Genomic DNA, 68,331 nt, shown 5'->3' with positions numbered 1-68,331 from the left:
CCCTGGTAAGGTCTGTATTATCCGTCAATGTTCTGGTATTTTTCCTAAAATATAAAACTCAAAAACCATTACTAACCCCCCTCACCCCTCACTCAACCTCTGAGAGGTTCCCAATGACTAAGCTAGTAGTGAATGCTTGGAACGGACTTCCAGCAGAGGTAATGAGTCCATTTGGAAGAGAAAAACAAAACAAAAACACAAACATACGAAATCGACAAAATACCATCAAGTGTCAAATAACATATCATGTATTTTCCTGTCAATGAAAACTGCACTCTGAGCCACAGAAAAGAAAAGGAAACATAAAATTTCTAAATTTCCTGAGTGATTGTTATTAACTGTTTCCATACCGGGCACTTTCACCCCCTTCCAGTCCAGGCCATTTTTCAGGTTTCAGCGCTCTCACACTTTAAATGACAATTGCGCGGTCATGCAACACTGTACCCAAACTAAAATTTTATCATTTTCTTCACACAACTAGGGCTTTCTTTTGGTGGTATTTAATCACCGCCGGGGTTTTTATTTTTTGCTAAATTAACAAAAAAAGACCAAACATTTTGAAAAAAACCCACTTTTTTCTTTGTTTCTGTTATAAAAGTTTGCAAATAAATAATTGTTCTTCATAAATTTAGGCCGAGATGTATTCTGCTACATGTCTTTGGTGAAAATAACCCAAATTAGGACGTATTATTTAGTTTGTAGGAAAGTTATAGAGTTCACAAACTATGGTATAGATCTGAATATTGATCAATCCTGAAGTACTGACAGCCAATCTAATTTCTTGAGGTCCAAGAATGTCAGAACAGTATAGATATCCCCCAAATGTCAGAACAGTACAGATATCCCCCAAATGTCAGGACGGTACAGATATCCCCCAAATGTCAGGACGGTACAGATATCCCCCAAATGTCAGGACAGTACAGATATCCCCCAAATGTCAGAACAGTACAGATACCCACAAATGTCAGGACAGTACAGATATCCCCCAAATGTCAGAACAGTACAGATATCCCCCCAAATGTCAGGACAGGACAGATATCCCCCAAATGTCAGGACAGTACAGATATCCCCCAAATGTCAGGACAGTACAGATATCCCACAAATGTCAGGAAGGTACAGATACCCCCAAATGTCAGGACAGTACAGATATCCCCCCAAATGTCAGGACGGTACAGATATCCCCCAAATGTCAGGACAGTACAGATATCCCCCAAATGTCAGGACAGTACAGATATCCCCCAAATGTCAGGATAGTACAGATATCCCCCAAATATCAGGACAGTACAGATATCCCCCAAATGTCAGGATAGTACAGATATCCCACAAATGTCAGGACAGTACAGATATCCCTCAAATGTCAGGACAGTACAGATATCCCCCCAAATGTCAGGACAGGACAGATATCCCCCAAATGTCAGGACAGGACAGATATCCCCCAAATGTCAGGACAGTACAGATATCCCCCAAATGTCAGAACAGTACAGATATCCCCCAAATGTCAGGATGCTACAGATATCCCCCAAATGTCAGAACAGTACAGATATCCCCCAAATGTCAGGATGCTACAGATATCCCCCAAATGTCAGAACAGTACAGATATCCCCCAAATGTCAGAACGGTACAGATATCCCCCAAATGTCAGGACAGTACAGAAATCCCCCAAATGTCAGGACGGTACAGATATCCCCCAAATGCCAGAACAGTACAGATATCCTCCAAATGTCAGGACGGTACAGATATCCCCCAAATGCCAGAACAGGACAGATATCCCCCAAATGTCAGGACGGTACAGATATCCCCCAAATGTCAGGATGCTACAGATATCCCCCAAATGTCAGAACGGTACAGATATACCCCAAATGTCAGGATGCTACAGATATCCCCCAAATGTCAGAACGGTACAGATATCCCCCAAATGTCATGATGCTACAGATATCCCCCAAATGTCAGAACGGTACAGATATCCCCCAAATGTCAGAACGGTACAGATATCCCCCAAATGTTAGGACGGTACAGATATCCCCCAAATGTCAGAACGGTACAGATATCCCCCAAATGTCAGGACAGTACAGATATCCCCCAAATGTCAGGACGGTACAGATATCCCCCAAATGCCAGAACAGGACAGATATCCCCCAAATGTCAGGACAGTACAGATATCCCCCAAATGTCAGGATGCTACAGATATCCCCCAAATGTCAGGATGCTACAGATATCCCCCAAATGTCAGAACAGTACAGATATCCCCCAAATGTCAGGACAGTACAGATATCCCCCAAATGTCAGAGCAGGACAGATATCTCCCAACTGTCTGGACAGTACAGATATCCCCCAAATGTCAGAACAGGACAGATATCTCCCAACTGTCAGGACGGTACAGATATCCCCCAAATGTCAGAACAGGACAGATATCTCCCAACTGTCAGGACGGTACAGATATCCCCCAAATGTCAGAACAGGACAGATATCTCCCAACTGTCAGGATGGTACAGATATCCCCCAAATGTCAGAACAGGACAGATATCTCCCAACTGTCAGGATGGTACAGATATCCCCCAAATGTCAGGACGGTACAGATATCCCCCAAATGTCAGGATGGTACAGATATCCCCCAAATGTCAGGACGGTACAGATATCCCCCAAATGTCAGGACGGTACAGATATCCCCCAAATGTCAGGACAGTACAGATATCCCCCAAATGTCAGGACAGTACAGATATCCCCCAAATGTCAGGACAGGACAGATATCCCACAAATGTCAGGACAGTACAGATATCCCTCAAATGTCAGGACAGTACAGATATCCCCCCAAATGTCAGGACAGGACAGATATCCCCCAAATGTCAGGACAGGACAGATATCCCCCAAATGTCAGGACAGTACAGATATCCCCCAAATGTCAGAACAGTACAGATATCCCCCAAATGTCAGGATGCTACAGATATCCCCCAAATGTCAGAACAGTACAGATAACCCCCAAATGTCAGGATGCTACAGATATCCCCCAAATGTCAGAACAGTACAGATATCCCCCAAATGTCAGAACGGTACAGATATCCCCCAAATGTCAGGACAGTACAGAAATCCCCCAAATGTCAGGACGGTACAGATATCCCCCAAATGCCAGAACAGGACAGATATCCCCCAAATGTCAGGACTAGAGATGAGCGAATTTCTCAAAAATTCGATTCGGCTGATTCGGCGAATTCCAGTGTGAAATTCGATTCGATGCGAATTTCTTCGCTACGAAGTTAACTTATTAAAAGGGTTTCTAGGCTTCAGAGAGCCTTTAAATTAGTGCAGAACACTGTACCTTTAATTTAAATGCCCTTGGAGATGAGGAAGGAGAAGGAGAAGGAGAAGGATGAGAAGAAGGAGAAGGAGAAGGATGAGAAGAAGGAGAAGGATGAGAAGAAGGAGAAGGATGAGAAGAAGGAGAAGGAGAAGGATGAGAAGAAGGAGAAGGAGAAGGATGAGAAGAAGGAGAAGGATGAGAAGGAGAAGGATGAGAAGAAGGAGAAGGAGAAGGATGAGAAGAAGGAGAAGGATGAGAAGAAGGAGAAGGATTAGAAGAAGGAGAAGGATGAGAAGAAGGAGAAGGAGAAGGATGAGGAGAAGGAGAAGGATGAGAAGAAGGAGAAGGAGAAGGATGAGAAGAAGGAGTAGGAGAAGGATGAGAAGAAGGATGAGAAGAAGGAGAAGGAGAAGGATGAGGAGAAGGAGAAGGAGAAGGATGAGAAGAAGGAGAAGGAGAAGGAAGAGAAGAAGGAGAAGGATGAGAAGAAGGAGAAGGATGAGAAGAAGGAGAAGGAGAAGCAGAAGGAGAAGGATGAGAAGAAGGAGAAGGAGAAGGATGAGAAGATGGAGAAGGAGAAGGATGAGAAGAAGGAGAAGGAGAAGGATGAGAAGAAGGAGAAGGAGAAGGATGAGAAGAAGGAGAAGGAGAAGGATGAGGAGAAGGAGAAGGATGAGAAGAAGGAGAAGGATGAGAAGAAGGAGAAGGAGAAGGATGAGAAGAAGGAGAAGGATGAGAAGAAGGAGAAGGAGAAGGATGAGAAGAAGGAGAAGGATGAGAAGAAGGAGAAGCAGAAGGAGAAGGATGAGAAGAAGGAAAAGGAGAAGGATGAGAAGATGGAGAAGGAGAAGGATGAGAAGAAGGAGAAGGAGAAGGATGAGAAGAAGGAGAAGGAGAAGGATGAGAAGAAGGAGAAGGAGAAGGATGAGAAGAAGGAGAAGGATGAGAAGAAGGAGAAGGATGAGAAGAAGGAGAAGGAGAAGGATGAGAAGAAGGAGAAGGATGAGAAGAAGGAGAAGGATGAGAAGAAGGATGAGAAGAAGGATGAGAAGAAGGATGAGAAGAAGGAGAAGGATGAGAAGAAGGACAGTTCTGTGACAGTTTCTGTCTATTTCTGACAGTTCTGGGACATTCACTCCATACAGCGGTTTCAACCGCTGTATGGAGGGAATGTCATAGAACTGTCAGAAATAGACTATTAATGACAGTTTTGGGACATTCCTTCCATACAGCGGTTGAAACATTGTATCTATTTTTTTCCATAAATGACATTCTGCAGATACACTTAGAGGAGCGCTGCAGATACACTTTTTGCCGGCTTGGAATTATTCTTATTTTCATCCTACTTCTTCTTCTTCTTCTTATGAGGATGAGGATGAAGAAGAAGAAGTAGGATGAAAATAAGATTAATTCCAAGCCGGCAAAAAGTGTATCTGCAGCGCTCCTCTAAGTGTATTTGCAGAATGTCATTTATGGAAAAAAATAGATACAATGTTTCAACCGCTGTATGGAGTGAATGTCCCAGAACTGTCAGAAATAGTCTATTTCTGACAGTTCTGGGACATTCACTCCATACAGCGCTTTCAACCGCTGTATGGAGGGAATGTCATAGAACTGTCAGAAATAGACTATTAATGACAGTTCTGGGACTGTCCTTCCATACAGCGGTTGAAACATTGTATCTATTTGTTTCCATAAATGGATCCATTTATGGAAACAAATAGATACAATGTTTCAACCGCTGTATGGAAGGAATGTCCCAGAACTGTCATAAATAGTCTATTTCTGACAGTTCTGGGACATTCCCTCCATACAGCGGTTTCCGGCAAAAAGTGTATGTGCAGAGTTCCTCTATTCTGCAGATACACTTAGAGGAGCTCTGCAGATACACTTAGAGGAGCTCTGCACATACACTTTTTGCCGGCTTGGAATTATTCTTATTTTCATCCTACTTCTTCTTCTTCTTCATCCTCATCCTCATCCTCTTCTTCTTCTTCTGAGGATGAGGATGAAGAAGAAGAAGAAGAAGTAGGATGAAAATAAGATTAATTCCAAGCCGGCAAAAAGTGTATGTGCAGAGCTCCTCTAAGTGTATCTGCAGAATAGAGGAACTCTGCACATACACTTTTTGCCGGCTTGGAATTATTCTTCTTTTCATCCTACTTCTTCTTCATCCTCATCCTCAGAAGAAGAGGATGAGGATGAGGATGAAGAAGAAGAAGAAGAAGTAGGATGAAAAGAAGAATAATTCCAAGCCGGCAAAAAGTGTATGTGCAGAGTTCCTCTATTTCTGACAGTTCTCTCACAGCTTCTTCACATGTACAGCGGTTGAAACATCTGTATCCTAAATGGAAACTAATAGATACAATGTTTCAACCGCTAAACATGTGTTCCTTCTGTCAGAGAACTGTCAGAAATAGCGGAGCTCACTGCAGGGACACTTTTGCCGGCTGATCGGGAAATGTTCGATTCGCGCACCCGAAGTAGGCAAAATTTCGGATTCGACGCGAATCGAATATTTCCTGAAATTCGACTCGAATTCCGGTTCGCCTGGTTCGATTCGCTCATCTCTAGTCAGGACAGTACAGATATCCCCCAAATGTCAGGACGGTACAGATATCCCCCAAATGTCAGGATGCTATAGATATCCCCCAAATGTCAGAACGGTACAGATATCCCCCAAATGTCAGAACGGTACAGATATCCCCCAAATGTCAGGATGCTACAGATATCCCCCAAATGTCAGAACGGTACAGATATCCCCCAAATGTCAGGACGGTACAGATATCCCCCAAATGTCAGAACGGTACAGATATCCCCCAAATGTTAGGACGGTACAGATATCCCCCAAATGTCAGAACGCTACAGATATCCCCCAAATGTCAGGACAGTACAAATATCCCCCAAATGTCAGGACGGTACAGATATCCCCCAAATGCCAGAACAGGACAGATATCCCCCAAATGTCAGGACAGTACAGATATCCCCCAAATGTCAGGATGCTACAGATATCCCCCAAATGTCAGAACAGTACAGATATCCCCCAAATGTCAGGACAGTACAGATATCCCCCAAATGTCAGAACAGGACAGATATCTCCCAACTGTCTGGACAGTACAGATATCCCCCAAATGTCAGAACAGGACAGATATCTCCCAACTGTCAGGACAGTACAGATATCCCCCAAATGTCAGAACAGGACAGATATCTCCCAACTGTCAGGACGGTACAGATATCCCCCAAATGTCAGAACAGGACAGATATCTCCCAACTGTCAGGATGGTACAGATATCCCCCAAATGTCAGGACGGTACAGATATCCCCCAAATGTCAGGATGGTACAGATATCCCCCAAATGTCAGGACGGTACAGATATCCCCCAAATGTCAGGACGGTACAGATATCCCACAAATGTCAGGACGGTACAGATATCCCACAAATGTCAGGACGGTACAGATATCCCCCAAATGTCAGGACAGTACAGATATCCCCCAAATGTCAGAACAGTACGGATATCCCCCAAATGCCAGAACAGGACAGATATCTCCCAACTGTCAGGACGGTACAGATATCTCCCAACTGTCAGGACGGTACAGATATCCCCCAAATGTCAGGACGGTACAGATATCCCCCAAATGTCAGAACGGTACAGATATCCCCCAAATGTCAGGACAGTACAGATATCCCCCAAATGTCAGAACAGTACAGATATCCCCCAAACGTCAGGACAGTACAGATATCCCCCAAATGTCAGGATGGTACAGATATCCCCCAAATGTCAGGACGGTACAGATATCCCCCAAATGTCAGGACAGCACAGATATCCCCCCAAATGTCAGAACAGTACAGATACCGCACAAATGACCCGTTTTTGCAGAGTAGACAGTCTGACGTACTTCATAAGAGGATTGGCGAGTTTTTCGAAGTTGTAATTTTTTTGTCATAATTTTTCGGAAAATTAAAAAATTAAAAAATTATTTTCACTATTTTTTACATACTGTTAAATTTTTTCATTAGTTTTAATTTTTTATAAAATTTTTTCTTTTTTTTTTAAGATTATTTTTCATATTTCACTATGACCAAAGTAGTATAATGTTACCATAGTAACATTGTACTACTTTGGGGAAGTGATCGGTATTTTTTTTTTTTTTACACAATTTGCTTATAGCAAAGAATTACTTGGCTATAAGCAAGCATTTATCTGAATGACTTTGATTCATTCAGGGTTATTTTTTTTGTGCTTGGCTGTGATTTGGCCACGGCTAATCACATGACACAGCTGGGCTGTGATTGGCCCAGCTTGTGCATTTGATCGCTGTGACCAATCACAGCTAGACACGCTAGTATACAATGTATGGCATGAATGAAGCCATCCATTGTATACAACTGTCATGTGACCTGCTGTGATTGGTCACAGAAGGTCATATGGTACTGGAAACGGGGGCCGATACTCAGATCTGTCATCGGCCGTGTCCGAGGTACACGGCCGGTGACAGATCGCGCCGCAGAGCGGCCCTGCGGGCGGGCGCACTGCGCATGCCTGAAAGGACGCCATGTGGCGTCCACCTGGAGGGACGAGCTGCTCGCCCGGCCACCTTTCTGCTATTGGCTGGGCGGGAACCTGTTAAGATGTTATATCTGTGCGCACGTTCATTGGCAGATGAGATTGAAAAAAAAAAAAATGTTGGTACGAGTACTGAGCTCATTAGAAGGGGGACAGAACAAAACGCAAGAAGAAAGTAAATGCATGCGTGTAAAAGTGATCACATTTCTAATTGGTGACTATCAAACAATGGTGTGTTCACACCGCTGAAGAAAAGTATTTGTTTTACACATATAGACAGTTCATATCAGGGGCGGACTGACAACTCATGGGGCCCCCAGGCAATAGGGGATCATGGGGCCCCTGTGTCCCTGCCCAAACTCAAAAAAGCCTATGAAAAAGGTACCAGGGGCATCTCATGGGGCCCCCTACTGACCCGGGCCCTCGGGCAGTGCCCAAGTTTCCAAATGGTCAGTCCGCCCCTGGTTCATACACATCCAACACATCACACAGACACACCCATTCATTGAAATCATCCATTGAATCAAATACTTTATGGTTTGAGAAAGCTTGTCAGGGATCCCTCCTCCGTGCAGCCGTGCGATGGCGCCGGATCCCCTCTGGCCGCAGCGGTGCGAGTGCGCATGTGTGGGAGCGTACACATCACCGCAAGGCGGGCTATTTAAACCTCCAATACAGTTTAGACCATGCCTTCTGGTCTATAACATTCTGCAATCCATAACCTGATTCTGTTGCCTGTATCCTGATCTGACCTGACTAAGAAAGAACTCCGCCTGCACTGACCCCGGCTATCCCCTGACTATCCGCTTGCCTGCTCCCTTGTACTTGATTTGTTCATTTGATACTGACCTGGCTTGTCTGACTCTGCTACACATACTTACCTGCTGCTGCACCCATGGCCCAGCACCTGGCCTGCATCCTGGTTACCGCCATACCTGCCTGCTGCTGCACCCACGGTCCTGCAACTGGCCTGCATCCTTGTTACCGCCATACCTGCCTGCTGCTGCACCCACGGTCCTGCACCTGGCCTGCATCCTGGTTACCGCCATACCTGCCTGCTGCTGCACCCACGGTCCTGCACCTGGCCTGCATCCTGGTTACAGCCATACCTGCCTGCTGCTGTACCCACGGTCCTGCAACTGGCCTGCATCCTTGTTACCGCCATAACTACCTGCTGCTGCACCCACAGTCCTGCACTTGGCCTGCATCCTTGTTACCGCCATACCTGCCTGCTGCCGCATCCACACTCCTGTGTCCATTCCCGGTCTGCATCCTGATTGCCGCCATACCTGCCTGCTGCTGCACCCACGTTCCTGCATCCGCACCGGGCCTGCATCCGGATTTCCTGGGTCTTCACCTACCAGCCACCAGCTCCAGACCCACCCGGCACTCGTGCCACTCCTGGCTCTGCGCCCTCTGTTCCCACTATCAGGGGCTCCGCGCGGGAGTTGTAAGAGGACGCCTCCTCTCCACGTCAGGCTCCCCAACCAGGTAGGTGACAAAGCTTGCTATGTGTTTCCTGCAAACAGGAGAAGAAAGGAAAGAAGATCATCGCCATGTTTGTATTCCTAACCTAATATACTTTACCTGTGTTGGGTATGTGTATTTATGTATATAGACATCTTTATATGTAAAACATCTTTCATGAACTCACTGAACCTAAAAAATATAACTTAAAAACAAAAAGTTATTACTCTTTTCCTTTACCACACAAAGAAAGTGAACAGTACAACATTGTTACATTTACATTGGTATTTTATCCAATCTTTCAATATGGCTTCTATTCCTGTTTGGTTCCCAATGAGCACATTACTACCTGCTTATTTATCCAATTCCAGGATTCAGTAAAATCTCTTTTCAATGTTTAGAATTCCTTCACACCCTCATCTCGTTCCAGTTTCATTCGCTTAATTCCAGCCTGTAAAGATTCATTCTCGATCGTAATCGTTGAGAATGGAATGCAGGATCTCGACTTTTTCGTAGTTATTACACCTGGGCCTTTTTCCCCAGCGTGGTGAGTACACCTCAATATCACGCCTCTTTGTTCTATATTGGTTTTGTTTTACAATCTTTTCACTATTAGAGGCCAAACAAACTCACATAAACTCATTTTCTAACAGGAGCATGATCAGAAATCCCTCGTGGCAGAATGGAAATTTCCCAAACCTTCGCTAAAAGTGAGCCTGGCCGGCAGGAGCTTTTCAATTTTCAGAGCCCTGATGTGATCCATTCATCAGCTCCAGAGAGGGGAACGTTTTTTGCCATCAAGGATTTCTTACCCACACATCACTGGAAGGGGATCTCTGGCCTTTTGGATCCCATCTTCACCATACGAGGGCGCTTCTTCCTCACTATCTCCAGTTCCAGTCCATATTCTGACCAGAGAGAGGGGGGGATCTTCAGGATAATCACACACCGCGTATTTTGAATACGCTTCTGGTTAGTGCGCATTTCTACCATATGCACTGGGAACGCAGGGAGCACCGTCACAGAACTTTATTTTATTTCATTTTATTATATTGTTTGTGCATTTGTATCATTGGCACCTTTTATTTTTACCTGTTAGCGCTGCATTTTAGATTTTATAATAAAGGTCAATTCTAGACAAAGTTTTATGTGATGCTGAGTGACAAGTGTATGCCCTGGTCCCAGGATTTTTCCACCTCCATACATCCATGAACTGATAAAGCTCGGCCAACTCCGACTCCCCGCTGGCATTCGGATATAATTTATCAGCACTAGGGTCTGGAGTAAGATTAAAATCACCAGCAAGAAGAACATGGGATGTGGGATAGGAGGCCAAGAGCGGAGTCAAGGCAGCCAACGAACGCACGGAAGCTGGAGGCGGATGGTAGAGCCCAACAATTGCCATTTCAAAACAGTTAATGATCACATGGATTATAACATATTTACCCTCAGGGTCCAGCTTGAGATGAAGGAGAGTGAACGGCAATGACTTGTGTATAAGGACACTAACCCCTCTAGCATAAGAAGAGTATGTAGCATTATAATAATGACCAACCCAAGCTCTCCTGAGACTCAGCATCCTATGGCCCGTCACGTACCTGAGAGGAGACTGAAATGACGAGGTCAGACTCACTTGTGTCACTAGCCCTGACCCCACTGGAGGTGGGTGTCTAGGGACCAGGGGGACAAGAGTGCCAGCAGATGTTGCTTGAAGCACTTGTAGCTGGAGTCCTTAGAAGACTGATGAACCACCCATTCAGGCACAGTAGTCATATGCGGAGCTGGTATGGTAGATCGCCAGGCGTGCACCAGAGCAATGAACAAAATGCGATATCTCCTGCGCTCCAGGACCCAGACCGGTGGTGAGTAGATGGAATCAAACTCCAAAAAAGGAAGGAACCACCGAAATAGACAAGGTCGTGCAGCTCCACACCAAGGCTGGGGAAGCCCAAACAGAACTGTGAGGAAGAACAACAAAAAGAAGCTTCTTTTTGTTGTTCTTCCTCACAGTGCACCAGAGCAAGGCAGGAAGCTGGGATAGGAGACAGGAGCAATGTCATAGGAATAGCCAGGGTCATCAACGGGCAGACAGCGAGGTACCAAATCATAAGCAAGTCAAAGTCAGGAGCAGAGCCGAGGTCAGGAACAAATATCAAGCAGGAGAGGAATCAAGAGTCAAGTCGGAAACAAGCCAGGTCAGCAACAAGGGAATCACACAGGAACAAGCAGGACACGGGGGACAACTGAAGACCAGTCAGCACAAGCAGAGGCACCCTTTAAATAGTCCGTCTGGCGCCAATCTTCATCGGGCATGTGCACGATCACGCATTTCTGTGCGCATGCGCACGTCTGGTCACTATTCCCTGGATATTTCCGTGCGCATGCGCATTTCTATTCTCCAGCCATCTCACAGGAATTCCCTTACATGGCCCGTCAAATGGGTACAAATATGTGGGGCATAGGATTTGAGAAATTGGAAAACCAAGGAGTGATTAACGGGGGAGTTAATGCCTCGCACATTCCAGGAAATACATTTCAGATCAGGGGGCGCCGTAAGATAGATATTGGAGAACCTATGTGTAACCACTCAAACTGAACCCCGGGAAAAAAACAGCAAACTGTAAACCAGACATCAGAAAAATCTGTATATTAGCCGAATACCCTGCACAGACTGAAGCACATAAACAATCAAAAGCACCTTGCAGCAAAGAAGAAAAACAAACACCCAATCAGCATAGACCAAAGAAATGGTTACTATAAAAATTGGTAGGAAATGTTATCAGCTGGCCTCCAAATATGACTGAAGAAGTATAAACTAGGGATCTGAGGCCACCACAGAAGGAAGCGGCTCCACCAGCGGTTACACAGGACACCAGCTCCGTGAGGGGGAGGAAATGGATGGACCGTGACAGATAGGAAAATCCCTTGCACCAGCTAGGTAGCACAGGTAGGGATCCCTGTCAGAGCCCAGGACAGGTGCCAGCCAAGGGACAGAGCCTCCAGAGCCCCTCAGGGGACCAAGCCAACGATTATTTAAGGGGGAAGGGGGAAAGGACACAGACAGCTCCAGTAGTCCCCCTCCAGGCAGCAGCCACCACTTCACAGAGCCTCCAGACCAGGCCAATCCTCCTCTCCCCTGGGGGAAACACCCAGGCCTCCAAAGAACTCCCAGGGCAGTATGCAGGGGACAACAGAAGGCACCACCCTCCCCCAGTCAGCAGCTCACCTTTCCGAGATCCAGGTGGGATCCGGCCTAGAGTAGGCCACAGCAAGCCAGGTCCAGGCCTCGAGTAGGCCGCAGCAGGCCAGGTCCGGGCCTCGAGGGGTGGGTGGTAGGAAGGGAGGCAAGGGTGGAAGGAAGGGAGGGAGGGGTGGGAGGAAGGAAGAGAGGAATGGAGAGGTGGGTGGGTGGAAGGAAGGAGGGGGTGGGTGGAAGGAAGGGGTGGATGGAAGGAAGAGGTGGGTGGAAGGAAGGAGTGAAAGAAAGGAAGGAAAGGAGGGGTGGAAGGAAGGGGAGGATGGAAGGAAGAGGTGGGTGTAAGGAAGGAGTGAAAGAAAGGAAGTAAAGGAGGGGTGGAAGGAAGGGAGGGGTGGGTGTGAGGAAGGAAGGGGTGGGTGTAAGGAAGGAAGGGAGGGGTGGAAGGAAGCAAGGGGGGGGATGGAAGGAAGCAAGGGGTGGGTTGAAGGAAGGAAGGGAGGGGTGGTTGGATGGAAAAAAGGGTGTAAGGAAGGAAGGGGTGGATGGAAGGAAGGAAGGAAAGAAGGAAAAAAGAGGTGGATAGAAGGGAGGGGTGAAAAGAAAACTGAACCCTTCTGTTCAGCGGTGGTGGCGGCAACACTACGGGTGTATGTGAGGGGTGGTTGTGGTGACAAGCAGTGATCTCCTGTATGGATTTCAATGAAGTAGCAGGAAGGCGGTACTCCTCCTCTCCCTCCTGCGGCTTCCAGCTGCTTCGTTGAAAGCCATACAGGAGATCTTTGCTTATCACCACAACCACCGCCACCCCTCCCACACACCCCTAGTCCCAGCGCTGCTCGCTGCCTCCACCTGCAGGGATGGTTTGCAACTCTCCTCTGGGAGGGGGTTCAGACCCCCCTGACTTCCCCCTTATCTACACCCCTGAAAGGAACCCCTATAAAACTCTGGAGGAACCCTTGTGTTCTATGGAACCCTGGATGAGAATGCATGGACTAACCACTCGCAGAATGCATACCAAACCCCAGCAAGGTCCCCATTTAGAAGGACCGCCCCAACCAAGATGGCCATGGAAGGTCACCAGGGATTGCAGCATCCAGACAACTGCTCCCCACGTGAAAGCTACGGAGGCTCTACATGGGAAAACATCTCCCCTGAATTGCCACTCCATCAACATAGCGACAGATGCCACGTGCTGGATAGAGCAAGAACTACACCTGCCTACAGCTAGGCCGTTTATAAACATCCTTTGATAGAGAAGGGGTTAACAGCATCTTTCAAGCATGTAACTGAAAGGATTGTTGTGCTTCCATCTTTGCCCTAAAAGTGGCATAAAAGGAGGAACGTTGGTACATGTCTCCCAGGGCAGAGCCCAGCTCCTCAGGCCGTTTCTTTCACAATCCCTTGACAATTATCTTTGAAAATGTCCAGAAATTATTTTCCACTCCCCCTTCCCCCATCCCATAGGACTTTATTGGGTTCTGGATTATACTTTGCAACTTCTGAATTTCGAGGAACAGCCCACAAATGGAACCCAAGCACGTTCACTGATCACCACCTAGCACCAGCAAAAAAAATAAAAATTGCCTGGAAACGCCCCTGAGCTCAGCTACTCATAAAGGATTGCTTTTGTATTGACTGCAGAGTTTGTTTTGTATACATTGCATCCTGGAAGGAAACGTGCCAGTTCAGGGCTGAATATTCTGCTTGTGAAAGAGGGTGAAGAATATATAAGAGTGGATCCAGGAATCTGGAGGAAGCAAACATGACGCAGAGACCATGGCTGGTGCTCCAGGGACGGGTAGGCAGGGGCGGACTGACCATTTGGAAACTCGGGCACTGCCCGAGGGCCCGGGGTCAGTAGGGGGCCCCATGAGATGCCCCTGGTACCTTTTTCATAGGCTTTTTTGAGTTTGGGCAAGGACACAGCGGTCCCATGATCCCCTTTTGCCCGGGGCCCCATGAGTTGTCAGTCCACCCCTGCGGGTAGGACTACATATTGGTATAATCAGGGGGGGGGGGGGTAATGAAGGGGAAATGATGGGAGATTCATGGCCGGTGACACCAGTGGAGTCTTTATTAGTCACATTGTTGGTAGAAAGATGAATTTTCCTTTATTTGGGTCCAATGTGAAAATTGTAACATTTTATATCCCGAGTAACAAAAGAGGTTTTTTTAATCTCGGTATCCAGCAAACCCACTTTTCTTATTCCGTTTAATGAGTGCATCCAAATTCAATACCAATGGCACAGATTGCTACCAATCATTCCTAAATTGAAACATCCTCTAGCAGATTCATTCTGATTAAATTCTTATGTAACTTCTACATCCGGTCTGTTTATTTTATACTTCATTTTTGAACTTTTGTACATCAAAAAGGAAGGAAGGGGTGGGTAGAAGGTAGGGTTTGAGGAAGGAAGGGGTGGGTGGAAGGAAGGGTGTGAGGAAGGAAGGGGTGGAAGGAAGGGAGGGGTGGGTGGAAGGAAGGGTGTGAGGAAGGAAGGGGTGGGTGGAAGAAAGGGGTGGATGGAAGGAAGGGTGTGAGGAAGGAAGGAGTGGAAGGAAGGAAGGGAGGGGTGGGTGGAAGGAAGGAAGGAAGGGGTGGAAGGAAGGGTGTGAGGAAGGAAGGGGTGGAAGGAAGGGAGGGGTGGGTGGAAGGAAGGGAGGAGTGGAAGGGAGGGGTGGGTGGAAGGAAGACAGGGAGGGGTGGAAGGAAGCAAGGGGTGGGTGGAAGGAAGGGAGGGGTGGGTGGATGGAAGAAAGGGTGTAAGGAAGGGGTGGATGGATGGAAGGAAGGAAAGAAGAGGTGGATAGAAGGGAGGGGTGAAAAGAAAACTGAACCCTTCTATACAGCAGTGGTGGTGGCAAGACTAGGGGTGTGTGTAAGGGGTGGCAGTGGTTGTGGTGACAAGCAGTGATCTCCTGTATGGATTTCAATGAAGCAGCAGGAAGACGCTGCTCCTCCTCTCCCTCCTGTGGCTTCCATCTGCTTCATTGAAAGCCATACAGGAGATCGTTGCTTATCACCACAAGCACTGCCACCCCTCCCATACACCCCTAGTTCCAGCGCTGCTAGCTGCCTCCACCTGCAGGGATGGTTTGCAACTCTCCTCTGGGGGGGGGGGGGTTCAGACCCCCCTGAGCTTCCCCTTATCTACACCCCTGAAAGGAACCCCTATAAAACTCTGGAGGAACCCTTGTGTTCTTTGAAACCCTGGATGAGAATGCATGGACTAACCACTCGCAGAATGCATACCAAACCCCAGCAAGGTCCCCATTTAGAAGGACCACCCCAACTAAGATGGCCATGGAAGGTCACCAGGGATTGCAGCATCCAGACAACTGCTCCCCACGTGAAAGCTACGGAGGCTCCACATGGGAAAACATCTCCCCTGAATCGCCACTCCATCAACATAGCGACAGATGCCACCTGCTGGATAGAGCAAGAACTACACCTGCCTACAGCTAGGCCGTTTATAAACATCCTTTGACAGAGAAGGGGTTAAAAGCATCTTTCAAGCATGTAACTAAAAGGATTGTTGTGCTTCCATCTCTGCCCTAAAAGTGGCATAAAAGGAGGAACATTGGTACATGTCTCCCAGGGCAGAGCCCAGCTCCTCAGGCCCTTTCTTTCACAATCCCTTTCCAATTATCTTTGAAAATGTCCAGAAACGACTTTCCGATCCCCCTTCTCCTTCCCCCATCCCATAGGACTTTATTGGGCTCTGGATTAAACTTTTCAACTTCTGAATTTCGAGGAACAGCCCACAAATGGAACCCAAGCACGTTCACTGATCACCACCTAGCACCAGCACAAAAAATTGCCTGGAAACGCCCCTGAGCTCAGCTACTCATAAAGGATTGCTTTTGTATGGATTGCAGAGTTTGTTTTGCATACTTTGCATCCTGGAAGGAAACGTGCGACATCAGGGCTGAATATTCTGCTTGTAACAGTCCAAAGAAACAGAGAGTGAAAGAGGCTGAGGAATATATAAGAGTGGATCCAGGAACCTGGAGGAAGCAAACACGACGCAGAGACCATGGCTGGTGCTTCAGGGATGGGTATGACTACATATTGCTATAATCAGGGGGGTAATGATGGGGAAATGATGGGAGATTCATGGCCGGTGACACCAATTAGTCACATTGTTGGTGGAAAGACGGATTTCCCTTTTTATGGGTCCAATGTGAAAATTGTAACATTTTATAAATCGAATAACAAAAGAGGAGTTTTTTTAATGTCGGTATCCAGCAAACCCACTTCTCTTACTCCCTGTTTAATGATTGCATCCAAATTCACAACCAATGGCACAGATTGCTACCAATCTTTCCTAAACATCTTCCAGCAGGTTTGTTTTTATCGAATTCTTACGTAAGTTCTACATCCGGTCTGTTTATTATTTTATACTTCCTTTTTTTTTTAACTTTTTTTACATCAAAATCTCCTATATGCTTCTTGTCTTTTACATATCCAGACAACTTGTCACAGATCAGCTGCAATGCTGATCTGTCACCTGTAGTTCTGAAGACATGCTGCAAGGCTGACTCCTTACCTGTAGCTGATATGTTCTAATAGTCCCATGGACCAGTAGGCAAACTGTTGCTTGCAGTCCCATGGACCAACAGTCAAAGTGTTTCTTGTACTTCCGGTTCCGGCGCCGCATGTAGCAGGGGCGGTATCCCGCGGCTCCGGCATACCCCGGCATATAACGCCCGCTTCCTGCACCGGAGAGCCTCAGCATTAGGCACGAAGGTGCCCCCTGTTGACCCGCTACTCGATCCCCATGGATCGGTACCTGAAACCGGCGGCACCCGGCCACGATCCCGCCGCGATTCCTGGGAGGGATGTCTCTCCCTCTCCTGCAGCCAAGATGGCCGCCGAACACGCTGCTGAGGGCGGCTGCAGCAGTGGCACCACAGGTCCCAGGGCGGACAGCAGTAATGTGGAGATGGACACACAGCCAGGGACAGACCATGGATCAGGTAGGAGGGAACCACAACCTCCCCATACCCCCGCACTGGGGCATGCAGGCACCTGTAGTCCTACAGATCAGCAGGGCTATGAAAAAATTGCACAAGCCGTTGCCTCTCTATTATTGCCTACCATTACACAGGCTGTGGATAGGGCTGTGACCCAAGGCATAGAACAACTTAGAAGGGATCTCGGCGAAAACGTAAAGCGCATTTCAGATGTAGAACACCGCCTCTCTGATTTGGAGGATGAATTTCAAGCTATGCAGGCAGGAGTTACACAATCTAAATGTGAGCAACAAAGTATTCTGGACAAACTGGATGACTTAGAAAATCGGTCACGTAGAAACAATTTACGCGTAGTGGGTCTCCCAGAATCCTATAATTCGGGCTTGCTAGCTGAAATCTGCTCTAAACGTATACCTGCTGCACTAGGCATACTGACACCATGCCAGGTCGAAAGGGCTCACCGGCTAGGCGCACCTTCCAATGATAGACGTACGCCACGCTCAATAATTGTCAAATATCTCAATTACGCGGACCGGCTTGCTATACTAAATTCATTCCGTAATTCACGTTCCCTACAGCTGGATGGGCATAAGCTTTTACTTTTTGCAGATTATTCCCAAGAAGTTTCCCGCAAAAGAAAAGCGTTTCAATCAATTTGCGCCATACTGTTTCAAAAGGGGGTCAAATTCACTCTGGCATATCCTGCCACACTACGCTTCACCACGCCCACAGGGGAACCCAAATCGTACACACACCCAGAGGAAGCCCTTTTGTTCCTGCAGAATTTAACCGACAACCTGGGCCCTCGACAAATACAGCAGTCACCACGTGACCCCGGTCCGAGAGACCAACGCAGTCCTCGAAAAGAGCCGCCTAAGCGCCAACGCATCAACTTCTCACCGGCAAAGCATAGGCCGCCTTAATTTCCGCTGATAATTTTCCCTACAGGTTCACGTTTTAGCGGTTATTGATTCATGTAATGGTACTCCTCTGTCTTATTTTGTGGCTACCTACATGCTCCGTTCTGTTTAGATACACCTAAGGTTCTTTGGCTCGTTTTTATATCCGCTCACAATGTTATGGCGCATCTACTTTTCTCCTTGACTGCTGTGCCGATGTTGAGCACGGGCTGCATCTCACCCACAGGTGCTGCCGAACCGTACAATAATTTGGGGCCTCCCTTCTCTTCCCGTTTGCTGATAGACAAGGCTGCCCTTCGGTGCAGGTTTTACATCTTGCCTCCTCCGGTAACGCAGGTTAAGGAGCAAAGATATCATGCGGAATAATGTGAAGTCCATGAAACTTATGCTGTTTGTTAATGTTTTGTCTATATTTGACCCCTGTTGGGCCATTCTGACAGATGTTTTTTCCCCTTCCCCCTCCTCTTTCTGTCGCTTTTCCCATTTCACTATCCACATACCCGGAGACCCCATGCTGTGCCAACCTTTAGCAAAGCAACGAGCGATCGGGAATCTTAGAAAGGAACACGTTGAGTTACCACCTTACAGAGCTCCTATTTCATTGCTGACCACCCCTTGGCCTATATTCGCATGCTTCATGTAGTATCATGGAATGTAAAGGGTCTGAGATCACCCCATAAACGTATGGCCATTCTACGCCATCTCAAACGCTTGAAAGCGGATATTGCGTTTCTCCAAGAAACTCATTTAAGCCAATCAGATTTTTCGCGCATGAAAAAACTATGGGTCGGTCAGGTACTGGGCTCACCTACAAACAACCGCAAGGCGGGGGTGCTTATCCTCATACATAAACGCCTCACCCCAGACGTTAGATCGCTAGTTACGGATGAGGAGGGGCGGTACGTTGCTGTACACATTAACTTGGATTCCTCTCCTCTAGTCTTAGCCAACGTTTATGCACCAAATTCTGCACCTAAACCGTTCTTCCAAGATTTGTCCTCAAAACTGTCACATTTTACGCACCTTCCACTGGTGTTAGGAGGAGACTTCAACCAATGTATGAACACTCAGGAAGACAAATTGAAACCAGGCTTTCCTAGTTGCCCTCCTCCTTCCGCTCTCTCCCCAACTCACTCACTATTGTCTGAATTTACAGAAGCGCTACAGCTTACGGACGTTTGGCGTCTGACCCATCCAGATGGTAGAGATTTTACTTTTTACTCCCCCGTCCATCATACTTTGTCCAGAATTGATTACTTCCTTGTCAACTCTCCCTCACTACAAAGCATTAGGGACTCCGCTATACACGATATAGCGATTTCTGATCACTCCCCGATTTCAGTCTCCATTCAGCAGGCACAACATAATCATCGTTCGCGCACTTGGCGTTTCCCGTCCTTCCTAGCAAACAATCGGGACCTACTCCGGGCTTTGAACACTGCCTGGGATGAGTTCTGCGACACAAACGCACAACATCGAACAAACCCTAACCTCTTTTGGGAGACGGGCAAGGCGGTCCTACGAGGTCGAATCATAGCGTTCACTTCCACGTATAAGAAAAATCTTCTTCGTAACTACACAACAGCGAGCCTGCGTCTCCAACAGGCACAGAGGGATATGGCAAGTCTTAACTCCCATGAAAATAGGAAAGCATGGGCGGAGGCCAAGCAACATTTTGACACTTGGGCAGCGGCCCAGGAAGCCGTGCATAAATCGCATATTGACCTCCGTTACCATAAATTCGGCAATAAACCGGGCAAGCTGCTAGCTAGGCTCTGCAAAAAACCGTTCACTCCCACTCTCATTACAGCGTTGAAAGATGCACAGGGAATGTTGCAGGGCGACCCCTTAGATATTATTTCCATTTTAGAAAATTTCTACCAAAACCTGTACGGCTCGGACCCAATAGACACTAGTAAAGCCACCTCTTTTCTGGACCTCATCCAGCTGCCACAGATAGATTCTGCTACACTCCAAGCTTTGAATGCTCCCATCACTCAGTCAGATATATCCCAAGCTATAAAATCGCTCACGACGGGTAAAGCCCCGGGACCTGATGGCTACACAGCCGAGTTTTACAAACTCATGTCTGATACTCTCTCCCCTACATTGCAATCGGTTTTTCAAGGTATTCAGTTGGGAGGGAACTATCTCCCCTCAGGTCTTCAAGCACATATCAAACTGATTGCAAAAAAAGACAAAGATCCGACGGAACCGGGTTCATATCGGCCGATATCCTTGCTAAACCTCGACGCGAAACTCATGTCCAAAATTATAGCATCGCGCCTTGCAACAATATTGCCAGATCTCATTCATCCCTCACAAGCGGGATTTGTGCAGGGGCGCTCGGCAGCGTCAAATATCCGCAAAGTGATCTCTGTTTTGAGCCAAACCTCGACCGGCACACCCCATGATGCGGCTATCATTTCCTTAGACGCCGAAAAGGCATTCGATAACGTTAACTTTGAATGGCTTTTCTTAACATTACGGAGATTTGGATTTGATGGTTCTTTTCTACATGTGATTCAAGCCATGTATTCATCCCCTTCAGCCCAGGTTATTGCAGCGGGTCACATATCCAATCCCATCGCGCTTCACAAAGGCACTAGACAGGGATGCCCGCTTTCCCCGTTACTTTTTAACTTGGCTCTGGAACCTCTCGCACGATTCTTATTATTTCATTCAAACCTTCATGGCATCACCATTGGGGATCAGGAGTTGAGACTTGCCCTGTTCGCTGATGACATTTTAATTTTTACCTCGCACCCGTCCCTCGACTTACCCTATATTCAACATATTTTTTCTTCCTTCCGCTTTTGTTCAGGGCTTCGCATAAATTTCTCTAAAAGTGAGGTGCTTCCGCTATTCCACGCGCGCCCCCCGACATGGTCGCAGACTTCGGTATTCAAAATCGCTAACAGGTGTATCACTTATCTAGGCATTAAGATAGGGAAGTCCGCTTCGTCTCTGTACACACTAAACTACACACCTGTCCTTGCTAAAATTATTGGGGAGTTGGAAATGTGGAAGGATTTACCATTGTCTCTTTTGGGGAGATCTCACCTCTTTAAGATGGTGTGCTTCCCAAAACTTCTTTACCCACTTCAAACCATACCCCTTCTACTACGACATAGTGACATAACGAGATTGAATCGGGCAATTTCCAATTTTCTTTGGAAAGGCAAACGTCCTCGCATAGCACTTGCCAAACTATTTCTACCACGTAGTGAGGGAGGCTCTGGCCTTCCAAATGTTCGAGCTTACAACCTGTCATGTCTTCTACGTATAAGTCTGGACTGGCTCACCCACTCCTCCCAGTACTCTAATTTCCGCATTGAATCGGCCCTAGCACGCCCTTATGACCTCTCGGCCCTATTGCACTCCAATGTTAATTCCTTGCCAGCGCATCTAAAACATAACACACTCTTTCGTGACACCCTTATCACTTGGAGGGAGGTCAGGCGCAAATTGGGGGTTTCTCCGTGGCTCTCTCGCTTTCTCCCTATTCATCGTAATCCTTCATTTACCCCTCCGCAATTACATGATGCCTATGGTACCTGGACAGCTCAGAATTTAACCCTGATACAACACCTCTACGATACTTCAACGGGTACACCGAAACCTCTCAACAGCATCCTTCAAACTTATGGACTACCAGCACACCACTTCTTCTACATTCTTCAAGTAAGGAACTTTGTCAACTCCGTTGTGCCTAATAAAGCAATTAGATTTCAGTCGACGTTTATTGATGTCTTGGCAAAGTCTCGAAAATATAAAATAGCAAACATCTACAGACCTCTAAACCTTCTGTGCGCCAAACCTTTCGAATCCTTCAATGCAGTAAAATCCTGGATCAAGGCGTTCGATAATAGCTTGACGGCGGAACAGCTGCTCTCAGGCTTTAACTCCACCTGTGCCTTCAACCACAACGAATTTTGGCGTGAGCAACAGCTAAAGATTCTTCACCGTGCCTATATGCCATGCATCTACTCTAAAAACGATCCGGCTCTCTCAGCCTGCCCTCTATGCGGTAGTCAATCTCCGTCATTAAAACACAGACTCTGGCTTTGTCCAGCCATTGCGGCATTCTGGAAACAAGTGGTTAACTTCATACATGTCATTACTTCTTTCCGATTACCTATCCACCCGTTACCACTCCTCTTTGGCTTCCTGGAACAACCAGTCATTGGCCTCTTCTCATCTCAAACGTCGTCCTTCAGGAACAACAAAGCCTGGATATCCTCATGTCTACTTATAGCAAGACGGGCTATTCTTCGGAAGTGGATCTCCAACTGCCTTCCATCCTTGGCTGACATTAAGCAGGAACTCAACTTCCTTCTACGTCTTGACAAACTAAATTTAATAATGTCTCCGACTTCCTCTAAGGAGTCTCAATACCTAGGCAAATGGACTTCCTATATCACAGGTTCTCTATCCGTACGTGAACAGGCATTCTTTCTTCAAGATCCATGTTGCTCAAACCGCCCAATGTATCAGTCTGTAAACTCGTCGGCATTGGGTCATTCATCTTTTTGATTAGGTTATACCGTTTTTGCATTGCTAAACTGTAGATGGTACAATGTTTTTCTCCACTGTTCTCCTCCTCTTTATCCATAGGCCCACTTATGTTATCTGGAATGTGAACTCTCCGAGATATCTCTTGTGACGGAACCCACAAGTCCTGATTTCTGCCTCCGTTTTCCTTTCTGTAGCTTCTCTACTACTTTTTTTTTTTCTCTTTTTCATTCTGGTCGGACAGGTCCCCGGGTAACCCTCCACTCTCCCCCTTATTCCTTTAACCTAGCAATCGCATTCACCTATTATTTTTTTTTTTTTTTCATACCAGTTCTCATTCATACCACCTATTCTGATTGCTTTCTCTGCTCACGATTCTTCCCCCCCTATACTTTTATCTTCACTCTCCAGCTTTCCTATTTTTTTATACACTCCTAATTCTTACATCCTTGGGTCTTTCTTCTTTTTTTTTTTTTTCTGATCCTTCCTCGATATGATAATGTTGGGCAAATTCACTTGTCCTGTGTCACCTCTGTTTTATATAAGAGCTACGCACTCATCACTCTCACGTATTCTTTTTCCGTCACCTACTTATGCAAGCTCTATGCTCCAGCAATCCTCAAACGTCTCTCATGTCTGCTTCTATTTTTTTTTAAGTTTGTGTTATTTTCCATCAGCTAACCTTTATGACTCGATACATTTGATGTAATATTCATGTCATAACTGCCTCATCATTTTGACTTTTCCTACCTTGTCCTTTCTTGTTAAATCCTTAATAAATTTTCTTGAAAAAAAAAAAAAGTGTTTCTTGTAGTCTCATGGATCATGGATCAGCAGGCAAACTATTTCTTGTAGTCTCATGGGCCAGCAAGCAAACTGTTGTTCGCAGTCCCATGGGCCAGCAGGCAAACTGTTGCTTGCAGCCCCATGAGCCAGCAGGCAAACTGTTGCTTGCAGCCCCATGGGCCAGCAAGCAAACTGTTGTTCGCAGTCCCATGGGCCAGCAAGCAAACTGTTGTTCGCAGTCCCATGGGCCAGCAGGCAAACTGTTGCTCGCAGCCCCATGAGCCAGCAAGCAAACTGTTGTGCGCGATCCCATGGGCCAGCAGGCAAACTGTTGCTCGCAGCCCCATGGGCCAGCAGGCAAACTGTTGCTCGCAGTCCCATGGGCCAGCAGAAATACTGTTGCGCGCAGTCCCATGGGCCAGCAGGCAAACTGTTGCGCGCAGTCCCATAGGCCAGCAGGAAAACTGTTGCTCGCAGCCCCATGGGCCAGCAGGCAAACTGTTGCGCGCAGCCCCATGGGCCAGCAGGCAAACTGTTGCTCGCAGTCCCATGGGCCAGCAGGAAAACTGTTGCTCGCAGTCCAATGGGCCAGCAGGCAAACTGTTGCTCGCAGTCCCATGGGCCAGCAGGCAAACTGTTGCTCGCAGTCCAATGGGCCAGCAGGCAAACTGTTGCTCGCAGTCCAATGGACCAGCAGGAAAACTGTTGCTCGCAGTCCAATGGGCCAGCAGGCAAACTGTTGCCCGCAGTCCCATGGGCCAGCAGACATGATGTTACTTGTTGTCCCACAGCTCTACATATTAGACTCTTCTGTTTCCTGTTGACCAAAAGACATTTATTCAAAGAATGGAAACTATATGAGTCATCAAGTTTTATCTGCTGTTTGATTGAAGCTACACACCCAGTCTCAACTGGGACTGGACATCTTCCTATTTATGTTGGACACATTCCAACATACCTTGCTTGGGAAAGAGGTCTTACTCCTGGCACTGAGCCACAGTGTCCTGTTACTGAAAGATTGTTCTAGAGACCAATTCCTAGTATCAAGGCACCCCAGCCACAACAAGCAGTCATTCTTCTGTGTGTTCCCTGTGCACCCCAATTGTATCTCGTGTTCCTTCTTCTGTGTGTTCCCTGTTCCCCCCAGTTGTATCCAGTGTTCCTTCTTCTGTGTGCTCCCTGTGCACCCCAGTCGTATCCGGTGTTCCTTCTTCTGTGTGCTCCCTGTGCACCCCAGTCGTATCCGGTGTTCCTTCTTCTGTGTGTTCCCTGTGCACCCCAGGTGTATCCGGTGTTCCTTCTTCTGTGTGTTCCCTGTGCACCCCAGGTGTATCCGGTGTTCCTTCTTCTGTGTGTTCCCTGTGCACCCCAGTCGTATCCGGTGTTCCTTCTTCTGTGTGCTCCCTGTGCACCCCAGTCGTATCCGGTGTTCCTTCTTCTGTGTGTTCTCTGTGCACCCCAGTCGTATCCGGTGTTCCTTCTTCTGTGTGTTCCCTGTGCACCCCAGGTGTATCCAGTGTTCCTTCTTCTGTGTGTTCCCTGTGCACCCCAGTTGTATCCGGTGTTCCTTCTTCTGTGTGTTCCCTGTGCACCCCAGTTGTATCCGGTGTTCCTTCTTCTGTGTGTTCCCTTTGCACCCCAGTTGTATCCAGCAGTTCTTTTTCCCTCCTTCTTCCCTCCCCCTCCATCTCCCTCTTTCTCTACCCCTCCTCCATCTCCCTCCTTCTCTTCCCCTCCTCCATATCCCTCCTTCTCTTCCCCTCCTCCATATCCCTCCTTCTCTCCCTCCTCTCTCCCTCCTTCTTTCCCCCCTCCATTTCCCTCCCTCTTTTCTCCCCTTTCCATTTCCCCTCCTTCTTTTCTCCATCCTCCATCTCCCTCATTCTTCTCTCCCCCTCCATTTCCCCACTTCTTTTCTCTTTTCCTTCAAATGGCCTTCAAAAAACAAAATGGCGGCTGGAAGTTCTCAGCAAAATAGCCACAAGTGGCAAGTGAGTATAGTGCAGTATATAGTGGTAATAGAGTAGTTAAGAAGTTTCAGAAGTAGTTCAGAAGTGATCAAGAAGTAGTAGAAGTGATGATTCAGAAGTTTTGATCAGATGTTTTTGAGAAGATAAAGTTAAAAGTTAAAGTTGTTGTCAGAAGGTCAGAAGTTTTTTTCAATTTGAGGTGTTTGGCCTTTTATACCATACAAGTCCTTTGTTCCGAGGGACCTCCCAACAGGCTTGTTGATTGGACGGTTGAGAAGTTTGTGTACCTATAGAGGTTCCTGACCTGTCCACCGGGGACAGTCAGGTACAGTATTTGCTGGTGTCCATTCCGTACCATATAAGTACCCCTTCAGATACAGAAACTGACCCTCTGGGTCTACCAGTCTGTCTCCTAAGTTAAATCTTACATTCCTTGCCATCCAAATTGCTACTCCTTTAGCTCATTTTATTGGAGAGTCTGCATAAAACCAGGTCGGATATTGTCTTGATTGTAATTTAAGCATTGTATCTAGAGATAAATGTGTCTCTTGTAAGAATACTATATCAATTGAGCGTTGCCAAATTTCCCGGGTAATCTTATGTCTTTTAACCGGAGTATTGAAACCTGTAATGGAACCGGACCCCGACTGCACTTGGGTATTTCCATTAGATTACCGCTTCCTCGTCCGAACACCGTCCACGGACACCACCGCTGACCATACAAGACTAGACGAGACCAGTCTTGAAGTAAATCAGGAAATAGACTACTTTATCTTAACAGAGATACAAGATATATACATTCAAGGGAACAAATCCACCTCCCTGCATAATGACACGGGGGGGTCAAACCACATCTAGCAACAAGAGACACATCAGCAGGCACCCGCCCCACCAAGCCAATACACAAACACATACATCCCATAATAGTTTGCTCCCAAGCAAGACACACAATAGAACAATGGGATGCAGCCACATGGCATTAAACAATCAACAACCCCCCACCCCAATATTAGGACATTTCATCCTGTACCTCTAACAGGCACAGGGTGACTTACACATAAGAGGGATATGGGGAGCTGAGACAGGGGTCTCCCCACCCCTCCAAAGTGAGCTGGGTTCCATGGGCCCCCCACCCAAAGTGACTCCTGTCACAAAACCTTTTACATTGTAGGTCATAAAATTAACTACCTTCTTGTCAAACATCTCTTAATACTAAAACCTTTTTTCATTTGGGTCACACAGAGAGAGCAATCTGTATAATAAATTTGGAACCAATAGAGTTTCGAAATACCTCTTTCTGCTCTACCCCCCTTCCCCCCACACCATCCTCCTGCCTCCTTCGATTTGGCCTCTACCCAGCCCTTGGATCTGTTGTGGATCTAACCCCATCCTCGATCCTTCAGCGGAAGTGGACGACTCTGGCTCAGGGGTACATTTCAGTGAACTCTCTCTACTTGTTTCGGTAACACCCCGATCTGAACACCTGTGCCACTATCCTGTCAGTCAGGTGTATACTCTGTTCTTCGAGCAAAGAGGGGATCCCTTTTGCCCAGTCAATCAACACCAACACATTGGATGCATCTGGATTGCTGCTGATATCGATGATGCTTCCTTTCTGGTTGTTTATGCGGGCTAACATCTGATAACCTGTTCTTCTGGCCAGTCATCTACGGGAAGGATCAGCACCAGACACTGATTCAATCTCCCATTCTCCTTCTGGAACCAGGAAATGATTTTAGAGGGTTCCATGCAGGGGCGGACTGACCATTTGGAAACTCAGGCACTGCCTGAGGGCCCGGGGTCAGTAGGGGGCCCCATGAGATGCCCCTGGTACCATTTTTATAGGCTTTTTTGAGCTTGGGCAAGGACTACGGGGCCCCTTGATCCCCTATTGCCCGGGGGCCCCACGTGTTGTCAGTCCGCCCCTGGTTCCATGCTTTCTTTCTGGGGTTCACAGATTCTCTGAACAGGGAAATCCCGGACGAGCCCCCACATGTAGCACTACCCCTTAAGAGTTGCTTAGCAATTTTTGGGTTCCCTATCAATCTGGACATCTTATTGAAAGCCCAACCTCTGAGGACACCACCGTGCTCTGGTAACCCAGATAAATTGTACCTGTAAAATGGACTCACATTTGGTAATATAAACCAAAATTAAGTTTATATTAGACTTTACAGGTAACTGAATCAAGAATAAAGAAACAACTCTGGTATTGGCAGCAATTCTGATCACTCTTGGCAACTGTGAGCAAAAGTGACAACATTCACTGTTAAACAACAGTATCTGTTGGCAAGCCTGCTTTCAGAAATAATCCACTGCCTTCAATACCCCCCACACTCCTCTCCTGTACATAGTGATCACTGACATACCTCCCTACACTCCTCTCCTGTACATACCGATCACTGTCATACCCTCCACACTCCTCTCCTGTACGTACCGATCACTGTCATAGCCTCCACACTCCTCTCCTGTACATACCGATCACTGTCATACCTCCGTACTCCTCTCCTGTACATACCGATCACTGTCATACCCTCCACACTCCTCTCCTGTACGTACCGATCACTGTCATACCCCCACACTCCTCTCCTGTACATACCGATCACTGTCATACACTCCTCTCCTGTACGTACCGATCACTCTCATACCCCCACACTCCTCTCCTGTACGTACCGATCACTCTCATACCCCCCACACTCCTCTCCTGTACATACCGATCACTCTCATACCCTCCACACTCCTCTCCTGTACATACCGATCACTGTCATACCTCCACACTCCTCTCCTGTACATACCGATCACTGTCATACCCTCCACACTCCTCTCCTGTACATACCGATCACTGTCATACCCCCCACACTCCTCCCCTGTACATACCGATCACTGTCATACCCCCCACACTCCTCTCCTGTACATACCGATCACTGTCACACCTCCACACTCCTCTCCTGTACATATCGATCACTGCCATACCCTCCACACTCCTCTCCTGTACATACCGATCACTGTCATACCCTCCACACTCCTCTCCTGTACATACCGATCACTGTCATACCCTCCACACTCCTCTCCTGTACATACAGATCACTGTCATACCCTCCACACTCCTCTCCTGTACATACCGATCACTGTCAAACCCTCCACACTCCTCTCCTGTACATACCGATCACTGTCATACCCCCCACACTCCTCTCCTGTACATACCGATCACTGTCACACCTCCACACTCCTCTCCTGTACATACTGATCACTGTCACACCCCCCACACTCCTCTCCTGTACATACCGATCACTGTCATACCTCCACACTCCTCTCCTGTACATACCGATCACTGTCACACCCCCCACACTCCTCTCCTGTACATACCGATCACTGTCACACCCTCCACACTCCTCTCCTGTACATACCGATCACTGTCACACCCTCCACACTCCTCTCCTGTACATACCAATCACTGTCATACCCTCCACACTCCTCTCCTGTACAAACCGATCACTGTCACACCTCCACACTCCTCTCCTATACATACCGATCACTGTCACACTTCCACACTCCTCTCCTGTACATACCGATCACTGTCATACCCCCCGCACTCCTCTCCTGTACATACCGATCACTGTCGTACCCCCCACACTCCTCTCCTGTACATACCGATCACTGTCATACCTCCACACTCCTCTCCTGTACATACCGATCACTGTCATACCCCCCCACTCCTCTCCTGTACATACCGATCACTGTCATACCCTCCACACTCCTCACCTGTACATACCGATCACTGCCATACCCCCCACACTCCTCACCTGTACATACCGATTACTGTCATACCCCCCACACTCCTCACCTGTACATACCGATCACTGTCATACCTCCACACTCCTCTCCTGTACATACCGATCACTGTCGTACCCCCCACACTCCTCACCTGTACATACCGATCACTGTCGTACCCCCCACACTCCTCTCCTGTACATACCGATCACTGTCGTACCTCCACACTCCTCTCCTGTACATACCGATCACTGTCGTACCCCCCACACTCCTCTCCTGTACATACCGATCACTGTCGTACCCCCCACACTCCTCTCCTGTACATACCGATCACTGTCATACCCCCCACACTCCTCTCCTGTACATACCGATCACTGTCATACCTCCACACTCCTCTCCTGTACATACCGATCACTGTCATACCCCCCCACTCCTCTCCTGTACATACCGATCACTGTCATACCCTCCACACTCCTCACCTGTACATACCGATCACTGTCATACCCCCCACACTCCTCTCCTGTACATACCGATCACTGTCATACCTCCACACTCCTCTCCTGTACATACCGATCACTGTCATACCCCCCACACTCCTCTCCTGTACATACCGATCACTGACATACCCTCCACACTCCTCTCCTGTACATACCGATCACTGTCATACCTCCACACTCCTCTCCTGTACATACCTATCACTGTCATACCCCCCACACTCCTCTCCTGTACATACCGATCACTGACATACCCTCCACACTCCTCTCCTGTACATACCGATCACTGACATACCCTCCACACTCCTCTCCTGTACATACCGATCACTGTCATACCCCCCACACTCCTCTCCTGTACATACCGATCACTGACATACCCTCCACACTCCTCTCCTGTACATACCGATCACTGTCATACCTCCGCACTCCTCTCCTGTACATACCGATCACTGTCACACCTCCACACTCCTCTCCTGTACATACCGATCACTGTCATACCCTCCACACTCCTCTCCTGTACATACCGATCACTGTCATACCCTCCACACTCCTCTCCTGTACATACCGATCACTGTCATACCCTCCACACTCCACACTCCTCTCCTGTACATACCGATCACTGTCATACCCTCCACACTCCTCTCCTGTACATACCGATCACTGTCATACCCTCCACACTCCTTTCCTGTACATACCGATCACTGTCATACCCTCCACACTCCACACTCCTCTCCTGTACATACCGATCACTGTCATACCCTCCACACTCCTCACCTGTACATACCGATCACTGTCATACCCCCCACACTCCTCTCCTGTACATACCGATCACTGTCATACCTCCACACTCCTCTCCTGTACATACCCATTACTATCATACCTCCACACTCCTCTCCTGTACATACCCATCACTGTCATACCCCCCACACTCCTCTCCTGTACATACCGATCACTGTCATACCCTCCACACTCCTCTCCTGTACATACCGATCACTGTCATACCCTCCACACTCCTCTCCTGTACATACCGATCACTGTCATACCCCCCCCCACTCCTCTCCTGTACATACAGATCACTGTCATACCTCCACACTCCTCTCCTGTACATACCGATCACTGTCATACCTCCCACACTCCTCTCCTGTACATACCGATCACTGTCATACCCCCCACACTCCTCTCCTGTACATACCGATCACTGACATACCCTCCACACTCCTCTCCTGTACATACAGATCACTGTCATACCTCCACACTCCTCTCCTGTACATACCGATCACTGTCATACCCCCCACACTCCTCTCCTGTACATACAGATCACTGTCATACCCCCCACACTCCTCTCCTGTACATACCGATCACTGTCATACCCCCCACACTCCTCTCCTGTACATACCGATCACTGACATACCCTCCACACTCCTCTCCTGTACATACAGATCACTGTCATACCTCCACACTCCTCTCCTATACATACCGATCACTGTCATACCCCCCACACTCCTCTCCTGTACATACAGATCACTGTCATACCTCCACACTCCTCTCCTGCATGTACCACTAGCTAAGACACTTCTCCTTGAACTATTTCTAGTATATATCATCTTTATACAGAAATATGTCAGTGAAACTGATTGTTCTGCATTTCCTCTGCCGTTGTTGTGAAATTTTTCGTTTCTATGCAGTTCTGTTGTCACAAGCAACATATGTTTCACCCCCTGACACGGCTGTGACCCAACGGCGCCACATGAAAATGATGAGTTCCTTCCTTTTTTTTTTTTTTTAAATACAATATTTTATTGAATAGCACAAAAATATGGAACAACAAATAATACAATCTTTTGATAAAATATAGAAGGTGGTTGGAGGGCGCAGACTCACATTGTAGTATTATGATGGAACGATTATGCAATCCTTCTCTCTCGAGTCCGAGGGATGCAAAGCTCTCCTTAGCACTGACTATCGCTTAATAGCCCCAAAAAAACCACCCCGAAAAAGCTCAGAAGCATTCTTTTTGCCCCGGATGAGAGGCAAATATGTCCGGGGTAAATGGGGAAGGATGAGGAAGGTAAGATGCTTAGTAGGGCTTTCAGGCACCCAATGAGCTCCTTTTGGCTTGCCATGCCATTTGGCTGTAAAAAGATGGTTTCCCATCGATGGTTGCTTTGGTAGTTTCAGGTTGGTGCTTCATCAGCTCTGGACTTCCTTCAAGACAAGAGATGTTCATACAGAAGTGGTGGTGTGATGGGAGTCACTTTGGGTGGGGGGCTATGGAACCCAGCTCACTTTGGAGAGATGGGGAGACCCCTGTCTCAGCTCCCTATATCCCTCTTATGTGTAAGTCACCCTGTGCCTGTTAGGGGTACAGGGTGATCTGTCCTAATATTGTGTAGACATGTCTAGGAGATAGGTGGGGTGGGTTTGTTGATTGTTTAATGTCATGTGGTTGCATCCCATTATTCTATGGTGTGTCTTGCTTGAGAGCAAACTATTATGGGATGTATGTGTTTATGTGTATTAGCTTAGTGGAGGGGTGTCTCCAGCAGTCCTCCCTCCTAATGGGACTGTCTGCTGGTGTGAAGCTTGAATACCTGTGTGTTTCTTGTAACTAAATGTAGATTGCCCCGCCCTTATGCAGGGAGGGGGGATTGTTCCCTGAGTGTATATATCTTGTATCTGTGTTCAAATAAACTAGTCTACCTCTTGGTTTACTTCAAGACTGGTGTCGTCTAGTCTTGTATGGTCGGCTGTGGTGTCTGTTGGCGTTCGGACGGGAATTCGGGCCGTATTCTAACGGAAGTACTCAAGCGCAGTCTGGGTCGGCTCCGTTACTGTTGGCGTACAACCAATCAGGGACTCCCAGACTGAGATTTACACTTACCCATCTGGAAAGGCAGGGACCTGATATTTCTCTGCTGGAATTCAGGAACACATGCAGGTCTTGTCCCCAACCTTGGGATTGGATAATGAAAAAGAAAGAAGAGCTCTTACTGGAAGACAAAGAGGGAGAAAAAGCTGCTTTATATTAGCAAGCATCACTCATTAACTGGTTTCGTGTTCACAGGGCCATGGATTAGGGGGTACCACCAGTCCCCCTGTACGGGGCCCAGGCCAGCATGGGGTCCCAGGCAGCTGTGGGTAGAAAGGGTGAACGGGGAAATTACTGGAGATTTCAGGCACCCAATGAGCTCCTTTTGTCTTGCCGTGCCATTTGGCTGGAAGAATGTGGTCTCCCATCGATGGTTGCTTTGGTAGTTTTAGGTTGGCACTCCATCAGTTCTGGACTTCCTTGAAGACAAGAAATGTTCATACAGAAGTGTTGGCGTACAACCAATCAGGGACTCCCAGACTGAGATTTACACCGACCCGTCTGGAAAGGCAGGGACCTGATATTTCTCTGCTGGAATTCAGGAACACATGCAGGTCTTGTCCCCAATCTTGGGATTGGATAATGAAAAAGAAAGAAGAACCCTTACCCAAGGACAAAGAGGGATAAAATGCTGCTTTATATTAGCAAGCATCAGTTTTCACTAGACTCATTAACTGGTTTCCTGTTCACAGGGCGTGGATAAGGGGGTACCACCAGTCCCCCTGTACGGGGCCCAGGCCAGCAGGGGGGCTCAGGCAGCTGTGGGCAGGAAGGGTGAATAGGGAAATTACCGAAACCAATCCCCTTTATGACTCTTCCTGCAGCAGTTGAAAGCTGGGTTCTTCTCCTCTCCCCCTCCCCCCAGCTGGCTTTCAGCTGCCACAGAGAGAAACATACAGGGGATCGGTTCCAGTAATTTATCAGCCCCTTCCATTCCAGAATGAACACAGTGAGTGATTGTTACCGATCACTCACAGTGTTCATTTATAACTGAAGCACAGTAAACTGTGTTTTTTTGTGGGGATGGGGGGCCCTGTTAGGTTGGCTGTATGGGGCCCTGTGGTTTGGGGTTGGCCCTGTCAGGTTGGCTGTATGGGGCCCTGTGGTTTGGGGTTGGCCCTGTCAGGTTGGCTGTAAGGGGCCCTGTGGTTTCTAACAGGAGCCCTACTTGTTCAGACAAAACCTTGGGTCCGGTGTGAACAATTTACGATTTAAAATCCCTCCAGTGAATAATACCTCTTCAACTCCTCTGATCTTACCAAACAAACACTAGGTCTATGGGGCAAGGTCATCTCATCCTCAAAAATGCCTGCATAGATTGGCCCCATGACCCCTTTGTTTGGTAGCCCTTCCTTTCCACCAACCATATATACACTCACCGGCCACTTTGAGGTCCACCTGTTCAATTAATAGTGACACAAATTGCTAATCAGCCAATCACATGGCAGCAACTCAATGCATTTAGGCATCTAGACGTGGTGAAGGCGACTTACTGAAGTTCAATCCGAGCATCAGAATGGGGAGAAAGGGGATTTAAGTGACTTTGAACGTGGCGTGGTTGTTGGTGCCGGACGGGCTGGTTTGAGTATTTCAAAAGACTGCTGATCTACTGGGATTTTCACGCTCCACCATCTCTAGGGAGATCGAAACTCATCAAACTAGGTAACGTTTTTCCAATCTTCTATTGTCCAATTTTGGTGAGCCTTTTTGAATTCTAGCCTCCATTTCCTGTTCTTAGCTGTCAGGAGTAGCACCCGGTGTGGTCTTCTGCTGCTGTAGCCCATCTGCTTCAAGGTTTGATGTGTTGTGCATTCAGAGATGGTATTTGGCATACCTTGGTTGTAACGAGTGGTTATTTGAGTTCCTGTTGCCTTTCTATCATCACCAACCAGTCTGCCCATTCTCCTCCGACATCAACAAGGCATTTTCCTCCACACAACTGCCGCTCACTGGATATTTTCTCGTTTTCGGACCATTCTCTGTAAACCCTAGAGATGGTTGTGCATGAAAATCCCAGTAGATAAGCAGTTTTTAAATACTCAGACCAGCCCGTCTGGCACCAACAACCATGCCACGTTCAAAGTCACTTAAATTTCTTCCCCATTCTGATGCTCGGTTTGAACTTTCAGCAAGTCATTTTCACCACGTCTAGATGCCTAAATGCATTGAGTTGCTGCCATGTGATTGGCTGATTAGCAATTTGTGTTACCAAGCAATTGGACAGTGTACCTAATAAAGTGAATGTAGATCCTCACTCCCGCCATTTTATAAAGTGTCTCTCCACAGACTTGCTGCAATTTCACCAAAGGGCCAACGCCACCTCCCTCCGGTTACATATCTGGTCACATGATCCAACAGCTTGGTCGCCCCTGTGTCAGCCAGTGGTGGCTACAGGCAGGGCTACTGTTAGAAACCATGGGGTTCCGTAAAGCCAACCTGACCGGGCCCCCCTAAAAAAAACCCACAAAACACTTTACAATGCTTCACGTATGAATGAACACTATGAGTGATCAGTACCAATCAGTTATTGTGTTCATTCAGTAAAGGAAGGGGCTGGTAAATGTGACATATTTAGGGGACCCTTCCCCAACTCTCCATCCTGAAGGATTCTATTGTGCACTTGCAGCTGCTGGAGAGCGGGAGAGGAGGGGAGCCGGCAGCACTGCAAGGGGGGGGGCACACAGGGGAACCTGGGCAGTAGGGGGAAATGTATGATGCACAGGGAGGGCGATAGGTGCACCAGGGGGGTAATTACTGCAACCGGTCCCCTGTATGGCTCCAGCTGCAGCAGCTGAAAGCCAGCAGGAGGAAGAGGAGAAGAAGCCGGCTTTCAGCTGCTGTAGAGGGAGCCATACAGGGGATCGGTTCCAGTAATTGTTCCCCCACCCCCCTCCATACTTATCACCCTCCCTGCCCACATCCGAATGACCCAGCTGCATAGGCCCCCACGCTGGCCTGGGCCCCATACAGGAGGACTGGTGGGGAGAGAAGGGATTGCCAACAACGGCTGGGCCATGGCTACCTATGGATGATGCCATGGCTTCTGGAACTCCTAGCTGTTGAGTGCTCCTTTCTCTTCCCTACAGCCGCTGCACATTGACACGTGATGAGACTAAAGCAGACTAAAAATAGGTAAGTATACAGATCTTTTTTACATAGGTTAGTCAGGATAGCTAGCAGGAGGGGGAAGGGGAAATTTGTAAACATGATCAGAGTTAAGTTGGAATTCCACTTTAAGGAATCTCCCAGACACACGTCTTCCAAACCATTGGAAATCAGCAATTTTTTCCTGTTCTCCAGTCTATCCCTGATAGGCAGGAGTTTACATCCCATCCTGCCGCCTCCCTGTGACTCCCCAACAATACTCTTTGTGCTCCAAATTTACTTTATCTTGTTGGCTTGCTCACATCCTCACCCCCAATCCCCCCCCCCCACCGACGTACACGGTTATCTGGGAGAGAGCTCTAGATCATGAAACTCAATCTGAAGACTGGGAGAAGGCTTTTATTCCTTTGCTCAAGCTTTTTAGCATTTCTTTAAAATTCTTACTTGGTGGTATAGATGCCCAGATGTTCTTCATCCTGCTATCTATGATCAGTGGCCTCATTAAATCTGCTAAAAAATGATATTATCCACCATTTCTTAACTGAAGCAAGGGCAGAAGACGTTCCTTCAGGATCCTACTGTCGCAAAATGGGCATTGGAGCATAATTCTGTCATGGACCTGGAACACCTTGTTTGCACCAGAACAGACATCCTGGATAGACTTACCATGACTTGGGCCTTTCAGACTGTTTCCTGCAATTCTTTGGAGAAGATTTCTTCTTAAAATGTTGTATCGTCTCGGTGAGGGGGAAAGGGTAGGGGGGGGGAGGGTGTCAGATACCTTCCCATCCCTTTTATGAGCTCTTCAGTTCTTTGGTTCTTCCTTCCTTCCTCCCCTAGCATCCCATCCCAATCCTATGTATAGTCATGGCCAACAATATTGGCACCCCTAAATTTCCTTCCCATCCCTCTTATGAACTCATCGGTTATTTGGTTCTTCCTTCCTCCCCTAGCATCCCATCCCAATCCTATGTATAGTCATGGCCAACAATATTGGCACCCCTGAATTTCCTTCCCATCCCTCTTATGAGCTCTTCAGTTCTTTGGTTCTTCCTTCCTCCCCTAGCATCCCATCCCTATCCTATGTGCAGTCATGGCCAAAAATATTGGCACCCCTGAATTTCCTTCCCATCCCTCTTATGAACTTCTCAGTTCTTTGGGTCTTCCTTCCTCCCCTAGCATCCCATCCCAATCCTATGTACAGCCATGGCCAAAAATATTGGCACCCCTGAATTTACTTCCCATCCCTCTTATGAACTTCTCAGTTCTTTGGGTCTTCCTTCCTCCCCTAGCATCCCATCCCAATCCTATGTACAGCCATGGCCAAAAATATTGGCACCCTTGAATTTCCTTCCCATCCCTCTTATGAACTCATCGGTTATTTGGTTCTTTCTTCCTCCCCTAGCATCCCATCCCAGTCCTATATACAGTCATGGCCAAAAATATTGGCACCCCTGAATTTCCTTCCAATCCCAATTATGAACTCTTTGGTTCTTCCTTCCTCCGCTAGCATCCCATCCCAATCCTATGTACAGTCATGGCCAAAAATATTGGCACCCCTGAATTTCCTTCCCATCCCTCTTATGAACTCTTCTGTTCTTTGGTTCTTCCTTCTTCCCCTAGCATCCCATCCCAATCCTCTGTATAGTCATGGCCAAAAATATTGGCACCCCTGAATTTCCTTCCCATCCCTCTTTTGAACTCTTTGGTTCTTCTTTCCTCCCCTAGCATCCCATCCCAATCCTCTGTATAGTCATGGCCAAAAATATTGGCACCCCTGAATTTCCTTCCCATCCCTCTTATGAACTCATCGGTTATTTGGTTCTTTCTTCCTCCCCTAGCATCCCATCCCAATCCTATGTGCAGTCATGGCCAAAAATATTGGCACCCCTGAATTTCCTTCCCATCTCATTTATGAACACTTTGGTTCTCTGGTTCTTCCTTCCTCCCCTAGCATCCCATCCCAATCGTATGTATAGTCATGGCCAAAAAGTTTGGCACCCCTGAATTTCCTTCCCATCCCTCTTATGAACTTCTCAGTTCTTTGGATCTTCCTTCCTCCCCTAGCATCCCATCCCAATCCTATGTACAGTCATGGCCAAAAATATTGGCACCCTTGAATTTCCTTCCCATCCCTCTTATGAACTCTTCAGTTCTTTGGTTCTTCCTTCCTCCTTTAGCATCCCATCCCAACCCTATGTATAGTCATGGCCAAAAATATTGGCACCCCTGAATTTCCTTCCCATCCTTCTTATGAACTCTTTGGTTCTTCCTTCCTCCGCTAGCATCCCATCCCAGTCCTATGTACAGTCATGGCTAACAATATTGGCACTCCTGAATTTCCTTCCCATCCTTCTTATGAACTCTTTGGTTCTTCCTTCCTCCCCTAGCATCCCATCCCAATCCTCTGTATAGTCATGGCCAAAAATATTGGCACCCCTGAATTTCCTTCCCATCCCTTTTTTGAACTCTTTGGTTCTTTGGTTCTTCTTTCCTCTCTAGCATCCCATCCCAGCCCTATGTACAGTCATGGCCAAAAATATTGGCACCCCTGAATTTCCTTCCCATATTTCTTATGAGCTCTTCAGTTCTTTGGTTCTTCCTTCCTCCCCTAGCATCCCATCCCAATCCTATGTATAGTCATGGCCAAAAATATTGGCACCCCTGAATTTCCTTCCCATATTTCTTATGAGCTCTTCAGTTCTTTGGTTCTTCCTTCCTCCCCTAGCATCTCATCCCAATCCTATGTATAGTCATGACCAAAATATTGGCACCCTTGAATTTCCTTACAATCCCAATTATGAACTCTTCGGTTCTTTGGTTCTTCCTTCCTCCCCTAGCATCCCATCCCAATCGTCGCAAGTACAAATGTTTCATTTCCCATGTTTTTTTTCTTTTGTTTGTATTGATATGACACAAAAAGTGGAGAAAGAAAAAGCCAAATTTGACTCATTCCAGCAGCATAATTATTAAAAATAGTCCATGTTGACAGAGAGTGAAGTTCCACTTTAACTATCTCTGGTGAGAGAAGTACAAGCTCAGTGTTATTTCTAATTAAAAAAAAAAATGCTGATTTTTTTTGTTGATGGAAGTCCAGAGGAACGGAAAGTGAAAGAGGCTGAAGAGTTTATAAGAGTGGAGCCAGGAGACTGGAAAAAGCAGACACAACGCAGAGACCATGGCTGATGCTCTGAAGACGGGTATGACAACGTATTGTTGTAATTGGGGGATTATTGTAGGGGGGAATTATGGGAGATTCATGCCCAGTGCTTATGAGCTCTTTAGTTCTTTGGTTCTTCCTTCCTTCCCTAGCATCCCATCCCAATCCTATGTACAGTCATGGCCAAAAATATTGGCACCCCTGAATTTCCTTCCCATCCCTCTTATGAACTCTTCAGTTCTTTGGTTCTTCCTTCTTCCCCTAGCATCCCATCCCAATCCTATGCATAGTCATGGCCAAAAATATTGGCACCCCTGAATTGCCTTCCTATAACTCTTACGAACTCTTCAGATCGTTGGTTCTTCCTTCCTCCCCTAGCATCCCATCCCAATCCTCTGTATAGTCATGGCCAAAGTTATTGGCACCCCTGAATTTCCTTCCTATCCCTCTTATGAACTTTTCAGTTCTTTGGTTCTTCCTTCCTTCCTCCCCTAGCATCCCATCCCAATCCTATGTACAGCCATGGCCAAAAATATTGGCACCCCTGAATTTCCTTCCCATCCCTCTTATGAACTCTTTGGTTCTTCCTTCCTCCGCTAGCATCCCATCCCAATCCTATGTATAGTCATGGCCAAAAATATTGGCACCCCTGAATTTCCTTCCCATCCCTCTTATGAACTCTTCAGTTCTTTGGTTCTTCCTTCTTCCACTAGCATCCCATCCCAATCCTCTGTATAGTCATGGCCAAAAATATTGGCACCCCTGAATTTCCTTCCCATCCCTCTTATGAGCTTTTCAGTTCTTTGGTTCTTCCTTCCTCCCCTAGCATCCCATCCCAATCCTATGTGCAGTCATGGCCAAAAATATTGGCACCCCTGAATTTCCTTCCCATCCCTCTTATGAACTCATCAGTTATTTGGTTCTTCCTTTCTCCCCTAGCATCCCATCCCAATCCTATGTATAGTCATGGCCAAAAATATTGGCACCCCTGAATTTCCTTCCCATCCCTCTTATGAACTCTTCGGTTCTTTGGTTCTTCCTTCCTCCCCTAGCATCCCATCCCAATCCTATGCATAATCATGGCCAAAAATATTGGCACCCCTGAATTTCCTTCCTATAACTCTTACGAACTCTTCAGTTCTTTGGTTCTTCCTTCCTTCTTCCACTAGCATCCCATCCCAATCCTCTGTATAGTCATGGCCAAAAATATTGGCACCCCTGAATTTCCTTCCCATCCCTCTTATGAGCTTTTCAGTTCTTTGGTTCTTCCTTCCTCCCCTAGCATCCCATCCCAATCCTCTGTATAGTCATGGCCAAATATATTGGCACCCCTGAATTTCCTTCCCATCCCTCTTATGAACTCTTCGTTTCTTTGGTTCTTCCTTCCTCCCCTAGCATCCCATCCCAATCCTATGTATAGTCATGGCCAAAAATATTGGCACCCCTGAATTTCCTTCCCATCCCTCTTATGAACTCTTCGGTTCTTTGGTTCTTCCTTCCTCCCCTAGCATCCCATCCCAATCCTCTGTATAGTCATGGCCAAAAATATTGGCACCCCTGAATTTCCTTCCCATCCCTCTTTTGAACTCTTTGGTTCTTTGGTTCTTCTTTCCTCCCTAGCATCCCATCCCATCCCAATCCTATGTACAGTCATGGCCAAAATATTGGCACCCCTGAATTTCCTTCCCATCCCTCTTATGAACTCTTCAGTTCTTTGGTTCTTCCTTCCTTCTTCACCTAGCATCCCATCCCAATCCTCTGTATAGTCATGGCCAAAAATATTGGCACCCCTGAATTTCCTTCCCATCCCTCTTATGAGCTCTTCAGTTCTTTGGTTCTTCCTTCCTCCCCTAGCATCCCATCCGAATCCTATGTACAGTCATGGACAAAAATATTGGCCCCCCTGAATTTCCTTCCAATCCCAATTATGAACTCTTCAGTTCTTTGGTTCTTCCTTCCTCCTTTAGCATCCCATCCCAACCCTATGTATAGTCATGGCCAAAAATATTGGCACCCCTGAATTTCCTTCCCATATTTCTTATGAACTCTTCAGTTCTTTGGTTCTTCCTTCCTCCCCTAGCATCTCATCCCAATCCTATGTATTGTCATGGCCAAAAATATTGGAACCCTTGAATTGGCACAGAAGTCAGGTAACGCACCACTTTGCCCAGAAATTGTCGCAAGTACAAATGTTTCGGCATTCCCATGTTTTTTTTCTTTTGTTTGTATTGGTATGACATAAAAAGTGGAGAAAGAAAAAGCCAAATCTGACTCATTCCAGCAGCATAAGTATTAAAAATAGTCCATGTTGACTGAGAGTGAAGTTCCACTTTAACCATCTCTGGCGAGAGAAGTTCAAGCTCATTGTTATTTCTAATAAAATAAAAAAAAAAGCAGAATTTTTTTGCTGACGGAAGTCCAGAGGAACGGAAAGTGAAAGAGGCTGAAGAGTTTATAAGAGTGGAGCCAGGAGACTGGAGGAAGCAGACACAACGCAGAGACCATGGCTGATGCTCTGGAGACGGGTATGACAACATATTGTTGTAATTGGGGGATTGTTGTAGGGGGGAATTATGGGAGATTCATGGCCAGTGGAAAAAAACGATAACATGAACCTTTAATAGTCACATGGTTGGTGGGAAGGCGGATTTTCCCTTTATTTGGGTGCAATGTGAAAGTTGTAACGTTTTCTGAGTAATAATCCTCATGCACACGGGATGTTTTTACAGCTTCTATTTTTGGCTTTTGGCATTTTTTTCTACAGCCAGTAAGCTCCCCAGCATGTTATCCTGGGCGTTTTTTGGTTGGAATTAATGGGTTTCTAGAGTTTTCAGTTGTAAAAACGCTTTAATGCTGGTAAATGCGGCAAAACTTGGCGAACTGGCATTTTGGGGCATTTTTTTGTTAGCCAAAATTTTTTTTGTGTGTAAAAAATGCTAAAAACGCAGCTAAATGCTAAAAAATGCCATCACGTCACTTTATACAGCTAAGGCTATAAAACGCCCAGTGTGAATGAGGACATAAGAGTTTTTCAGTGGAACTACATAGTTACATAGTAATGCGGGCCATAGATGGGATGAAAAATGGCCGAAAATTGTGCGAAAAAAAAATCGGACGATTTTCGGATCGTTAGTGCAGTAATCGGTCAGCCGTTTTTTGTGATTTTTGCCCTTTTCGCGTATCGGTCCTGCTGGAAAAAAATCGGCCAAATTTGTTGTTCTGCTGATTTTCGCGGCAATGGTGGACAAATCTGCCGATCTTTTTCCAATTTTAAAAAATGCGCATGATCAGTGACATGAAAGAAGAAGGAAAAGAAGAAAAGGAAAAAATAGAATATGAATGAGAAGGAGAAATAGAATATGAATAAAAAGAAGAAATAGAATATAAAGAAGAAGAAGAAATAGAAGAAATAGTACATGCAGAAGTAGAAATAGAATATGCAGAAGTAGAAATAGAATATGAATAAAAAGAAGAAATAGAATATGAAGAAGAAGAAATATAAGAAATAGAATATGAAGAAGTAGAAAAAGCAGAAATAGAATATGAATAAGAAGAAGAAAAAAAAAGAATTTCAGTCCGATATTATATTTGACATTTAAAAGTATAGCAACATTGTATCTATTTGTATCCGAATAGAAACATCTGTAGCCGAAATGGATACAAATAGATACAATGTTGCTATACTTTTAAATGTCAAATATAATATCAGACTGAAATTCTTTTTTTTTCTTATTCTTATTCATATTCTATTTCTTCTTTTTCTACTTCATATTCTATTTCTTATATTTCTTCTTCTTCATATTTTATTTCTTCTTTTTATTCATATTCTATTTCTTCTTCATATTCTATTTCTTCATTTTCTTCATATTTTATTTCTTCATTTTATTCATATTCTATTTCTTCTTTTTATTCATATTCTATTTCTTCTTTTTATTCATATTCTATTTCTTCTTCTTCTGCATATTCTATATAATTGCCGGTCGTAACCGGGACGAAAATCAGCCGACCTTTTTTTACCAATGGGTGTAACGTCGGCTGATTGAACAACCGATTTTTAGTTTTTCTTAAAAAAAAAAACGTCCGGTTTTCTCCCCGTATATGGCCTGCATTAGTCTGGCTGAAAAAAGACAAAAGTCCATCCAGTTCAACCATTAAAAAAAAAAAAAAAAAAAAAGTTATGATCCTAGACCCACAGTTGATCCAGAGGAAGGCACAAAAACCCAGCAAAGAGTCAATTTGCTCCCGCAGGGAAAAATATTCCTCCCTGATCCCCCGAGAGGCAATCGGATATTCCCTGGATCAACTGTACCAATTTTTTTTTTAAAGTTTATTGAAAACAAAATACAGATTGACACAAGAAAATGTGCAAATGAAGTCCAACGCAAGAATGATCAATGTGGATGAACTAGACCACGACAGGGTTGTGCCTGTAATATTCAGGTATTCTGGTCAAGCGACTGAAATAAAGAGGCGCCGGCCTCCTACAGTAATGTCTCGAAGTGTGGATCTGTAGAGGAGAGGAGGGTATGTACAACGTCTAAGCAAACGTCAATGCTACAGGTTTGAGATGTTGGAGGTATCCGAGTGTGAATGTGGGAGTAAATTGTCGTGGGAACCCCTAATAGAGAGAAGGAGATGATGCTGTCAGCATGCCTATTGTTCTTCTGAATGATTATCTAAAACGTGTACAAGCATATGAGAGGAGAAGAAGAAGAGGAGAAAAGAGAAAAGCGAGAAAAAAGGAAAGAGAGAGAGAAAGAAGAAAAAAAAAGGGGGGGAGGGGGAGGGGAAGGGAAGCCCATGGGAAGGTTAAAGTAAGGGAGGGAGTGACTGCCAAAATTGTTTTATCATCAACACGGACAATAGCGGATGCGGTTGAAGTCTGAACTGTCATCAGTGTCAAGTGATTGTTGGTTGAACATGGGGGGGGGGGGGGGTGGGAGTATGATGACCACCATGGGGTCAAATGCAACTGAGTAACACCATCAGGAAGTCTAAGTCAATTCAGACAGATTGGTCCATGAGGGATCGATATGCAGGGGTAGTCAGAAAGTGGGTCCAACAGGAAAATGAAACGAACAAGATGTGCTTTAACTGCAGACTGTCAGCTTTAATTTGAGGGTATTTACATCCAAATCAGGTGAACGGTGTAGGAATTACAACAGTTTGCATATGTGCCTCACACTTGTTAAGGTGACCAAATGTAATGGGACAGTTGGCTTCTCAGGTGGGTGTTATTCCCTCATTATCCCAATTACAATGAGCAGATAAAAGGTCCAGAGTTCATTTCAAGTGTGCTATTTGCATTTGGAATCTGTTGCTGTCAACTCTCAAGATGAGATCCAAAGAGCTGTCACTATCAGTGAAGCCATCATTAGGCTGAAAAAACAAAACAAACCCATCAGAGAGATCGCAAAAACATTAGGCGTGGCCAAAACAACTGTTTGGAACATTCTTAAAAAGAAGGAACGCACCGGTGAGCTCAGCAACACCAAAAGACCCGGAAGACCACGGAAAACAACTGTGGTGGATGAGCGAAGAATTCTTTCCCTGGTGAAGAAAACACCCTTCACAACAGTTGGCCAGATCAAGAACACTCTCCAGGAGGTAGGTGTATGTGTGTCAAAGTCACCAATCAAGAGAAGACTTCACCAGAGTGAATACAGAGGGTTCACCACAAGATGGAAACCATTGATGAGCCTCAAAAAACAGGAAGGCCAGATTAGAGCTTTCCAAACGACATGTAAAAAAGCCTTCACAGTTCTGGAACAACATCCTATGGACAGATGAGACCAACATCAACTTGTACCAGAGTGATGGGAAGAGAAGAGTATGGAGAAGGAACTGCTCATGATCCTAAGCATTGCACCTCATCAGTGATCATGGTGGTGGTAGTGTCATGGCGTGGGCATGTATGGCTGCCAATGGAACTGCTTCTCTTGTATTTATTGATGATGTGACTGCTGACAGAAGCAGCCGGATGAATTGTGAAGTGTTTCGGGAATATTATCGGCTCATATTCAGCCAAATGCTTCACAACTCATTGGACGCTTCACAGTGCAGATGGACAATGACCCAAAGCAGACTGCAAAAGCAACCAAAGAAGTGGAATGTTCTGCAATGGCCAAGTCAATCACCTGACCTGAATCCGATTGAGCATTTCACTTGCTGAAGACAAAACTGAAGGGAAAATGCCCCAAGAACAAGCAGGAACTGAAGACAGTTGCAGTAGAGGCCTGGCAGAGCATCACCAGGGATGACACCCAGCGTCTGGTGATGTCTATGCGTTCCACACTTCAGGCTGTAATTGACTGCAAAGGATTTGCAACCAAGTATTAAAAAGTGAAAGTTTGATTTATGATTATTATTCTGTCCCAAGTGGGAGACACATATGCAAACATATGCAAACTGTTGTAATTCCTACACCGTTCACCTGATTTGGATGTAAATACCCTCAAATTAAAGCTGACAGTCTGCAGTTAAAGCACATCTTGTTCGTTTCATTTCAAATCCATTGTGGTGGTGTATAGAGCCAAAAATGTTAGAGTTGTGTCCATGTCCCAATATTTATGGACCTGACTGTATTACAAATGAACTGGTGGTCTTAATGACGACTCACTCTTTTATATAAACAGTATGTCCTTATGGATAAAATATATGTCCTATTCAAGTATAAATGATTTCTCTACTAACTCTTGGATAAGGACCATAGAAATCTGTGAATACATTTGGTTTCTCATTTTTCTGATATATGAACTGTATTGGGATGGCTGATTTCCTTTGGAAATATAGGAATGACCCAACTCACAAATCATCTTATATTTTATCACTTCAAACTTCAGTTGAGTGGGATGCAGTACCCAACTTTATCGAATAGATTTTGGTGTGTGGAAATATACCCTTGATAATATTTCCGTTGATATAAGCCACTTTGTATCTTAAATGAACCAAGTCTTTTACCTTACATTGGATATACAGATGAAGGATATGTGACATAGAAAAGCTTCAAGTTACTAGAACTATTGTGTGATAATTAGGGTAAACAGCTTGGACTGGATTCTAACCTCAGGATTCAATAGCTGATGTCACGATCGCGGCGTCAGACCCCAGACCTTCTCACCAAACTCGTGACCGAAGGACCGGCCGATCTAAAACCACGGTGTGACGTGCGTAACAATACCACAGACAGCTGCACCCTGCACAACGATTTTCCAGCTAAGGGACTACAATCTGTGCCTGCAGTCTGAATGCGCTTGTTACTGGGTCGGGTTAATTACGCAGCTAACCCTCTACTGCCACCACCCCTTTTTGCACAGAGAAAGGGGAAACTCTCGTTATCAGTTAATACACGGTCTGCAGGCCCGTTATACAGAGATTAAAACAAACAGTAGCGTCTTTTCAAAGGCAGGGATTCGTAAATTGCAATTAAGAACTATAGGAACAGTTCAACACTTTCAGAAAGAAAGATTTATTACTAAAAGAGTCAAACAGGTGCAATAAAACTAATATTTACAAAGAAGATGTAACTAAGATATATATACATATATATAAAAAAACCACAGCACAGCAAAGAGATAATAGGAAGGAAGTTAAAGGGTTAAGTTACTTGCCAGTACGCCTTGGTTTGTAAGCAGATCCACGTTGCAGAGCGAAAGGGTCTCCCCAGGTGGTATATTGATGGTAAAATTGGGAGATGTGTTTAGCTTAACCCTTTAGGCCTGCTAGCCTGTGTTTTAAAGTGCCCCAGCAGGGGGGGGGGTGGCTCTGGGTAACTGGCCAATACCCTGTTAGGGAGGGATCGTCGGGTGCATTAAAACCAACAGCTTCATAATCCAGGATATGAAACATAGGGGACAAACTGACTTGAGGAATGTTCAGTTAATTCTGTCACCTAGCTGTTAGGTTTTATGAGGTTAGAATCTCTTTCAAGTCCCGGGAACAACTACCTTATCTCTGTTACGAGGTGAGAGTTTACATACGTCTGTGGACAATCAGGCTCTGTCTCTATGGGGGGGCTTTGTAGCTCTGGGCCCCCTGCTGCTCTACCTGCCAGTGACTTTTTAAACACACACACATCTGTCACTGAACCTCTCAGGAAGGGAGGGGGAAGGAGAATAAAGGATAAATGAATGCTTTAAATAAAAAGGGGGACTCTGCGTCCATTTCTGATGAGCAAGGTTGCTACAGCTGATTGTGACAGTTCCGAGGTTTTGTTTGGTGATCACACATCTTCCAAGGTTTTGGAAGAAATAAAACAATAAGGATTTCGACTCACGATTGTCACTTTGGTAGGGTGTTTCATCACTTGCAGAAATTCAAATAGTGGTGTTTAACCTCATTGTATCTTAAACAAGTTTCTTCCACTCATTGTTTTTTGTAACTTCCTAGAAGGTCACTTGAAATCAACCAAGGATGTTAACCCGTGAGTCAGCTAGGATTCCCAATTTGGGATAATATCATTTTACTTAATAAACAGTCCAAAAGTCATCACAATACATTAGTCAATTTTTTTTTTGTTCAACAGTGGACGGGGAAATCACTCCCGCTGATGTAATGTGTTCTGAAAGTGAAAAGACTTCGATGCCGCCAGAATGCACTGATCGGTGCTGCTAGTTATAGTCGGTGGTGCTGATCGTGCAGAAATTTTCCTAGAGGCTGATTGTACAGAAGTCGATCGGTAGACTTCTGTACATGGATCAGAATTCAACCGGTCTCCAATGATCCCCCCACTGAGGCAGAGGAATTGTGATCCATGTATGGCCGCCAAAGAATAAAAATATCCTTTTTGTGTGCATAAAAACATATGAAATGGAAACATTTAATTAAAAAAATGTTCCTTTGTCCTGAGGTTTGTGTCTTTAAGACTGTCGGTTGTGGCGCAGTATTTGTTATTTTGTGAGTACGAGGACTGTGGTATATGTGTGCAGTGTATACAGCATCCCCTTCAGACCCTCCCACTGACCAGCCACAGAACTTATTTCTCTGTTCTTTCCCAGGGTGCCCCATGTCTTTCATCATCCCAGTGTGGCTCACATTCTGTCATCCTGCTTTGACTTTTTAATTGTAAAGCCAGTAAGATTACTTGTTATGAATATTGTTAATATTGTCATTGTTTATATAGTTTAGAGGCTAAGTTTGCCTTTAAAAACATATATGTCCTCTGCCCTGCTGACCCCGCGTACACTGCCACACTGACCCCTCTCCACTCCCCTTCTGACTGCCCATCCACTGCCCTGCTGATCCCCTGTACACTGCCCTACAACTGCTGAACTCTGCCCTTTGCTCTGATAATTCCTTTCCTCTGCCCTGCTGACCCCCTGTACACTGCCCTACAACTGCTGATCTCTGCCCTTTGCTCTGATAACTCCTGTCCTCTGCCCTGCTGACCCCCTGTACACTGCCCTACAACTGCTGATCTCTGCCCTTTGCTCTGATAATTCCTGTCCTCTGCCCTGCTGACCCCCTGTACACTGACCTACAAACTGCTGAACCCAGCAATACACTACCATACTGACCCCTGTCCTCCGCTTTGCTGACTGCCCATCCTCTGCCCTACTGACCCCCTGTACACTGACCTACAAACTGCTGAACCCAGCAATACACTACCATACTGATCCCTGTCCTCCACTTTGCTGACTGCCCATCCTCTGCCCTACTGACCCCCTGTACACTGCCCTACAACTGCTGATCTCTGCCCTTTGCTCTGATAATTCCTGTCCTCTGCCCTGCTGACCCCCTGTACACTGGCCTACAAACTGCTGAACCCAGCAATACACTACCATACTGACCCCTGTCCTCTGCTTTGCTGACTGCCCATCCTCTGCCCTACTGACCTACAACTGCTGATCTCTGCCCTTTGCTCTGATAATTCCTGTCCTCTGCCCTGCTGACCCCCTGTACACTGCCCTACAACTGCTGATCTCTGCCCATTGCTCTGATAATTCCTGTCCTCTGCCCTGCTGACCCCCAGTACACTCTGCTACTGATTCCTGTTTTTGCATGCTGCCCTGCTGACCTCCTATCCTCTGTCCCCTAACATTTTTTACTGCACCCCCATATAAGACCAGCTAGATCCAACCCTGAATCCCACCATATTCAGCTATCATTGGCATCCCAGTGTTTGATACCCCACCTTTTGAACTTAGTTTTGTTTGTTCCCCAATTACCCCTAGTTTGAAAGGGGAATGGTAGTGGGAGCCAATGACAGGTATTAGAAGGCTCTACTGCGTTTCTCACAAATTAAATGGGAGGGTGGGGTTTGGTTCATTTTAGCCCACCTCACCATAACCTGTTGGGTTGTTCTCCTTTGTATAATTTTCAGTGTTTGGTGACTTCTTATTTTTACCGTATAAAGAAGTTGTCAATAATTGTTTCTTGATTTTATAGGTAAACAAGGAGTTCTTTCTATGGTAGAAGATTGTAAAAAGTCTCTACAACTGAAACTAAACAAGTACTTGAGCAGCAAAAGCAAGGCTGGATTCCTGACCATTTACAAGATGAACATGCAGCGTGTGAAGCACCAGAAGATATGGGAATATGGAACACCAAAGGCCGATAAGAAAAACAAAGTGATCATGATGGTTGGGGAAACCGGATCTGGTAAAACAACCCTGATTAACACTATGGTCAACTGTATCTTTGGTGTGGATTGGAAGGATGACCATCGCCTCCAACTAATTGAGGAGAGTAGTGAGAGGACTCAAGCTCACAGCCAAACAACCAGTGTCACCATCTACCAGATCAACCACGAAGATAACTTCCAAATCCCGTACTCCATAACCATCATTGACACTCCGGGGTTTGGAGACACCAGAGGGATAAGCTACGATGAGAAAATCATGCAGAAGATAAGAGAATTTTTTTCCAAATGCAAATTTACAGAAATTGATGCCATTTGCTTTGTGGTCCAGTCTACTTTGGCTCGGTTAACTCCAACACAGGCGTACATCTATGACAATGTTTTGTCTATATTTGGTAATGACATCAAGGATAATATAGTCTTCTTCACAACCTTTGCCGAAGTCCAGGAACCAAACGTCCTCTCGGCAATTGTGGAAGCTGACGTTCCCTGTGCCAAATCTAAAGATGGAAAACCTGTGTATTTTAAGGTCAACAACAGCATGGTGTACGCTAATAACCACTCCGATGACATGGATGACTATGCGTGCATGACTCATGAAATACAGTGGATGATGGGAATGGCAAGCATTAAGGAATTTCTTTTAAACTTTTTGCCTGGAATAGCCAGTAAAAATTTAAACTTAACAAAGAAAGTTTTAGCAGAAAGACATGCTTTGGAGGTAGTTTTGGATGGACTTGTCCAAAAAATTGAGGAGGCAATGTTTAAACAGCATGAACTGGAAGAAACCCAAAAAAATCTGCATGCACACAAGACGGATATTGAAAAGAACGAGCATTTTCAATTTGAGGTGACAGAAACCGTAAAAAAAAAGATAGAGTCTGAGAATGAATACTCAACCAACTGTCGTGAGTGCAACTCTACATGTCACCGAGACTGCCTCGTGTATTTTGACTCCCTGGTTTATTTTTGTGAAGTTTTTAATATGAAGGGAAATTGTCGTGTGTGCGGACATAAGTCTGCCACACACTTTTCAGAAGCATCTTACTGGCAAACTCTCGTGAACAAAAAAATTAAAAGTTATTTTGAAGTAAAAGAAAGATATGAAAAGGAGGAGAAGAAGACGATGACCCCGGAAAAGGTTCTCCAAAAATTGAAGGATGACATTAAGAAGGCAGAGGATGAAGCCCAGGATCTTATTCAGAAGGTTGCCAAGATCCTCAAACGTCTCCAGGAGATCGCCTTAAAGCCCAACCCGATGTCTGCTGTGGATTACATCCGGCTACTCATCGAAAAAGAGGGGATGGAAGGAAAGAGTGGATTCATGGAGAGAATTAAAATGCTGGAAGAAGCCATTAAAAAATGTAATATTAAAAGTAATATTCAATGTCAAGGAGCAGGTGCCAGCTTTGACACAGTTGTCCATCAGGATAGTCCCAAAAAGAGAACAGATAGAAAGTAGGTGGGAAAATATATGTTTATGCCTACAGCTACTTACTGTTTTTTTTTTCTTGACCAATACAAAAAAAAGTAGAGCAAATATAATCAGTGAATTGGTGGACAGGCAAAGCTCATAGTATTTAGGCGCATTCAATTTGACTTGTTCTCTTTGAGACGTTGACTGCCCCGTTGTATGCTGTGATTTTATGTGATAGAAGGCCTAAATGCTATCTTGAGTCTGGGTCCAATGTCAATTATTTAGACCAGGGGTGGGCAAACTTTTTGACTTGAGGGCCGCAATGGGTTCATATATTGGACCCGGGGGCCGGACTAGCTGCTGGCCGGCCCAGCCACTGCCATGCCATCCATAGTAAGTATAGTAATATTCCCCCATAGTAAGCATAGTAATTAATCCCCCATATAGTAATTCATCCCCCATAGTAATTCATCCCCCATAGTAATTCATCCCCCATATAGTAATTCATCCCCCATATAGTAATTCATCCCCCATAGTAATTCATCCCCCATATAGTAATTCATCCCCCATATAGTAATTCATCCCCCATAGTAATTCATCCCCCATAGTAATTCATCCCCCATATAGTAATTCATCCCCCCTATAGTAATTCATCCCCCATATAGTAATTCATCCCCCATAGTAATTCATCCCCCATATAGTAATTCATCCCCCCTATAGTAATTCATCCCCCATATAGTAATTCATCTCCCATAGTAATTCATCCCCCATATAGTAATTCATCCCTCATAGTAATTCATCCCCCATAGTAATTCATCCCCCATATAGTAATTCATCCCTCATAGTAATTCATCCCCCATAGTAATTCATCCCCCATATAGTAATTCATCCCCCCTATAGTAATTCATCCCCCATAGTAATTCATCCCCCATAGTAATTCATCCCCCATATAGTAATTCATCCCCCATATAGTAATTCATCCCCCCTATAGTAATTCATCCCCCATATAGTAATTCATCCCCCCTATAGTAATTCATCCCCCATATAGTAATTCATCCCCCATATAGTAATTCATCCCCCATATAGTAATTCATCCCCCATAGTAATTCATCCCCCCTATAGTAATTCATCCCCCATATAGTAATTCATCCCCCATATAGTAATTCATCCCCCCTATAGTAATTCATCCCCCATAGTAATTCATCCCCCATAGTAATTCATCCCCCCTATAGTAATTCATCCCCCCTATAGTAATTCATTCCCCATATTGTGTCAGTTCACTTACCTTTGCTCTGCGCGTTCCTCTCGCCGTGTTCCCGCGCCGTTCCGGTCTTCAGGGCGGACTGTGAGAGGAGAGGAGTTCGTCACGCTGCCCCGCCTACATCCTGACAGCCAATGTTTGCCACGCTCCGCGGGCCGGATTAAAAGGTCCGCCGGGCCGTAGTTTGCCCATTGCTGATTTAGACCCATCTATACATGAGCCTAAGTGGGTTAACATACCACTCCACCAAACGATGTGCCTACTTGTATATCCCGGAATTGATTTTTTTTTACTTGATTGTATAATCTTTTAAACCTTTCTACTATCAATACTCCTTGTTGGTCCTGAAGAACCGGATGAAACCGTGAAACGCGTAGACCTACGTTCAAGGGCATACAGTAATGCATTGGAAGATTTATGATATTCGTGATTTTATCTTATGTACAATCTGACATCATGTCTACATTTTAAAGATATATATTTGAATAAAATTGATTCTTTTATACACGTCCCAGCCACTTTATTAGGTCCACCTTGCTAGTACTGGGTTTGACCCCCTTTTGCCTTCAGAACTGCTTTAATTCTTCATGTCAAAGATTAAACAAGGTGCTGAAAACATCAGAAATAAATATCTAGGGAGAGACGGACAGTTATAAGAGGTGGTCCAAGGAAAGTCTCCTATTCCAAACTCCCCACCTAGCGTGCAAAATGGATGCTGCTGATTGGAGGTTAGTATATTCCACCCATAGAGAAGAGTGTGGAGTTGGGAGGTAATTTGTTCTCTGGGACTTTTATCCCCTACAGAGAAGGGAGGGGGTCCATGTCTGAAAATATTTCTTGGCCTGGTCTCTCAAAGACAAGGCGAGAGTTTCCATCTGTTGAATGTCACAAACCTTAGTAAACCAGTTCTCTACACTTTCCATTGGGTCCACCTTGCTAGTACTGGGTTGGACCCCCTTTTGCCTTCAGAACTGCCTCCATTCTTCGTGGCATAGATTGAACAAGGTGTTGGAAACATTCCTCAGAGATTTTGGTCCATATTGACATGGTAGCATCACACAATTACTGCACATCCATGGACCGTGGATACAAGGCTGGATGGATCCATGCTTTCATGTTGTTTATGCAAATGTTGACCCTACCATCTGAATGTTGCAGCTGAAATCCAGACTCCTCATGCCAGGCAATGTTTTTCTTATCTTCTATTGTCCAATTATGGTGAGACTTTTGCGAATTGTAGCCTCTGTTTCCTAATCTTAGTGGTTGGGAGTGGCACCTGGTGTGGTCTTCTGCTGCTGTAGCCCATCTGCTTCAAGGTTGGATGAGTTGTGCATTCAGAGATGGTGTTCTGCATAGCTTGGTTGTAACAAAGGGTTATTTGAATTACTGTTGCCTTTCTATCATCTCTAACCCCATTCTCCTCTGACCTCTGACATCAACAAGGAAATTTCTTTCACACAACTGCCGTTCACTGGATATTTTCTCTTTTTCAGACCATTCTCTGCAAACCCTAGAGATGGTTTTGTGTGAAAATCCCAGGAGATCAGCAGTTTTTTAAATAATCACACCAGCCCGTCTGGCACCAATAACCATGCCACGTTCAAAGTCACTTGAAGGAATAATGCCCCACTGTTGTTGTCAGTGGAAGGAATAGTACTCCATCATTGGTGTCAGTGAGAGGAATAGTTCCCCATCATTGGTGTCAGTGGGAGGAATAGTGTCCCATCATTGGTGTCAGTGGGAGGAATAGTGCCCCATCATTGGTGTCAGTGGGAGGAATAGTGTCCCATCATTGGTGTCAGTGGGAGGAATAGTGCCCCATCATTGGTGTCAGTGGGAGGAATAGTGTCCCATCATTGGTGTCAGTGGGAGGAATAGTTCCCCATCATTGGTGTCAGTGGGAGGAATAGTGCCCCATCATTGGTGTCAGTGGGAGGAATAGTGCCCCATCATTGGTGTCAGTGGGAGGAATAGTGCCCCATCATTGGTGTCAGTGGAAGGAATAGTTCTCCTATCCCTGGTGTCAGTGGAAGGAATTGTGCCTTGTATCAGAGGGAGGAATAGTGCCTCAGGAGCAAAGTAAAGGGAAACTGCAAGCTGCATCTGCCTGCAGGCCACAGTTTGTAGCAGGTACGTAACTATAGGGGTTGCAGTTGCAACCCGGCCTCATGCTCCAGGGGGCCTTTGCGGCCTGTTGTACACCAGCATAGGAGGGGTGGTGCGGGCGACAGCTGCAGGAGGAAAGTGGAGGGCATCAGTTCCTCTATAAGTCGCCAATCCTATCCAGGTCCTGCTGCCAGGTCTGTGTGCAATGTCCAGCTTGTCCTACAAATGCCTAAGGAACTCCCGCACCACCTCACTGATATGCTCCGCATTCATTTGCCGATCAAACTTCGCAGTGCTCAGCACTGTGTGAGGGAGCACTGGAGGGAGCAGGGTGGGGATGGAGGGGGGGATTGGGACATGATGGTCTGGTAGTGCGGGAGAGGAGCCGACAGTAACCAAGGGCCACCTAGGCCTGTGACAGCATGGTCGGGTTAATATTAACCCCGCCCCACTCCCCTGAGCCCCCCCTTTCCGTGAGCCATATACGGTCAGTGGGAGGGAGGAAAGAGGAGGTGTCATGAGGGATTAGAGACTTGTAACCCTGCCCTCTGTCACTGAGCCAGCTCTGCCCTCCTGTCCCGGAGCCTTACACCTGTCAGTGGGTGGGGTAAAGAGGACCTGTCTTGGGGGAGGGGATTAGAGATTGGTAACCCCACCCCCCTGTCCTTGTGCCTACCCCACCATCCTTTTCCTGAGCCATACACCAGTCAGTGGGAGGGGTATAGAGGACCTGCCTTGGGGGAGGGGATTAGAGATTGGTAACCCCACCCCCCTGTCCTTGTGCCTACCCCACCATCCTTTTCCTGAGCCATACACCAGTCAGTGGGAGGGGTATAGAGGACCTGTCTTGGGGGAAGGGGATTAGAGATTGGTAATCCCACCCCCCTGTCCTTGTGCCTACCCCACCATCCTTTTCCTGAGCCATACACCAGTCAGTGGGAGGGGTAAAGAGGACCTGTCATGGGGAAGGGGATCCAGAGAAGGCTGAACTACAAGCCCAGAAGTGGGGGGGGAGGGAAAACAAAGTTTTACTTACACCCGACTACCGTCTATGACTGACCTCCAAGAGTGGGGGGTGTTAAGGAACAATATTTTATATATGATATATATATATATATATATAAATATATAATATGACCCCCCTCAATCTTTGACTGACCCTGGGGGTGTATTCATACCTGGTAATACTCCCCCAATGACAATAGAGTTTATATGTGACCAGTGGCGTAACTACAGGGGTCGCAATTGTGACCCGACCCCATGTTCCATGGAGCCCATACAGCACCCCTGTGCACATTAATAGGAGGGGCAGTGGGGGCGGCATATAGAGGAACCGACGCCCTCCATTTTCTTCCTGTAACAGCGGCTGCAGGAGGAAAATGAAGGGCATCGGTTCCTCTACATACCGTCCCTCCTATCCAAGTCTTGCTGCTCCCCAGGATCAGAGGGAAGGGCCCCAGCCAGGGGTAGGGGGGCCCTTCATGGTTTCTTGTACCAGGGCCCTGAAGGTTCTAGTTACACCACTGGTTTAGAGACCACTGGTATAAATGATACTCTGCAACCACTGAAGGAGCCTTATGCCAGTACAGCTATTGAGCGGGAAATTATTGACTTCGAAAGGAAATATCGTTGACCCTGTAAAATAACTGATCATCCGTTGAGTAATGGGGAATGGATATATTCTTGAAATGGGTGGAAGAAGACAAGTGTATAAACTGAGGTGCCTTGATATGGGTTTGCATTTAGACTAAGGGCTAGAGCAGCAATGGGCAAACTACGGCCCGGCGGACCTTTTAATCCGGCCCGCGGAGCGTGATACATTGGCTGTCAGGATGTGTGTAGGCGGGGCAGCGTGACGAACGTGAGGGGAGCTAGGCTCCTCTCACAGTCCGCCCTGAAGACCGGAACGGCGCGGGAACACGGCGAGAGGAACGCGCGGAGCAAAGGTAAGTAAATTGACACAGAGGGGGACTTACTATAGGGGGGATGAATTACTATATGGGGGATGAATTACTATATGGGGGATGAATTACTATATGAGGGATGAATTACTATATGAGGGATGAATTACTATATGGGGGATGAATTACTATATGGGGGATGAATTACTATATGGGGGATTAATTACTATATGGGGGATGAATTACTATATGGGGGATAAATTACTATATGGGGAATGAATTACTATGGGGGATGAATTACTATGGGGGATGAATTACTATATGGGGAATGAATTACTATGGGGGATGAATTACTATGGGGGATGAATTACTATGGGGGATGAATTACTATGGGGGATGAATTACTATGGGGGATGAATTACTATAGGGGGGATGAATTACTATATGGGGGATGAATTACTATAGGGGGGATGAATTACTATAGGGGGGATGAATTACTATAGGGGGGATGAATTACTATGGGGGATGAATTACTATATGGGGGATGAATTACTATGGGGGATGAATTACTATATGGGGGATGAATTACTATATGGGGGATGAATTACTATATGGGGGATGAATTACTATATGGGGGATGAATTACTATGTGGGGGATGAATTACTATGTGGTGGATGAATTACTATATGGGGGATTAATTACTATGCTTACTATGGGGGAATATTACTATACTTACTATGGATGACACATACACATCATTCATCTACTCTTGGTCCGGCCCCCGGGTCCAATATATGAACCCATTGTGGCCCTCAAGTCAAAAAGTTTGCCCACCCCTGGGCTAGAGCTACCCGGGAGGTTTTTATGTGGCCCCATAATTATAGGGTTAGCAAATGATCCTGACTCAGATGGAACAAACGGCTCTCAATGAAATAAGTCCCAGACCAACGATGCTCCGACCATGCTCCACGCCATCGATCAGTACAAAATACGACACGCTGCTCACTCCCAGTGATTGATCCATGAATGAGCGACCAACTATCTCCTCTGTAACTCTAGACCAGGAGTCTCCAAGCTATGGCCCTCCAGGTGTTGAGGAACTGCAAGTCCCATGAGGCCTTGCAAGACTCTGATAGCCACAGGCAAGACTCCCAGAGACAGAGGCATGATGGGACTTGTAGTACTTCAACAGCTGGAGGGCCGTAGTTTGGAGACCCCTGCTGTAGAACAACTCAAGTGTGTTAAATCTGACATACAAGAAAACAGTGAAAATGAGCAGATGAAATGCATATATGTCAGCAAGGCCGGGACTAGGGGTGGGCAGGAGGAGCGGCTGCCCTGGGCACTGTGGTATCATGTGACCCTGGGGGGAGGGGATTTGTGTTGGGAGGGGGAATTGGGGGGGGGGGGGGCAGCTGGGAGCAAGAACTGTTCTAGGAGGGGAAATTTGGGGAGGTGTGCTAGGAGTGGTGATTTGTTGGAGTGTGGCTTCCTCGTGCGGAGCGATGCGTCTCAGCCAATGGTCCCCTTTTTCCGGCAAGTCTTCCAGTGCTCTGCCAAGGCGGGTATTAGAGCTCAAAGACAATCCTTCCCCTGTCCCTCCCTCTCCAAGCTCCTCCTCCTCACCGGTGATTGCCTGATTTGTAGCAAAGGGAAAACACACAGGCGGCCAATCACCGGCGAGGAGGCGGAGCATGGAGAGGAGGAGCCAAGTGGCAGCGTGAAGATCGAAGAAGCTGATCGGAGTGAGGGACCAGCCAGAGCCAGTGAATAGAAGGAGAGTGGCTGGAGAAGGAAGACAGCTGATTGGTAAGATAAGCAGCCGGGATCTGGGCAGAGCAGATGGTGCTACTGCAGCCAGGTATGCTGGCTGTGGATTGGAGAGGGAGGGAGGGAGCCTGGGCTGGAGCAGGGGTCAGCAATGTAACCATCATTGGTGTCAGTGGGAGGAATAGTGCCCCATTATTGGTGTCACTGACACCAATGATGGGACAGTATTCCTCCCACTGACACCAATGATGGGACAGTATTCCTCCCACTGACACCAATGATGGGACAGTATTCCTCACACTGATACCAAATGATGGGGAACTATTCCTCCCACTGACACCAATGATGGGGCACTATTCCTCCCACTGACACCAATGATGGGGCACTATTCCTCCCATTGATACCAATGATGGGACACTATTCCTCCCACTGACACCAATGATGGGACAGTATTCCTCACACTGATACCAATGATGGGGCACTATTCCTCCCACTGACACCAATGATGGGGCACTATTCCTCCCACTGATACCAATGATGGGACACTATTCCTCCCACTGACACCAATGATGGGGCACTATTCCTCCCACTGACATCAATGATGGGGCACTATTCCTCCCACTGACACCAATGATGGGGCACTATTCCTCCCACTGACACCAATGATGGGGCACTATTCCTCCCACTGACACCAATGATGGGGCACTATTCCTCCCACTGACACCAATGATGGGGCACTATTGATCTTTTATTGAAAAGAATCAAGCAACAGAATTTTATACAAAAGTAAAAAACATAACCATAGTACAGTCATACAACAGAAAACAAAAGGAATGTACAGTCATGTCCAGAATATACAATATATACAGAGTTTACTACCAACATTTTCAGACTATTGAAAACTATTTTCATAAAGCAACAGAGAGGGCCTAAGATGCACAACCCATCGCCTATGTACATCATCTATGTACACCCATCACCTATGTACATCATCTATGTACGCCCGTCACCTATGTACACCTATCATCTATGTACGCCCATCACCTATGTACACCCATCATGTATGTTCGCCCGTCACCTATGTACATCTATCATCTATGTACGCCCGTCACCTATGTACATCTATCATCTATGTACGCCCGTCACCTATGTACACCTATCATCTATGTACGCCCATCACCTATGTACACCTATCATCTATGTACGCCCGTCACCTATGTACACCTATCATCTATGTACGCCCATCACCTATGTACACCTATCATCTATGTACGCCCATCACCTATGTACACCCATCATGTATGTTCGCCCGTCACCTATGTACATCTATCATCTATGTACGCCCGTCACCTATGTACACCTATCATCTATGTACGCCCGTCACCTATGTACACCTATCATCTATGTACTTCCGTCACCTATGTACATCTATCATCTATGTACGCCCGTCACCTGTGTACGCCCGTCACCTGTGTACGCCCGTCACCTGTGTATGCAGCCATTTTTCAAAAATTGAGCATCAAGGAAAAAAACTAGGGTGATAAGAGACAGACAGCCACACCCTATAAAGAGACTCCTGGTAGTCAGGGAGGCTTGAAACCCCTAACGCCTTCAACCAAGCCCCCCCGACCCCACTTGTCTCTCTCAAGCACCCGAATCTTCCCCACCCCATGCAAAATGTCACACACCACCACCTGAACAGGAAGGATTTTACGCCGAGTGGTGACCTGACACCGTGTGTTCCAGGTGAAATAACAGACTACTAGACTAACTAAAAAAAGTGTATCCAAACAAAAAACCCCACCAGTGTTGAACGCTCCGTATAGGGGCCCCTACCAATTATTGATTCCATTTAATCCCCTTTTTAATTCCCTGTATGTCCTCCGTGTCACTCCAAATGGCCAAATCCAATTACTGTGGCTTCCCCCTCCCAGCCAGCTTGCTGCATGTCTTCCAACTGCTCTAAATAATTCTCTGCACCAGTCCCTCTGATGTCCCTGGGGGGTCCAGTGTCATCCTGGCCACTCACTGTGTCCCCTGTCTCCAGCCCAATTCACCCCTGTGGTCCAGTGACCCCCCTTCACCTCTCATCCTGCCGCAGTGGGATGAGAGCTGTGGCTTTCACCACCCCTGCCACTATCTTCTCCCTCTCCGGCCCAGGCCGGAGAGGAGAAGGTGGCAAGGTTCACACCTCCCGCAGGGATGTTCCGGGCTACGGCGTCTCGCTGACGCCACCTCAGCCCTGTCATCCGCAGCACGGGCACAGGAAGTTCCCACGCTTGCGGATGTCCCTGGACAAAGGCCACGCTCACAAGAGGCGTGGCCCTGTCCAGGGGGCGTGCCTCGTTGCCGGGGGACGAGGCACACCAGCTCCGGCCCGCCCCGATTACCTAGACGACCAGGGAGCGTTCCGCATCAGCTTAAGAAGCTGATGCCGGCCGCTCTGGTCATCTTCACCACTGTGCAGCCACCAAAAGAGCCCCAGCTGCGGTGGGAGCTTCGTGGCCAGACTCTGCAGACCCCCCAGCCAAACAGGGAACCACACGCAAGCCTGCCTAAGACCCCAGCGCAGGGGGAGATTGCCTGCTAGCTGCCCAGGACCCCAGCCCAGGGGAGTGATTGCCTGCTAGCTGCCCGAGACCCCCAGCCCAGGGGAGAGATTGCCTCCTAGCTGCCCGAGACCCCCAGCCCAGGGGACAGATTGCCTGCTAGCTGCCCGAGACCCCCAGTCCAGGGGAGGGATTGCCTGCTAGCTGCCTGAGACCCTCAGTCCAGGGGAGAGATTGCCTGCTAGCTGCCCAAGACCCCCAGTCCAGGGGAGAGATTGCCTGCTAGCTGCCCGAGACCCCCAGTCCAGGGGAGGGATTGCCTGCTAGCTGCCCGAGACCCTCAGTCCAGGGGAGAGATTGCCTGCTAGCTGCCCGAGACCCCCAGTCCAGGGGAGAGATTGCGAGATTGCCTGCCAGCTGCCCGAGACCCTCAGTCCAGGGGAGAGATTACCTGCTAGCTGCCTGAGACCCCCAGCACAGGGGAGAGATTGCCTGCCAGCTGCCTGAGGACTCAGCCCAAAAGGGGAGACCACCCGCATGATTCGAACTCCAACAGGTACCTGTGTTCCACTTTCTATCCCTGGGAGACCAGGCACCCTGTCAGATCCGTGAGTATATGCTCTCTCCCTAAAAATATCATACACCATGCAGCACTTAAATAGATCAAAATGATCCTGAGTGATGACTATTAAAATATTGTATATAGTACGAGTATCTGTGGAGCGTCTCTGTTTAGCCGAGATAATTAATATAATAAGCAGGCATTCCACAATAATACAGATAGGTGATAAATCGTGACAGTCTATCTAATATTTAAAATATTGGATGGTGACTTTGGTGGTAGATATACAGTAGCTGTAGAATGCACTAACCAGATAGCGCTTGTTATTGCGCGTATAATTGATGATATTGGGTCATCTGTGGCTGGACATCCAGTATTCGGATCGGTTGATGAACACCACCAGGAATTGTAGCATATCAGCCAGTGTATCCAAGTGAAACAATGCGATCTGAATCCACCAGGGGGAACCAGCGGTCAAGACGTCATCAAGGATCCAAAGCTCAAAAACACAGATGTGTGTAGTATAGGTGAAATCCCCCAGAGGGTGCCAGTAGTTAGAATGTCATCCAAAGGACTCCTTAACCACTTGCCTACCAGGCACTTATACCCCCTTATTTACCAGGCCAATTTTCAGCTTTCAGCGCTGCCGCACTTTGATTGACAATTGCGCGGTCATGCAACATTGTACCCATATGAAATTTTGATCATTTCTTTCTCACAAATAGAGCTTTCTTTTGGTGGTATTTAATCGCCACTGGGCGCTTTACTTTTTGCGCTATAAATAAAAAAATGCAAAAAATTTGAAAAAAAAAAAAAAAAAGTTTCTTTGTTTCTATTATAAAATTTTTCAAACAGGTAATTTTTCTCCTTCACTGATGTGCGTTGATGAGGCAGCACTGATGGGCACTGATAGGCGGCACTAATGGGCACTGATAGGCAGCACTAAAGTGCACTGATAGGCAGTACTAATGAGGTGGCACGGATAGGCGGCACTAATATGCAGCACTGATAGGCGGCACTGATAGGTGACACTGATGATGGGTACTGATAGACGGCACTGACTGGCATCACTGCTGGGCACTGACTGGCGGCACTGACTGGCACAACCGCTGGACACTGACTGGTGGCACTGACTGGCAGCACTGCTGGGCTGCACTGGTGGGTGGCACTGTTGCGTGGCACTGGTGGGCGGCACTGGTGGGTGGGCACAGGTGGGTGGCACTGGTGGGCACAGGTGGGTGGGCACAGGTGGGTGGCACTGCTGGGCACAGGTGTGTGACACTGCAGAGTGGCACAGGTGGGTGCACTGCTGGGCACAGGTGGGTGAAGCTAGTGGGCGCACTGCTGGGCACAGGTGGGCGGAACTTGCGGGTGGCACTGCTGGGCACCGATCATCAGGGCACTGATCATCAGTGCCCTGATGATCGGTGCCGATCCTCGCTCTGACAACTGCCGGTTCTCGGCAGTACTTTCCTCACGATCTGACAGCGTGAGGAAAGTGCAGCCGAGAACCGGCACTTGCATTTCCCTGTGATCAGCGTGTCATTGGACACCGCTGATCACGTGGTAAAAGGCCGCTGTGATTGGCCTTTTACCACATCACGTGATCAGCTGTGTCCGTAGGACACAGCGATCACGGAGATCGCCGGGTGCGCGCCCCCTGGGGCGCGCAGGAGAGCGCGTTCTGGGAGGACGTCATATGACGTCCACTCAGAACTGGCCGGCCGCAGTGCAGCCGTCATTCGGCTATCTGCGGTCGACTACTAGTTAAAAGGTGGACTCATAAAGGAAAGAGCCCAAGCACAAAAGATTCCATAGTGCAACACAGCTTTATTGAAATGGACAATAGTAAAGTAATGACAGGTAAGGAATCCACGTGGTAGGGTCACTGAGAGCAACTTCCTGACATGTTTCGTGCGATAGCACGTTATCAAAGGAAACATGTCAGGAAGTTGCTCTTGGTGACCCTACCACGTGGATTCCTTATCTGGCCAGGTGCCAATTAGGCAATTTAAAGTGTAAGTGTCATTACTTTATTATTATCCATTTCAATAAAGCTGTGTCGCTGATGGGGCGCAAATTCACAATCATCAACCTTACCTTTTGACAGAAGAATCACAGCCGATTGCCTCATGGAAGGGGGAAGAGTCCCCTCAGTGAGGCAACTGTTGAAAATCTCTACTAAATGCGGAGCTAGAATAGACTTGAAAGCTTTGTAAAACTCAGCCATCAAGCCATCCTGTCCAGGTGACGTTTTGATGGCTAGCTGCTCATTTGCCCTCATTACCTCTTCAACTGTGATCTCCTCTGTCAAATTCATCAATGGAACATCTCCACCATTTAGACCTGGAGTAGAGTCCAAAAAGCTTTCCATCTTGCCTCGATCAAGCTCTTTCCTTCCATCAGCATAAAAGGACCCCACGACCTCCAGGATCCCTGACCTGGACTTTGTCAAGGAACCTGTACTATCCTTAAAACCAACGACCGTCTTAACTGCTACACCTTGTTTGCAGTTCTGGTAAGGGTCGGGCGAGTGGTACTTCCCATAGTCCCTCTCCAGAACCAAAGAGGCATGCCGATCATATTGACACTTCCTGAGGAGGAGTTTCACCTCAGAGATTGCCCCAGGATCTCCTCCTTTCGAGACAAGAATATCCAGCTTCCTCCGCAACCTTTGGTAGGTCATGTGTCTATCAAACTGCTTTCTATTGGCTAGGCCCATGAAGAATCCAGTGATCCTCTTTTTGGTCAGCTCCCACCACTCAGCCTTGCTGCTACAAAAGTCCAGGATGGTCACCTGTGCCTGAAAGAATTCCACAAAGGATTGTCTAACATGTTCTTGCTCAAGGAGAGTCAAATTCAATTTCCAAATGCCCTTGCCCCTCTGAGGGGAGTCTACAGCATTCGAGACCACAGATAGCATACAGTGATCAGAGAACTCTACTGCCTGCACCACTGGGGGAGAGAAAGCAGAGGTCTCCTTTAAAAAAACCTATCTATCCTATTCTTTCTATTACCTCGATGAAAGGTGAACCCTGTGTCGTCTGGGAGGTGCTTAATGTGCACATCCACAAGATCAGCATCCTTAGCCATACTATTCAAAAAAAAAACTATCATATTCCAGCTTGTCTTTGAAGTCCTTCCTGTCCTTGGGCTTAGTCACAGTATTAAAGTCACGTCCAGAGACCACTTGCCGGGATGTAAAAAGAAATGGCTTGATCCTTGTAAAAAGGCATTTCCTGTCTCACTTTGTGTGCGCCCCATAAACATTAATTAGGCGCAGGTCCTGCCCTCCCACAAGGACATCTAAGACCATACATCTCCCAAGCTCCACCTCAATAACCCGTTGGACAGTTACCATGCCGGTTTTAGACAACACCGCCACACCGCTGTAAGGCTCAGCCGCAAAAGATCAGTAAGATGGACCATACCTCCACTCTCTCTTGGCCATATGCATATCTGCCAAGGAGGTGAGCCTAGTCTCTTGAAAAAATAAAATTTCAGCATCTAATTGGCTGAACAAAAAGAAGGCCAAAGAATGAGCTCTTACCGACTTAATGCTGGCGACATTTATTGTTGCCACTTTTAGCGGTGGGGGAACCTGCCATTTGGGTTATTGGGTGGATTGCTTCTTAGCTTCCCTCTGTTGCTCATCACCAGAAGCCTCTCTCTTTCTCGAGACTTCCTCAAACTCCATTTCAGATACTGAACTACATTCAGAAGAAGTGCCTGATGAGGAAATATCTAAATTGGAAAAACGGTTGGAGACAGGCACTGGAGCTTCTCGTCCCTGTTCCATACTCAATGCCCGCCTCTTCTGCCTCACAACCTTCCTTCTCCCCTCTAGGTACTGCCAGTCAGACTCAGAGATGCTCTCATCTCTTGCTTTTTTTTTTAGAATCTTTTTTAGAAGACTTCTTTTCAGAAGAGATGGCAGCACAATTTTTTCCACCCTCCACCACTCCTGGTGGGGGGGGGGGGGGGTGGGAAACCTTCCTTCAAGTCAGACTTGGGAGGGGAAGACTCATAGGGGATAACTGACTCAGGGGGCACAGATTTGAAAGGTTCTGACACAAGTGGAGCAGGTACAGTAGGTGGGGGGGACACAGAGACAGGAACAAAAGGGATACTTACAGACACGGGAGGGGTGGCCAATGGAACTGGGGAGGGATCCTGAACAAAACCAGGGGAGTAAGTCACCAGAGAGGAGGATGTTACTCCAGGGGCCTCACCCTCCAACCTGTCCAGCCTCAACATCTCAACAATCACCTCTTTCTCCACATTGTGCCAAGCATCAGGACATTGGCTGTAGGGGTGGCCAAGGCGTAGGCACAGGTTGCACCTTATCTGGGTGCAGTCCTTGGCCACATGACCCTTACCCCGACACACTGAACATATCAAAGCTGAACAGGAGGAGCTAAAGTGCCCCTTTTCTCCACATCGGTGACACAGTTTTGGCTGACCAGGATAGAAAATAGTCATCCTGTCCCTCCCTATAAAAGCGGAGGAGGGCAGGCAATGGACAACGTTCCCATCCCTGCAAACCTGACTGTCACCAACCAACCCCCAGTCCAGATGTTGCGTTCATCAAGAATTGTATCTGGTTTTGTCAAAACCTCTGAATAATGTCTCAACCAGACCTCTAGGTCCCGAGCAGGAACACTCTCATTACTGAGGATGATGGTTATTTTTTTCACGGTTGACCTCTGTGAGACAGCAACTGGTGCCAGACCTTTCCATTCTGGGCTTGACCTGCATTGAGCCTCATATCGTTCCCAAAACATGTCAAGACCCTCTGGCCTGGTGAAGCTTATGGTGTATTCCCGGCTCCCAGCTACATGAATGAGGGCATAGAGGTCATTTGCCCTGAACCTCATCCCCAAGATCAAATCAACCACCACTCATCTTGCTAGAGGGACTGCACCACCTTCCCATTTAAGTATGACGACATTTCGCCTTGGACCCCGGCAGAGGCCAGAGACCCTAGACCCGACCCTGGGGTACTCAAAGTGGTGGTTTTTGGGGGAACAGCTTGCTTGGAAGCAGAGTTCCCCTTTGACTGCAGCCCTGGCTTGATAACATTGCCAGGAGCAGAGCCTACCACCTGAGCAAAGGTAGGCTTATCAGGGCCAAGGCCCCACACTGATAGAGCACTAGTCTGCACATTACTATTTACAGATGGATCTGAGCTCGTAGGATTGTCCTTCCCACCTGCACTGGCAGGATTGTCCTTCCTACCTGCACTGGCAGGATTGTCCTTCCCACCTGCACTGGCAGGATTGTCCTTCCCACCTGCACTGGCAAGGCTGTCAGTCACACAGACCTTAACCCTTGCATCAGGCATAGTCACACCTGATGCTGCACTATAGAGCCTTGTTCAGAAGGGTTAACAGGTTCTGCTGGCACTTGTAGTCCCTCTGCAGAAATATCATTTTTTGAAAATGCACATTTTGCTGACTTCCAACACCATCAGGCAAAGCTTCGCTTGACATTGGGTCACCAGGCTGGGTGTCACTAGGCAAATGGTCAGCATTAGTTGCTGCGTTAAATGGCACAAAGACAGTTTTATCCACAGTTTGGGGCTTGATAGGCTTTACCTTATCAGGCAGGTCCTCACCGTCAAACACCAGCTGATTCCCTCACATTGGAGACTTCATTGACTGGATCAGCCTCACCATGCTTTCTGAGTCCTGAGAAGGCATAGGGCTGCTTACCTCACCCTGAGGGGGCAGGGGGTCAGAACTGGGGATCTCCTCCTCCACCTCCATCTTTGCCATCCTCGCAAACCTTCTCTCATTAGAAAACTTCTCCTTGAAAGGCCCATCTCTCCATTCCATCATGGCCACAATGGTTTCCTGGTGTTCCAGCTGGACTTCAGTATCCATGGATCCACGGGTCCTGCTATACATACTATCCCACCCACTTCAACTCTACTTTGAGTTTGTAGAGCTTGCCTCGCTCCTTATTCAGGACCTTAATCCCGGCCACCACTCTCTCCCCAATGGACTCCGCACCTTCATCTTCACCAGGGGCAGATAGATCAGCAACCCCAGCTTGTACTGAGGCAGGCATGTCACCCATCAGCCCAGAGGATGGCTGCGAGCTCCCAGCAGGAGAACCCCTGCTGGCTTCCATGGCTTCCTCAGGAAGGGGCCAGAAGGCCTGGGAAATATTTTACCACACTCCCCTCTCACACACAGGAGCTAGAGCACCTGACAGCAGGAGAAACTCCTCCCTCCTGACACACCTATGCTCAATGTTGGGACATTATTCCTCCTACTGACACCAATGGTGGGGCACTATTCCTCCCACTGACACCAATGGTGGGGCACTATTCCTCCCTCTGACACCAATGATGGGGCACTATTCCTCCCACACTGACACCAATGATGGGGCACTATTCCTCCCACTGATACCAATGACGGGGCACTATTCCTCCCACTGACACCAATGGTGGGGCACTATTCCCCCACTGACACCAATTAAGGGGAATTATTGCTCCCACTGACACCAATGATGGGGCACTATTCCTCCCACACTGACAATAATGATGGGACACTATTCCTCCCACTGACACCAATGATGGAGCACTATTCCTCCCACACTGACACCAATGGTGGGGCATTATTCCTCCCACTGACACCGGTGATGGGGCACTATTCCTCCCACTGACACCAATGATGGGGAACGATTCCGCCAAATAACACTTATAATGGAATAAAAGAAGAGGCGGAGCTCTAATATGAAGAAGTGGAGTCTAAAGAGGAAGGGTGAAGTTTACAGATGAAGTGGTGGATCCTAAACAGGAAGGGGTGGGATGAATTTAGATGGGGGGGTGCCCGATTTTAGTCTTGCCTAGGGCAGCACAAAACCAAAATACACCACGGACTCTGGGTCAGATCTGTGTAGATGTGGGGGGGCTTGGGGTGTTGCCTAGTTTCCCTTGCACTCCCGCCTTGCTCCTGTGATTTGCACCTGGCACCGGCAGCCATCTTGGAGTGGGCAGCCATGTTTGTGTAGCCACAAGCATCAACCATTTTATTGATGTTCGGCAGCCGACTCCTCCTGTGGAGTGCTGGAACGATGATGTGAC

At 46.9% G+C, this 68,331-nt stretch overlaps 1 protein-coding gene across 1 annotated transcript; it reads left to right on the top strand.

Moving 5' to 3' along the window:
- The first annotated feature begins 16,329 nt into the window (after positions 1-16,329).
- LOC149435292 (uncharacterized) lies at positions 16,330-52,852 on the top strand. Its single transcript, XM_089662824.1, has 2 exons — positions 16,330-16,584; positions 49,479-52,852. The coding sequence occupies exons 1-2, from the start codon at positions 16,563-16,565 to the stop codon at positions 51,131-51,133; spliced, it is 1,677 nt and encodes a 558-aa protein (XP_089518950.1). The 5' UTR covers positions 16,330-16,562; the 3' UTR covers positions 51,134-52,852.
- The last annotated feature ends 15,479 nt before the right edge of the window (positions 52,853-68,331 follow it).

The sequence above is a fragment of the Staurois parvus genome, unplaced genomic scaffold, assembly GCF_062004578.1.
Source record: "Staurois parvus isolate SC_StPar_1 unplaced genomic scaffold, SC_StPar_1.0 ptg001559l, whole genome shotgun sequence".
NCBI classification, from domain to species: domain Eukaryota; kingdom Metazoa; phylum Chordata; class Amphibia; order Anura; family Ranidae; genus Staurois; species Staurois parvus.
This window is presented reverse-complemented; position numbering and strand designations above follow the sequence as displayed.

Coding starts and splice junctions, on each gene's coding strand:
- LOC149435292 (XM_089662824.1), top strand. CDS start 16,563: ATGGCTGGTGCTTCAGGGATGG. Junction 16,585..49,478: donor GGCTGGTGCTTCAGGGATGG/GTATGACTACAT, acceptor TTGATTTTATAG/GTAAACAAGGAGTTCTTTCT.